Source organism: Halichoeres trimaculatus, unplaced genomic scaffold, assembly GCF_033239565.1.
Source record: "Halichoeres trimaculatus isolate MK-OKI-2021-1 unplaced genomic scaffold, fHalTri1.1 fHalTri1_scaffold_17, whole genome shotgun sequence".
Lineage (NCBI taxonomy): Eukaryota > Metazoa > Chordata > Actinopteri > Labriformes > Labridae > Halichoeres > Halichoeres trimaculatus.
The window spans coordinates 25508896-25580984 of record NW_027437195.1 but is presented as its reverse complement, the minus strand read 5'-3'; the positions used below and the strand labels follow the sequence as shown (position 1 = coordinate 25580984).

The 72089-nt window shown below is 39.6% G+C and overlaps 1 protein-coding gene across 1 annotated transcript; it reads right to left on the bottom strand.

The window, feature by feature from the left end:
- Positions 1 to 17102: 17102 nt before the first annotated feature.
- Positions 17103 to 65996, bottom strand: prkd1 (protein kinase D1). Its single transcript, XM_074692778.1, has 21 exons — positions 65389 to 65996; positions 46281 to 46419; positions 40071 to 40202; positions 39810 to 39979; positions 38504 to 38527; positions 37207 to 37417; positions 36979 to 37056; positions 36691 to 36892; positions 35254 to 35377; positions 34404 to 34481; positions 34127 to 34294; positions 33909 to 34020; positions 31237 to 31289; positions 28160 to 28232; positions 27757 to 27863; positions 25511 to 25672; positions 25258 to 25356; positions 21828 to 21988; positions 21613 to 21719; positions 18183 to 18268; positions 17103 to 17991 (listed from the first exon to the last, which is right to left on the bottom strand). Exons 1-21 carry the CDS (start codon positions 65626 to 65628, stop codon positions 17761 to 17763), a joined length of 2757 nt encoding a protein of 918 aa, XP_074548879.1. The 5' UTR covers positions 65629 to 65996; the 3' UTR covers positions 17103 to 17760.
- Between the last annotated feature and the right edge of the window lie 6093 nt (positions 65997 to 72089).

The following is a 72089-nucleotide window of genomic DNA, read 5'->3' as shown; positions in this document are numbered from 1 at the left end:
ATGAGGAGATGAAGATGAGGACATAATCTGAGAGGAGAGATGCAAACAGCAAGAGAGGAGAATTAACATCACTTTTGTGTTCTCAGATCAGACCTCAGCTCGATTTACTGCGCGCTGACATTTCACTGGATTCACATGTGTACATTTGATTGTTACATGGTGTGACAGCTCAGCTGTACAGGACACAACAGAATTCTGTTGCGGAGGTTGCATGATTATGGATCTGAATCTTCCTAGCCCCGCCTCTTTTTGGGGGTTGGACAAACCCAGATCTTGAAGCATTTCTTCTTGTTAACTCATTTTTTTACTGTATTGTGTCTTTTTCCTGTCAATTCGTCTGAAACTAAGCATTTTGGTCTTTCGAAAAACGGTTACTGTTTCCAATTCAGAAGTTACACATGGCCTAATTTTTGGACAAATTTCATAGATATAAGTGAAGTGGTGGGCTTTTAGCCTCTCTACCGACATTACCTGACTTGAATTCTAATTTAATGTTGTTTACCTTGTTTCCCTTCTTTCTGCAGACTGTAAAAACCTCTCTTAGAATTTGCTAATCCTCCACCCTGCTCCAGTTCATCCATCCTCCAGAGTTGGTTACTCCTAGCTCCAGAAAACCAACTTAGCATTCAACAAAGGCAGAAATTGAGGCCTCACATACGAATACGAGAACTTAGCCAAATTTTAAAAACTCTTCACGGAAAACCAGCTCCAGGGGGTTCACTGGAGAAACAAATGCCTTTTTATACAGACGGAAATCAGTGGGTGACAATAATAGTTAAATGCTACCCAGAGCAACATGCAGGTTTGTGCATTTATGCACTTTTTATAGTCATGAAACAGTATGAGATAAGTTATAGTATTTTATAGGCCACACATTAGGATTTCAACCTCCAGGAGACCTTTGTATAGTAGTGTAATTGAGCTTTAAAATGTAGATTTTAAAGCGTAACTGAATGTATGCCTAAAGGTGGAGTAGGTGGTATGCAGTCATGTTGAAAGGGAACAATACAGCTTGCATATGTTTTTTTTTTTTCCAATAATATATATATCTTGCACTTTGCAGTGGCACTGCCTCCCATTCAGAATGGATTGTTTTGCTGTTCTTTGAAGTCCAGGATCTAAATATGGATTTGGCTCAGGAGGTGATAACAAGCAGGTTCAAATGCAGGTATTTTAGATTCATCGCCAGGTAGATTTTTCCCAATAGGTCCACCCAGACCTCTACCTCAGTGATTCCCAACCAGGGGCACGTGTATCCCAAGGGGTAAGCAAACACATTGCAGGGGGTACTTGGAAACATTTGATAATCTCTTTCCATCTTGGAAGTACTGAGAATAGAATAGACCTTTATTTGCAACAAGTACAACGAAATAATCAGAACTTGATCAGCCCATCAATAAAATGGTACGTGTGTGCTACAACTAGTTTCGTCAGGTAAGCAATAATCAGTGGCACAGCTGTAATATGTTATCATGTTTTTATGTTTACTTTGGGTTAAAAAGAAGAAAATGCCAGAGAATTAAATTTTCAAATTAAGGGGATAAAATACAGTGATTTTCATTTAACAATTAGCTCCGTTCAGTTACTTTTGGAGAATCAAAAACAGGCATGAGTGAGGGGGTACTCATGGCATAACATAAAGGCTCAGGGGGTACAAGAGACACAAAAGGTTGGGAACCACTGCTTCACCTGACAGATACAGATACATCTGGTGTTTGTTTTAATAGCCTCAATCAATCAAACAGTCACCACTTCTCATTTGGTGCAGGTCAAGACCGGTATTCTAAAAAATATTGGGTGCTGTGTAAAATGTTGATAGAAATAGATACCAATGGTTTGCATAATCCTCCATTATATTTGCAAAAAACACAACATCAAATGTTGAAACAGGGGAATTTATTGTTTTACAAAGAAAAATAAATAAATAAAAAAAGAAATGCTCTTTCTAACTTTGATGCCAGCAACACGTTTCAAAACAGTTGGGACTTTGGGAACAAAACCAATAAGAAGCAGAAACCTCGAGCAGACACATTGGTAAACAGCCATCTACCACGACTGGCTGGGCCGAGGAATTGGAAAATAAAACCACTTCCTCGGGTTAATAAGACCCAGTGTGTTTTGGGGGGCTACCAGAAAAAAGGGTTGAATCTGCATTCAGTAATTTGCCGTTTATGTGCAGATGTGTAGCCCTTTCTGATGCCATCTGTTTTTTTATCACCCTGCCAGCTAACCATAGGGTAATTGACGGTTGGTATGGATGGTTTCACTGCCTTGGACCAGTTTGTCAAGACTTATGTTACTCCCTCTACTGGCCACTTGTTTTCTGACAGACAGTCTTCACGACCAAAGCGGCTTCCACAAGGTTTAATCACATTATATAAGAGTAGTTATGACCTAATGAAAGGATACGATTACAGTTGTGTTCTCACCAGACGCTAATAAAGTTATTTGTGTAAATCAAGTATCTAAAGACACTAATCTTGCAATCTTACGATGTTAGAAAAGGTTTCGTTTGGATTGAAAATGCTTTTAAAGGTTGTTTTAAAGTGGATGACCAAACTCTTTTCCGCTGTTTCTGTTTTAAATTCTATAACTGAAATGCTGAGGCTGTTGTTTTCGTGGTCTTGAATCATTGGCCGGTCATCAGCAGACGGGACAAATGCATGTAACTGAGACAGAAACTGAAACTACTTCTCCATTGTCATCCTTTCCCCCTCCTACCAACGTGCCTCATCTTGCCTTGTCTCCATTTATCATTTCGTCTGCTGTATTTTCGCTTCTGGTTATTGTCTTGGTCTCCCTGCTGCGATCAATAATGTTTCATCTCATCTCGATCAAACAACAAACATCTGAGAGGAGAAACAGCTGCTCGGAGAGGAGAAACGACTCGGCGGCAGGGTGATAATTGTGAGGCTCGATTCATTTGTTTTTACTCGTCTGTTGTCTTTTCTGCCGCTGTGTGTAATCAACATGTGAGCGAGCATGGCGGACAGACGGAAGGATGAGGAAACCAGGGATAGAGGGATGAAGGAGGGAAAAGAGGGAGGGGGTCTGATGTTGTCTAGCCTCGTTTTGTTTCCTAACAGACACAACTAAATCACTCCGACGTGGGAAAACTGTTGTGTTCGTGTGTCGTCATCAGGCGATGCTGCTGCTGGTGCTGCCAACAGAGAGAGGCTGAATGGAGGAGTTACTACGGCAACAAACCCATCATCCCTCTGTCTGCCAGAAGGGGGGAAAAGTGAAAGACAGAGAGAGGAGAAAGAGGAGGGAGAGAAGTTAAGAGGAAGACAAAGAGATGTTGGAGGAGAGGGACTGTGAGACAAGATATAAAGAATTGATTTTAAAGAAGCTTAAGACAGAGAAAAGAGACAGAGAGGGAACAAGCCTGTCACTTTAAATTTAAAAAAAGGAAGAAAAATATTGAACAGGGAAGAAAATATTTGAGTCACAAGAGAAAAAGCTTTAAAATCTTATCTATCAAGTACTTAAAACTGTCAACAAATTAAAAATCTTCAACTTGGTGCCTCCAAGTTTGATTATAATGAGTGTTTTGGTTACAGTTTGTTTGTAGTCAGAGTAAAATCAACCAATCAGGAGTCAGCAGGCTATATGGAGAGCAACAGTAGGCGTTCTGGAAATCTGAGACCAAAGCCAGAATTCTGTCGTTGATCTCAGAATCCAGAAAAAGCTGGAAAATCCTTTAAAAGGTCAGACCTAAATATTTATTTACATCAGTTTTTAGTTTTCTTGACCTTTGACCTTTTGACTTCTCTATTTCATGATGTTATTTCAGCAAATTGAAGAGTTGTTAGTAACAAGGAAATCAGTTTCTTTTCCAGCTTCAAACTGCTTAAAGGAGACAGAGTGAAGCATCTGTGTCAATTACTGTTTACAGTGAAACTGAGACTCACCAGAAACAGATGAACAGACGCTCCTCTGGGAAATATATTGAGCCAAAGAAGTAGTGGTGTATTTTTGAAAACATGGTCTTTGGAGAGTCTCATTGGACCTAAAATTGTGAAGCGCACAAAAAAAGAAAGTGTAGCGTACCTGTCTTGTCAGGTTTGAACATCAACAATTGTTTAAAGAGGCTGCTAATTTAGTTTAATTCATTTTTTTTTAGTATTAAAGGTATGAATGCTGCTATCAGACTTACTGTCAGTGTTCAGAATAACTGCATTAAAACTAACAATGATAATAACCCTGTTACTTTTTCCAGTAATGGGTAATCTAATTTATTACTGTTTTTTTTTAAATGAGGCACAAAACTATGAATTTGACCTGGCAGGCACGAGAGAGGAGTTGCAAATAAAATGTGAGGAAGAAGCGGCAGACACACAAGTAATAGTGAATATTATCATGTTGACACGTCTTTAACAAAGAGCTGATGCTAAAATAAACTTTTCAGCAACAAATATCACACAGCTACCTGTGAGTGTCTGTGTAACCTGCAGTCAGAGAGGATCTCATGCAGCGTCTTTGGATTAAACCAACTCCAGGGAGAGGGGTGGATACTTTTTGAGGTTCGAATGTACGGCACAAATAGCTGACTTATTTTAGCTTGAAAAAATATTAGAGATGTCAGGACCATTCTTAAAAATAAGAGGTTAATTGGGAGAAACTACTAGTCGGGAGTGGAGCTGGAGACAGGGTTAAAAAGTGGGAGAATCCATGTGGGCAGGTCTAGCAGAGCTGGCTCACACAAGAACATACATGTGAACATTATGTCTCAGATCAAAACCTGCTCAAACATGAACTACATTTGCAAAATGAAAGGTTTTTCCAAAATAAAAAGAATATGAATAACACAATAGTTACTTTCCCTGGTAACTAATTGTGAACTTCGATGAAAGAGTCATTCTGTTACTAATTCAATTACTTTTCTGGGAAAGAGTATTTATTACTAATTACTTTTTTTAAAAGTAATTTGCCCTAGACTCCTTACTATACACATTACTTTGGAAACCAAACAATGTTTTTTTTTTGTTTTTTTTTTGATTCAACGCAAAGCAGAAATTCAGTGATGCTAGCATTCAGTTAAGTTTCCTCTTGAGGGCAGGTGAGATCCCAAGTCTCACCAAGCTACCCGGTGGTTCCCATGAGGCTGTGCTGGGTGTTGAACTTGTTTCATTGAATAAACAGCAGATTGCTATTTTAATGCAGATGTTTCTCTGATCGTTCATTTTGTAACATTTTTCATCATTGCTGTCAGCAATTTGTTTAACCTCCAAAATAAACTTTTCAATGTTTTTAGCGGCATACCTTTTCCACCCCTTTGGTTATACCACCGCTCCTACTGTTGTCATGATGGAAAGTAACACCAGCGTGCTCTTGAGCAACACATTTCAACTTGAAAAATAAATAAATAGATAAAAAAGATAAAGGTTGAACTGACAAGTTTAAATTCATCTGCAATCTACCTTAAGTTTGAGCTGTGAGCCAAGCATGCAGGCGCAGGTGTGAGCATCACAAAAAGACTAAATATAAGGTGTGAACTACAGCAGTGCTAAATAAAAACTGGAACTCCTGAAAAGTGCAAATGCTGTCACATTAACAAGGAAGTGATAAATTCAGCAAGGTGGCAGCACCCAGTCCCTATAGTTCGTTGAATTTTCTGTTTTTGTTGTACAAGAGAATTTTTTAACACATCTGCCACGACCATACCTTAAAGCACTTGGTCACTTGTATCTTTAGTTTTTTTTATGTCGTTTTTTCCTGTGTGTAATTTTAGCTAAAAGCTAAATTATGATGACATACACTGACTGATGGTCATGCTAAATTTGTTGTATTTGGAAAGAACAACAAAAAAGGGATCCTCATTCTGAATTCTTACTGGAAGTTTGGTGAATTATCAAAATTATCCTGGTGCACCATTTTGACACTGGTTGGATATTTTGTACACACACTTGTGCATATGTCTTAATTATAATAATAATAATGTTTATTATTATTCTTATTATTCTTACTATTCTTATTATTATTCTACTTTTTATTATCATTATTATTTTGATAATAATGATAATAATACATTTAAATGTGTCTCTATTAAACTGAATAAACTCTCTGAAGCTGTTTCCTCCCACAGAGTCATGATTTCTGAACACACTGGTGTTGAAGAAAGGGATCTTTTTAAAATTTAAAAGTACATTCATTTGATTCTAAAATCAAGATATAGGTATTATTATTATTTTTTTTTAAATCTGGACTTAAACCTGTTTTACAGGACAGTTATTGATGTTTTATAAATAGAACAAATTGCAAATAACTTCTAAAATCCCTTAATTCATCATAGGTTTAAAATGTAGTCATGTGACAGCCCTACTATTTCTGAAAGCTGAAAAACACCCTCTGCCTGTGTGCTGCTTTGTTTACATTTTGTGTCATAAATGTATGAAAGAGGAGGCTCCATGTACTTTAAACCTGTACCTGTTAGTTGCTTGACAGCAAGGCGACGACGCATTAAACACTGCATCTGTACTGGGCATTCAAAGCTGGATTTTAAACAATAAGGGGCCCTTTTACAGGACCCTGAGGGGCCTCCTCAGGCTACGGGTCCACTGCTCGCTGATTAATTTTGATCATTCAATTAACTGCTTCATTTCTTTAGGAAAATTTGAAACAATTATTTCATCATGTCCTTACAGTTTCTTTTTCTGGTTTATTTTTGTTTTCTTTGTTTCAGTTGTTTCTCAGGGACTATTTTCAGTGGTGGATGAATCCCTGTTGGAGCTTTAGTGCTCTGTTTGATAAACAGGAAGCTGTGTGGAGGCTATCATGTTCTATGCAATAAATGAAGATAAAGATAAGATAAAATCTGAACACAAAGTACCGTAGAGAAAAACATTTAGTGTTTGAAATTGACACAAAGTTTACCGACAATTTATATATGATCTTTGTGTTCTGACAAAAGCATTTGAATTAAAGAAAAAAATGAGTGTGAAGAGAAAAAAGGATTTAATCATAGGAGAGGGTGAAATAAATCAATACAGTGAGGAAGAAGAAGAAACAGGAAGATAATGAAAAGAGGGAGGGAGTAATGAAGCGAGAAAATGGCAGAGAGCGAGAGACATATGGTGGCTGCTGGTTTGCAGACTTTTCTGCCTGGCGGCGTTGAGCTGACAGCTCGCCTCAGCGCTCTGAATAACACGAGCACACAACACGTAAAAATAGAAATAAAAGGTAGAGACAATAGAAAGAGGCAGGAGGGAGAAAAGGTAAGAGCAGCAGCAGGAAAACGTCAAATACAGACGGCGAGAGGGAGCATCAGTTCACAAACTCAATGCAGAAACAGGAAAAAATAATAAAAATAATAAATAAATTACATTAAAAATGAATTCAATAAAAAAAGAAGCAAAGGTTGATCAGAAATGAGAACAAAAACATTTACAGCCAAGCAGCAACAAAGAGAGACAGAGAGTGATTAATACCTCTGTTTATTTTTCTGCTAATTTGTAATCTTTAAATAAACCGCAGATTAAAACAGGATTAACACATTTTCACAGCAGGGATGAAATGGATTATTATTTTCTAAGGAAAACTATAAAAGAAAAATGATAAATGACACAATGGAAAAATCTGCAGCAAGAATTCACACAGGCTTCACAGCTTCATGAAACACACTTTTTAAAGGTTTTTAATTTTTCCAGCAGGAAAACATCAACATTTTGATGCTAAAAATAAACAAATTAAGCATCAAATAAACAGCAGATAATAATTTATTTGAAGGATACTACTCCTCGTCTTTAATCATAAACACTGAAAAAGAAGTAAAAGACACTGATTAACATCAAACATTCAGGAATGAATTTGAAAATGTAAGCTGATTAAATCAAAATAGAAAAGAAACATTTAATTCATACTTTAGTACATTAACATTTTTGTTTTATTCATACAAAAGCTTCATCCTATGAAAAACAGTTTTCTCTTCTTTTTTGTTTGTATCTTAAATGTCCTTAAGAATATAAATATCTAAAGACTACAAAAAATCAAATTGTGATTTCTCTATATACCGACGATGCTTCGTCTTATTTTCCTGCATTATTAAACATGCACATTATCTATACATGAACGTGTGTTTGTGTAAGCTGCAGGTTGTCGAGCGTGCAGCTTTAATTCCCCGCAGAGCTTCATTGTAAACGCTGTAGAAAAACTGAGGAGGTGTTATTCGAAGGTTTCTTTACGGTTCTGCAGCCTCAGCAGGCGGACCCTTAACGAGAAACTCCACACAAAGAATCTCTGTTTCTTTCTCTCTCCCTCTGTCTCTGGCTGAACAGGCTCAGGGGTTTTCTGCCTGCTGCAGAAACAAACCAAGGAACAAACAGCTCAACTGGACGACGGAGAATAGACAAAAAGAGGAGAGACACAGAAAAGGGGTGAAAAATTAAAGTTTTAAAATTTAAGTGGACTGAGCAGAATCAAAGATGTGTCCTCACTGTCAGTAAAATCAGAATAAAAGGAGGATTGAAAAAAAAAATACTTCTCAATTATTACACTTTCAACATTTAACAGTTTTTATTACACTTTTTCTTTTATTTAGATCCTTTACCTCATTAGATATTAACAACTGTAAATCTCATGTATTTACATTTGACTATTATTTAAGTTTTGAGTTCATATACACAAATTTAACACATGCAGTGTAAACAGTAAATTTAGGTTTAAGGCAACAAATATTTTCAGAGATGGGGTATTAAAGTAAATTAGGAAACACATTTTGAACATAGTAATAGTAATTAGCTTAATTTTGTTTTTACTGTCATAAGACATATATTTAAATAAAATTCTTTTTAAGATTGTCTGATTGACAGATTACACATAAACTCTTTCAATCCTCTGTTTTCATTTTTTCTGCTTTTTTATTTTTGAATAATGTTTGAGTGACTAAAGTCTCTATTGTTTAAGCAGAAGTTAGAAGTTCTTTAACATTTGAGTACATTACAATACCATAATTCAAACAAACAAACATACATACATACATACAAACCAACAACAACAAAAAATACAGTCTGCATATTTTTCCCATTTATATAAAAACACTTTTAAGGACAGCGACTTTTCTGAGCATCCACAAAATTTGTCTCAGAAGTAAAAATAAATTTTTATGCATGCAACTGATTTGAATAGTTGATTTTTGAAATTATATTTAGGGAGATAAAAAAAAAAATAATAAAAATGATCTTAAAATGAAAAAAAGAAGACAATGTTCATGCAAATGTATGAAAAATCTTTTGTTTTTTCTTTTTTCTTTTCCTTCTGGGTCTTTCTTTAAAAATAAAAATGTGCATCTTATATTTCATTGAATCCATAATACATTAAATCTGTGAAGTCATCATATATGTTTATACAATTTAACAAAAACTTTTTTTATGTATTTATTTATTTCTTTAACCTTTATTGAACCAGGTTGGTCCCACTGAGATTAAAAACCCATTTTTTTAAGAGAGACCTGGCCAAGACAGGCAGCTGCAAAAATACAATTTTACAGACAAGGAAACACAAAAAAAGGATAAAGCAGTCAACCAAACAAAAGATAAATGAATAAAAACACATTCTAGGAATGATTTGTTAAAAAAGAAACAAACAAAATAAATAAAAAACAAAATATTAATAATAAAAAAAACTAGCTAAAACACTGGCATATTATAGAACCTGCCTTTATTAATTATTTCATTATCATGCAAAAACTGAAAAGAACCATGCACAGAATGACTCATATTTTGAAAAATAAAATTAATAGAGCTATAATATGTCAAAATGTGCAATGAAAGAAATACACAAGCATGAAACTACCATCATGAGATTTAAATATGTAGAAATACAATAATGAGACTTGAAAATGTGAAAAAATATTTAGATTTAAATATGGAGTTAAACAATGGTAAGACAAACAAGCCAAAAATAACACTACTATGACTTACATGTGTAAAAGAAACTACAACATTACCACAACTGCACTGCAGCAATAATGGTAATGCAGTGGAGTTTTTTTTTTAATTTAAAGCTGATTCAGGATAACATGAATTGCTAAAAAAAAACACTGTACTACACTAAACATAGACAAAATGGAGTTTGTTTAGTATTCGTAATAAAACTGTTTTGAAAATTTGCAGTTCGTCTCATTTTATAAATAAACTGAAATAATCTAGTAAAAAAAAATCTTTACAGAACGACGACTCAGCTCAGCTTCCTGCAGCTGCTTAGATTCAACCACTCATCTACACACATATCACATGTGTGTGTGTGTGTGTGTGTGTGTGTGTGTGTGTGTGTGTGTGTGTGTGTGTGTGTGTGTGTGTGTGTGTGTGTGTGTGGTTGTCTCCCTGTGTGTGTGTGTGAAGCTCAGATATCCACGTGTGTTGCTGCAGACAAACAAACTACTTGTTTAAACACCTGAGCTCAGCTCCTCCATCCTGGTTCCATTCTTCTTCTGTGGTGTTTCTGTTTTTACGCTCTGGGGATAGATTCAGGAGGATTTTGTGGTCTGAGCTTCTTCTAATTGTGTTTTTACTTTAATGACTGGATGTGAGAGTCTAAAATAATTCAGTTTTTCATCTTAAACCCGCCTCTTTCCCTCTCTCCCTTCCTGTCTGTGTGTTTTTTAATTGGCATATAGGGAGGCTTGTTTGTTTTTGTTGTCTGCTGTTTCTTAAATGTGTGTGTTCGTGTTCATGTGGCCCCCGGTGTCCCAACAAGCACCGCGGTAGGTGTTGGGAGGCGCTTTCGGCGGCACACACAACGAAAACAACACACACACACACACACACACACACACACACACACACACACACACACACACACACACTGAAATACACAAGACAAAATAGATGACAAAGATGGAAACACACAAAGACTCAAACCATGGGAAATAACACACAGATACACACACTTAGACATACACAACTCAGAGACAAATACACACGCACACACATGCCTTATAAGTGAGACACACAAACACACACACACAGATGGATGCAGCCAGTAGCTTCTCATGGGGCGCCATCTAGTGGCCACATTAACCACCAAAGCTTGCTGAACGCATAAATTGGAATTCTTTCATAACTCACTTTACAGCTTTATTTCCTCATTACAACTTTGTTTAGCTTTTTTAAACAACATACACTTTAATTTTAATGCATGTATCATGTCTTATGAGATTTAAACTGTGACAGTTTAAATTTAAGGCATGAAACTTTGGATTTTATATGTTAAAAATGTGTAATGTTCACAGATTAAAGATAAAAAAAAAATGCTTTTCTGTTACTTTGTTATGGATATGTATTAAATCAATGAACAAATACTAGAATAAAATGTATAAAAAAGTCACATTTATTGCAAAATGTAAGCTGCAAAAGCCTTACAATAGGTGTTTTAGAGATTAAGTAGGTTTTAGCTATAGTTTCAATGGGGAAAGTATGTGGTACGATAATATAAGTGTTGGGCTGTGATATATATATATATATATATATATATATATATATATATATATATATATATATATATATATATATATATATATATAATTCTTTTTTTTCAGAAAAAAATGTCATATTGAAAGTTAATGAAAAATGTTTTTATTTGATTCTCTTTCTTTCTCTTCTCAAAACTTTTTTTTTTCTTTTCTGGTTTTCAAGGTAATTTAGGCACAAACACAGAGGAAAGTAAACAAACAAGAAACCAGCATACAAACAAACAAAAATAACCAATTACCTGTCCATAATTGAAATATTTTGAATCCTACAGTTAAACAATCTCCAAGGGACCCATGTGAAAACGCAGTGCTCATTTTTTTCTAAAAAGCAATTTACAACAAGTTGAGCCATGGTTGTTGCCCATTCTCCAAAAGGAGGTGGATATTTCCTTTTACAGTGTCCCAATAATAGATGTTTGGCTTTTCAATCCAGGATGATCCATCTTTACTCCAAGGGAGACAATCCCTGAGTTCATAAGTACAGCCTAATAATCAGTCTGCAGAGACATTAAATTTCTTTTTCACTGGGTAGGGTTTCCTATTTGAGTACTTTAATTACCAAAGGATAAACCTTCTGTTTACTTCCCAGAGATGATACTGTTAAGAAATAAATGAAACCCTTCAGATACTAGTCGAAAAATACAACCAACAAATTTAAAATAAGAAACAAACCCGAAAACATTTGACCGCCATAACATTTGGTTTTCACAATCTGTAAAGATTACGAAGATAGTTTTTACAGTGTAAAGTTTAAAGAATAGGTTTGTATAGTGTGTGTAATTATTAAAAACAGTTAGGTTTTTCAGGGGGGCACCAGTAAGGGTTAAGTCGTATGCCTCATGAGGTTAGCCCTCGAGTGGTTGCCCCAGGTTCAAACCCAGCCTCATGTCACTCCCTACCTTCACCCTGTTTCCAGCTCGATTTGCTGTCCTGTCTGAATAACGTCAGAACAAGCCAGAAAAATAACTTCTTAAAAATTAGAAAAGCTCTTTACAGTGTGAAAAGATTAAAAGGAAATCTCTGTAACCAGTGTGTTTGTTCAGTCACAGCCTTCTTCCTGTTTTCTGTAACCTGGAGGATTAATAAGCGTCTAACCCTGTCACTTAGCAATGCTGACCTCTTCACACTTGTCTCCCTAAGAGCTGCTTCCTCCTCATCCTCTTCCTCCAACCCCCCTCCACCCTCTGGCCTCGAGGACTTCTCTCCGTCACTGCCCATCACCGTCAAACCTGAACTCTGAGCGGAGAAGAAACCTCTCAATGAACGTTAAACACCTGCAGACAGAGCTGTTTTCCTGCAGGCTGCATCACTGAGTAAGAAGAACTCAGATATTTAAGTCTGACCAAAACAAATAAACAAATAAACAAACAAATAGATCAAAACAGTACACTGACTGATTTTGAAAGAAAAAGTGTTTTTGTAAAGGAATCAAGTTTACACTTTTCATAATTTCAATTACTAAAATGTGAACAATTTTTTTCAATAGTCATATCTTATGTTTATTTTCCTAATTCAATGAGAAATATATTTTGAAATATTTTGATAAGAAATTTGAGTACATTTCCATCAAAAAGGCAGTGTTTTGGAAATGAAGACAAATGTTTACTGTTTTCATCTACTTTCTACAATAAAGTAAAATTATGTATATAATTATAAGAAACTCATACATTTAACTGTATTTGCTGACCTAAAAATGGAAAATAAAATGCTGATCATAAAAGTATATGTGGACAAAGTATCTGTCATTTTTGTGAATGCAAACAAATCGAGTTAGATAGTAGCCATTTTTGTAAAACCTAACTGTGCTACTGTACAATTAGACTGTTTCCAGAAATAATCTTGCATAGGTTTTATAAATGGTGATCACCAACTTTAACCAAGCTGCAATAAAAGAAAAAAACTGAAAAAAACTGAAAAAAAAAAAAAAAAAAACTGAAAAATTGAAGGCCATGTGGCAGTGCTGGAAACTGCATTTCCACAAGTGTCCACTTGGGGCTGGCTGCAGAAACTCCATTTACAGCCTGGTTTAAAATAATGATTTGTTGATAAACTTTAGCTTTGTATCAAAAACAAAAATGATGACGTCTTGGAGATTATGTCCATTGATGAAACTGTAAGTTCACTCAGTTACTGAAAGACAGAAACCTTAAGATAACATAAATAAGTAAATAAATAAATAAATAAATAAATAAATTAACAAATAAATAAAAAATAAAAATAAAAAAACAACCCCACCCCCCAAAACAACAACAACAACAACAACAACAACAACAACAACAACAACAACCACGAAAATATATAAATAAATTAAAAAAAAGTAAAAAAAAACATGACGTTATAACGGTTTCATCTTTACATGGCTGAATACACATTTGAAAGTCATTCACAAAGGAAAGACACAGAACAAAATACCCATGTTGGTTTTAAAATGTCTTTATTTAAACATGATCCAGAAAAAAATACATCTTTAAAGATCCTGCAGATAGCAAACACTGTGTGAGCACTTCAGGCAGGTTGTTCAGAGCACAGAGGGGTTGAAGCCACACGAAAACAGTCAACCTTTCAGCACATGGACGCACACACAGCAACATCGCAAGCTAACAGCTCTTAGCCCAAAACCAATGCATTCAGAAGAAACTATCCATCTCGCTCCTTCTTTCCAGATTAATGAACTCAAATAACAAAAAAGAAAAAAAAACTGTTTGCACCTTTTCAGACTATGTTCTTGGCCAGGAGTGGTGACTTTGAAGAGTCTAGTTTCTATGCAACACGTCACATCAAGAGCTTTGATTTATTTCTTAATGGTGGCCCACAGTTTTTTTTATTTTTTTAAATGCAAAAAAATAAAAAAAATAAAAAACTTTTTTGCTTCATTTTTTTACAGGACAATCCTTTTTCACATAATCTCAAAACACAACCCCTAAATATTGAATAAGTATATCTTAAAACAATCCAACATTTGCAATGTTGTGTGTATTTGGTTTTGTAGGCTGTTTAAATACAGGTGACACAATCATTGCATTATTTGTTGGGAATGTTGAAAATAAAGGTTTGAAAATTCAATTACAGCAGTATTTAATTTAGCTTATGTCTAAAGACTAACCTGCTGGCAACAGATCTTATAATGCAGAACTCATGGAAATGAAAATTTCAGAATAAAGTGATTTGTCAATAATGAATGATTTCATAAATAATCATAGAATCTATCAAAGTTCTGTCATTACTAACTGAGAAAAAACACTTATGAATTCATTCTGGCAAGAGAATCTGTGAAGCACCATATTATATTTAAATCAAAATATCAATATTTTGTGCAAATGCTGCGATAACTTTATTGTCTGAGTCCCAATGACCATGGCACTTTGACAAATTTGTAGCTTCTGTTTCTCTTGCTTGATACTCCAGAATGTCCCTAAATTCATAACTTGTCTTTTTTAAGCATTTAATGTTTTTTAATGTTAGCTAACATCATTGTTAGCAGTCTATTGTTAATGTAAGCTAGGAACTGACTTAAGCTAATTTCTTTCACTGATGTCTTTTGTTAGTATTAGCTGGTAGTTTGTTTGTGCTAGTGTCAGTGTTAGCTGTCTAATGTTAATGTTATCTCATAGTTTAAGCTAATGTCATTTTTAGCTGCCTTATGCTAATGCTAACTAGGAAATGATTCACAACAGAAATTATTTATCTTCTTTTTTGTAATACACAACTTATTGTTTTTAGGTTGTTGTGTTTTTCCTCACTGGCTTAGTGGCACAACATTATAAAAGTATTTTAGTCTCCAGAACATTCTACACTTATAAATCTATAGAATTTTGATGAGAATATGAAAATACCATAACTTTACCTCTCTTACACACATCCTGTAGCTGTGGGAGTAAGAGGACTCAAAAGCTCTTAATTTTCCATTCATCATTTGTTACTTTGCAACACACACCATTCAAAAAAACACACAGTAACGAAACAAATATTTTTCTAAAATACTTGAAAACCTATTTTTTTATATCAAGAAACACAACAGGAGACATTTCCGCTCAAAATGAAGCATTAAAATTTGTTTTCAGAGAAGACAGAAGCATCGATCAGCACAGAGGCACAAAGAAGACAAGGCTGTGAAGGCTTCAGAGGGACAGCCCTTATTTTCAGATCTATGGCAGTGTCCTGAAACTTTAACCCTGACGTATGCTATTATGCAACATCCCTATGGGAGGGTTCAAAATATCTGCAATGTTTTTATGATAATTAAGCATCCTTTAGTACGAAGAGAAGCTTCCTCTGAACTGTTGTGTCCATCGGGCAGTTTAAAGGGTCTGTAAATGTTTATGGCGTCGCATCATTAAAGGGACTTTTGGTCTAAATGATTGGTTCATAACTAACCAATCTTGGTGCTGATAGTCTCATTTTAAATAGTAGATTTTGAACAGGAAAATATAAAAGTGGAACTAAATTAAGATCATTTATAAAGTCATCACAGTGGCTTTAATATGCTAGCCCTCTGATATGTACACTGTGCTTTACAGAAAAAGGCAAAATTTCTTAAAGTGAGACAAAACTGTAACTTGGCTTTGTAGTTAGATACCAAATGAAGCTAGAACAGCAGGTATTTGGGTTGCAGGTAAAGGAAATGTGCAGGCAAACGAACAACATTCATGATGCTAACAGACGCTACGCACCATTTAGGACGACCTCCTGACCAGAGAAAACAACCTCCACTTCATGCTGTTATTTTTAGAAACAGTTTCTTTGATTATTAGTATTAATGTTTTTAATAGTAAGCAAAAAAAATTCTAGTGTTTGTCTCTTAGACTTGAGTAACAGATGAATAAATATTTTAACTACAACTGACTATGCTGTTTGTGATATCAAAGATAAGAGAAAGCTTTTGTGTTGCAAAAATGACCTGTAAATAAATATAAAAAAACTCAACACTTTGATGCTCAATGGCCAAAAAACAGTGCTCAGGAATATAAAACACAAAAAAATAAATCTTAAACATGTCTGTCTTGTGTTTTTTTTTTTTCTGTGATGTTTTAAGCAGATGAGGATTTTCATTCCAAAATGCTACATATCCCTTTCAATACATTATCATCACCCATTATTTTTTTTTTATTTTTATTAACTTATTTATTTTTTCGAAGGTACAGCCAGTTCATCTTCTTGTGTCTTCTTTTAATTTTGGATACCTCCTTTTGGAATGAAACCCCTGAAAATTATCTCAACCCCTAAAATTTAATACATAATGAAGTAGATTTGTGAATATCTTTATACGCTGATGACATTTTCTTTTATATTAATGCTGCTTTTTTAGCTTTAACATACTAGTACTTTTACTAATTCAAAAAAAATTATATATATAATAGTTAAAGTTTCAAAATGTTCTATACAAAACCAAAAGAAAATAGTTTTGAATTAGCTTTAGCCTAGTTAGCTCAGCTGAACAAAACTCAACAAATTACTTGCAGGTATATGATTAAAACATTTGTTGTTTTTTAAATAATCTTATAATATAATTTATTCAGTTAAAAGCAATGGCTTCTTTCAATGACAGATCAGTAATTATCAGTGCAAAGTTGTTTATATATAGAAAAAGACGACCATGTGAGCAGCTTTAATATTTTTTTTTCTTTTCTTTTTTCTTTTCTTTTTTCTTTTTTTGTTTAATGTAAATGAAAGCTACGCTTTTGTAGCGTAGCTATGATTGTCAAATCAGATATATAACTTTGGGGGCTGGATCTATGGAAGTACATTGCACTTACCAAAAAACATAAATAAACAATGCAAGTTTAATTTCATTAGTAAGCCTCTACATTTTGTAACTTTGAAAAATGTGAAACTTGCAAGACTACCAGCTAGTTAAAGTTAGCAAATAGAGAAATAAATATTTAGCTGTTGATGAAAGCTACAGGTTTCAATAATCAAGAAATAGTCTAGGTTTGGGCAAAATAATTTTACAGTACAATGGTAGAAACATAACCAGCTTTGCAGTTCCTTTCTTGGGTGGTAATCCCACAGATTCGGATCTGCACTTTCAACATTTTCTAAGTTTCCTTTTGTCGTAAAATTACAAACACAGATGTAAACAATTTTGACCGCTTTGCCCACCTGCAACAGGGTTATTAATACTTTGTTTTTCTTTGGTGGATGCAATGTGCTTTCAAAGAAAAATAACAGGGTTTATGGAAAAACCCTGTACAGGATACTGTCAGTGATTTGTCAGAATCTTGTTCACTTTGTGCTTTCACTCATTGTGTTATGGGTCTTGGTTTTTTGTCTGTACACATCCTCCCAGTTCCTTAGAGTTCACTAACCCTCTCACTGAGGGTCTCAAGCTCCTCCTCCTGCTCCGAGTATCGCTCCCCTCCTTGTCCGTAGTCGACACGCGGACCATTGCCCACCTGGGCGGGGTATTCGAGGCCGCTGAGCTGGGCGTGGTGATGCCAGCGCAGGTCGTCGCTCTCATGGGTGATGTAGCGCTCATTCATTCGTGACTCCAAGTTCCTCAGGTCCAGCCACATCTGGTAGTCCTGGTGGGAAAACAGCTTCTGAATGCAAAAGTCTTGTTTGTCCAAGGATGCACGACTTCTTCTATCAAAAACAACCATCTTTACACTGACTTTAGACCAAAACAAAACTTCCCTTCTCAGACCGGGTAATCTCTCCGCTTACTGTAAGAAGAGTCAGAACTTCATATTTTATGATGTTTGAAATGTCTTACCTGTAACCAGGGGTGACTGAGTGTTTTGTCCACGCTGTATCTCTTCCTCATCTTCACCTGCAGCAGGTTGTTTATCAGGTCAATAGCTGCAGAGGAGAAAAAGAGGTGATGAGCATGGTTTGAGTCCAGCAAAGGGAAGGATGAAGACTAGGAGGAGGAGGTGGGTGTGTAGGGTCTATGCCCCCCCTGTGGCGAGGGGCCAGTTGAGGCTAATGAGCAAAGCTAACATGATGTTAACATTTCTTCAGGGGTCAGTGGTTTGAATGGCTCTGGGACCCCGAGGCCCCTCAGGTTTGCAGGGGCCTCCTTCGCTTGGTATTATGCACATGAATGGAGCAGCACATGAATACCCCCCGAAATCTGTCCGTCTAACTCTCCTTCCAAGAACGGCCCAGACCCGTCCTGCTTCTCAGGAGTCTCTCACATACTCCTCCCTCCTTCATTCCTCCTTCCCAGGGAGAGTCACATGACCTCCCTTTAATCTGAACTATTTTCAGCCGTGGGGCCAAAGGGGGGCGATGTCAGTCTTTAAAGCAACACCTCAGAGTTTGACAACTTTTCCTGATGGTAATTCCTTTCTGTCTGAAAATTCTTTAAATAAAACCCATGACCTGCTGGTTTCAGTTCGATTTGAATCAGTATTTCTATGCAGATAAAAACAAGCCTGATATTCTTGAGATCACTGAGGTGTCCCCCAAGGCTCTATTTTGGGACCCACTCTGTTCTTTACTTTTATAAATGACCTGGGCAAAGACATCTGAGTGGTTTTACAATTCTATGCTGATGATACTGTCTTCTACAGCCATGCTCCCTCTGTAACAAAAGCAGAGAAAGAGCTTCAGATTATTTCTCATCAAAGGGACTTTGAGTCAGGGATGGAGCCAAGATTTCAATTTTGGGTGGGCCAAACCAAATTTGTGTGGGTCTTAAATTACAAAAGTTAGTAAATAACTATTACTATATAGATATAGATACTGTTACTATGTTTATTTTAAAGCAGATTTGTTTTCTTTTTGATCCTTTGATTTCATTTATTCATTTCCCAAACCACTTATCCACTTTTCAGAGTCGTGGGTGGCTGGAGCCTATCCCAGCTGTTGTTGGGCAAGAGGCGGGGTACACCCTGGACTGGTCGCCAGTCAATCACAGGGCTGACACATAGACAGACGACCTTTCACACTCACACTCAGAGTGATCAATTAACCTGAGGAAACCGGAGGACCCAGAGAGAACATGCTCGGGGAGAGAGGCCCACAGCAATCCAACCAGTGACCTTCTTGCTGTGAGGCTGCAGCGCCAACTGTTGTGCCACCGTGCAGCCCCCGAGTGAGTATTGAACCTGTGTCCCTCAGGTCCCAAGCCAAGCCCTCAACCAATTGAGCTATTGTGGCTGCAGGTGGATCCTTTGTTATTTGATAAAATTCTACTGCATTGGACAAATGGCAATGGCTCTTTATGGTATTAGCCAACAAATAGTGCTCTAGTGCACCAATGGGCTGCACCGCCACAACTTTCCATGTATTATAGGCTGCCAAAACTTGGCTCATTTTGTAAGGACAGGGCATCTAACAATAGCAAAATGAGCATATCCCCCTTTAAAACAGATAAAATAAATAAATAAATAAATAGGGAAGGAGAAAAACATATTTTTTCAAAGAAAAGTTTGAGGTGGGCCTGCTCGAAAGTGGGTGGGCCTGGGACTCTTGGGCCCACCCACGACACCGCTCCTGCTTTGAGTCTACATAAATGGATTTGTTTTATCTTGGGTAAATCTGACTGGACCCTGGACACTGAGAAACAGTATTTAGAAATCCCCAATTTTCACGCTTGTATTACACTGGAAAAAAAATGAAATCTTATCAAGTGTTTTTGTCTTATTTTGAGTAGAAAATGTCTTTTTAGACTTAATATGAGCCACATTCACCTGACCAGTCCAGAAAAATATCTTATTTCAAGTCATTTAAAGACAAAAAAAAAAAAATCTACCAATGTAACAAGAGAAAAGTTTCTTACATGAAGACACTATTCTAGTTTTAAGCAAATTTTTCTTGTTCCATTGGCAGATTCTTTTTACTTGTTACAAGCAACTCAGACCTTATTTTTGTCTTTATATAACTTAAAATAAACATTATTCTGGACTGACCAGTTAAATGAGGCTTAAATCAAGTATTATAAGACAATTTTTACTCAAAATAAGACAAAAACACTTGATAAGATTTCAGTTTTTTGCAGTGTAGACTAATTCTCGACCACTGAAATAGTCAATTTGGCTCTTTATGTGAAGTTCTGTCAACGTGTTTCTTTTAACTTTATTGTGTTTTTTGAAGATGTCAAATATGAACGCTAAGCCACGTGAAAGACTGTGTAAGTTCCAAAACATGTATGATAAATTCCAAATAGCCTCACAGAGATGTAGGTATTTAACTGGTTACGTTTTGTAATTTGCAACCTCACCACGGGTTTTCATTTTTAGATCCTGCATTGCACATGTCTATGCAAAAAATAAGCAGTTTTGTTCCCCTGCAAAACAAAATGACAGCATAAAAGTACTCAGGAGAAGAACACTTTTGCTAAGTGTTGCCACGTTTACTCTCAAGAGGAGTTAATAAGAATTTTTAACAGGTTCAAACAATGTGTCATGCACAGCCATCGCCCCCCAAAAAGTCCTCCAACTTCCTCCCATTAAGACATTTGAATCGTGCAGCATGTGGGCAGTTTTCTTAGAGGAACCTTTTCAAAGTGACTACTTTTACAGTGATCTTTGGAAATGCAGATTTGTTGACGCACTAAGAGTTGATTCTGTGACATTTATTCCTCCTGTGGCTGACAGGACTTTTACAACACTTATCCTGGAGCGGCTGAAGTGTCTCCGACGGGATGAGGAGGTGGACGAGGGGTTAGGAGTGCATCGGGGATCCGGCCGAGGAGCGAGTGAGTCAGGCTGATTTGAATCTATCTCGTAGTCAACAGGGCAATTCCAGCCAACACACACTCGCACGGCAGACGCATTTAGAGACAATGACGACAACATGATGAGTCACGCAGAAGCAGAGAGCAACTCAGAGCGACTTCAAGGCCGTGTTGGAGCAATCTCACCGCTGCAGGAGGAAATAATAACCTGAGCTGATGTTAGAGGACAAAATAATAACCTCACACAGTCACACAGAGAGGTGAAACAAACTTTCATCTCCGATAATAGCCCGAGAAGGGACATTTGAACTATTTATATTTGTTGGTGCAGGAAGTCTGATGCATAGTGACATTACGCAACGCCTCCCTGCAGCAAATCCCAGACACAATACTGCAGCGAGTCTACCAGACATGAACACTGCTTTAGTATCGACCAGTCAGGTGTCAGAAAGAAAAACAGTCTGTATGGAGTCAAAAAGTTGGTCAGCGTTACTGGAGACATCTATGTTTTGTTAAATACCTTCAGATGAGACTTTCTTCCAGGGATGAGGGGGGTACATGAAAGCAGCGTTCTGGATCTGATCATTGATATCTTCATCTTCATTAAAGGGAAACGTCCCACTGAGACTGAAGAACAAGACCAGAAACAAACAGGAGCAAAATATAAAAAAAGTAACAAAGAACAACACACAAAAAGATATGGAAAAAATAAAAAATAAGATTCACATGTCTAACCTGACATAGATGATGACTCCAACAGACCACATGTCCAGAGAGCGGTTGTAGCCTTTGTTCCTCAGGACTTCTGGAGCAAGATACGCCGGCGTGCCTACCACCGAACGCCTGAAGGACTTCTCACCAATGATGCGAGCAAAACCAAAGTCACACAGCTTGACCTGAGAAAGATGACAGAGGTCATATCTCAGATTTATCGACATTTATAGTCTTTTACCATTCAACTCATTTTAGACATCTTTGGTCTTTGAAATGATGGAGGAGGAAGTGACTCTTTTTTTGATAAGGGATGATTAAAACATGTACAGTGATGGAACGAATTACCTAACTTTATACGATCTGCTGAATAACTTTTTGTCTAAATTCTTGCTTGTGTCTTATGTCGCTCTGGACAAAAGCATCTGATAAATGAAACAGTAGAACTGTAGATTTCCAAGTGGGAACGCCCAACTGGAACGCCCCCTGAGGTCCAAGTTCCCCTGAGGACATTCCAAGTTCAGGGGTGAACAGGAATTAAGCTCCTGTTAGATCCTTTATATTTTAGAATTTCTGACTAGTGTTTGTCACAATAAATCAGCCATGTACATAGCATTATTTGATGTTTATATACAGAAATACTGCTGTTATGGCAACATTTGGATGGCAAATGAAACTCTTCAACTCAGAGATGACATCATTCCCACTCCTGACTTCTCAGTGCCGAGTACAAATGGAACACAGCAAGAGCTACGCTCATGACAGGACTGACCAATCAGAGTGCAGGGGGTTTGTGGAGTGCCTTAAAGAGACAGTAGCTAAAACAAAGTGTTTTAGACACACACAGAAATAAAGGTTTTCAAAAACACCATCCATCCATTTTCTGATGCTTAATCTGTTCAGGGTCGCGGGTGGCTGGAGCCTATTCCAAGAGTTGGGGTTCACACTGGACTGGTCGCCAGTCAATCACAGAGCTGACACACAGAGACAGACAACCTTTAACATACCTATGGGTAGAATCACTAGTTAACCTGATGAGCATGAGCCCCTCTAAAACACCAGTGTGAGGAAAACAGAGATTTTTTTTGGCTGTATATCATGTAAAGCTACTACGGGGAACCAGAGGGCCAGTATAGGGCTGAAAATAAGCACAATTTGTAGGCCATGCAAAACCTCCCCCCATTGTAGACTTTGGCTCTTTGTGCTCCCGTAGTTTCCTCTCTACATGTGCAGAGAACTCAGAGTCATAATTTGCATTTCTTTCCAACTGAAGGGAAATTCTTAATTAATCTGAATCACAAATGTTGATTCCCTCATGGTGTTGGCTCTGCAGCAGCATCAGTCACTGTTTGGATGGAAACCCAGAGGGAGGATGAGTGAGATGGAGCTGCTGACAGTGAAGAGCTGCTATCTTTACAGGATGATTCACACACACACACACACACACACACACACACGCACGCACACACACACACGCTCAGGAGGAAGATGGAAGTGATCAGGGATAGGTTGGCACATCACAGCACTGTTGTGATGAATCAGTGCTGCTGCTAACATCTATTTCTGATTTTTGTGTTGTTATCCAGACCGACACTTCTCATCCAGGTGATGTTTAAATGTAGGTGGAGTGACCTTTCCTTTGAGTGTGGATGTTGGATAAACCTCCAGAGGGGCAGCATTGTTTTTGTTTTTCAGAGTCATTTCCATGATTGACACTTCCCGTCGACTGTACCTGGACATTCTCTGAGAACATATCTTCTTTTTGAGGATTGTCAATCACCACAAAGCTTCAACACTCTCTTGTTTTTTTGACAAATTTTGTGTCTACCTTTTTTCAAAAAGCAACTCAACAGATTTGGAGTTTCTTCTGAAAAACATTTTTTCCTGTACTGGATGCACATACGGCTAATATCTGCCGCGAGGAAAGACAGAAAACCACAAAGTTCCACCTTTATCCTTCAAATATATCCATTAGCTGCTGTTTCCAGCCTGAGATGAAAGCTGATGTTAATGCAGTGTTTTTAACTCCATCTTTCAGGCATTGAGGCACAACGTTTGTTTCCTGATATGAGTAGCAGGCTCTGCAGCTGATACACAGAAAGTAAAGTGTGTGAGGAACACTGAGCCCAACAGCCGGCCTGATGCATCATTAGCGCTAACAGTTTGTCTGTCTGACACAAACAGCTATTTCTGGAGAAGAGGCTGAAAACTGCAGAGAGCTGCTAATAGTTGCGCTGAAAGCTAATGGACCGTCTGTGTCTGCTTTTGTTTGTTTGCCTGGATCAGCCTTTTTTCACCTCTTATCTCTACATCTACCTGTTTTATAAGTAAGAGTGTTTGGTTTTTCTCTTACACCACAGACGCGTTCTTGTTCTTAAAGTAGTTTTTTAAATCTTCACGTCTGTCACAGAGAGAAGCGCTGTCTACCTGTCCACCACCTCATTTTGCAAAAGAATCGAAAGATTTGGTTTAAAGATGCTATGAGGAGGATCTGTTTTGACTGCGCTCTCTTGCCACCTTGGGGCCTGGAGTCCCCGCACACTGCCATAAATGACTTTTAGTGAGGCATGTGTTTGTTTTGTAATTAAATGTAGATCAGATCAAAACAAATTTTCCTTATTCGAGACAACTTTTTACTGGATACAATGCGCAGAGGTAAGGGACTTATCAGTACAGTTACACGACGCTATGGTTTGAAACGTAGCATCAAGCAAACGTTGTAGCAGCCATATGTTAGCAACATCAGACAATAAGTAAACACTGCCAGTTTGTAAGTAGTTTAGTAGCCGTCTATATTTAGGGCAGCTAGCAGCCCGGCGCTCTAAGACATGTCCATAACGTTAGTGAATCCTGGTTAGCTATGTCCTACCAGTCATCTACCAATCAGAGCTAACGTAACCTCACTCTTCATTTTATTGATAGACTCTCAAGTTTGAACAGACCACTGCAGAATAACTGCTGACTGTGGGTTGGAATGAACATTAGCACAAACAGTTTAGTCCCTGTGTTATAGAGTGAAACAGGCTGAGCTAAATGCTAATTAGCTTTTAGCTCGGGCTGTATCACTCTCCTGTTTATCTTTCTTCTGCTCTTCTGTCCTTTTTCTGTCTGAAGTTAGGCTCCTGTGTTCACCATCACTACAAAATTAGTCACAGAAATTGTTTTCAGCAGAGATAAAACACAGATCTCTATGTTTTATCTTTTCTCACTACTAAACTTCATCAGCGTGGCGTGGTGTTGTCATGGAGACCAAGACGTGCAGAAGATCAGCTAAGAAGTAGCATTTTGAAATAACCTGTAACCAGCAATATTGGTGCTGATAATCTCATTTTAAACTGTGGATTATGATCAGGCATATATCTGGAAAGGAGACTTATTCAAGATCCTTTTCAAACTCCTCACAGCCCCTTTAAGCCATCTGGATGATTATGATCTCACACACACTTGTACACACCTGTGGGAAAGAGTCTGCGGAAGCCAACAGGACGTTTTCAGGTTTCAGGTCACAGTGGACGATGTTCTTGAAGTGGAGGTGACGGAGAGCCACGAGAATCTGGCAGAGACACAAAGAATTCAAGTCATGTCCTGAAGAGGGCGCTAGAGGAAAATGTCATTTGTGTAGTTGGTTTAAAGTCAAAGGACTGTGTTTGCTTCTGGGCTGCTTTAAGCGAACAAACATGCTAACATCAGGCTATGGTTTGTGAGACCTGTGTGACCAGGAACTTGGTGATCCTCTCAGGAAGTCGTCCCCTCTCACTGGACAGGATCATCTCCAGCATGTCCCCGTGAAGTTTCTCCATGACCACGAACACTCGCTCTGGTGTCTCAAACATGCAGTCCAGGTTAACCACGCCCGGGTGGTGCAGACTCTGGAGGGCAGAAGAGAAATGTCCTTATACATTTAGAGTTTGTTGTTTGTTTTGTTAAAATTATTTTGTTTTGTTTTGTTGTTCTATGTTTTTTTTCTTTGTTTTATTCTTGTAAAACAGATAGAACATAAGGGTTAAGTTGCATTAGTGTATATTCAGGGGCCCAAAGAAGGAAAAGGTTTCAAAAGTTATTCTGTATAACACATGAGTCGTAGCGCAAGTTCAGTCAAGAAGACTTTCTGTGTGCTCACACTCTGTTTCCTTCACTCACTCTTTCCTGCCTCTCACCATCAGCTGACCAGGGGCACATCAGCTTTTCTCTCCATCCAATCGCATAACAGCTTCAATCATGAGCCACCCATCACATGTCAAAGTTTAAGTGCTGCCTCTTTTGTTTTTCAGCTCAGTTCTCTGCTCTTCAGTCCCGAAGTCCTCACTGAATAAAGATCCAGCCTCCCCAAGACTCTTACCACTGTTTAGACTTCATCGGGGGGATATTCTTAATTCATAACGTCATTGTACCTTCTACATTTATTATTCTAAAGGCTTGATGGGGTCTGACCGCCAAACTTTACTTTTGCATTTATTACAAAAAATGTGTTCATAACTCTTATTGGTGTTAAGTCTCTCCTAATTGAAATTCCCTTTCATTAAGCAATGTGGAGTTTTAATGCGTGTAGCTATTAGTGTTGTCAGGCGATTAAATTAATTAATCTCGCAAATTACAGGATATTTAATCAATCAATTAATCTAATTAATCAAATTTTAATCTCATATCTGCCTATGGTCCTTAAATAAAGAATCTGAATTGTAGGACATAAAACTCTAGTGCATGACTAATCAAATGAATACACAAAGAAGAGAAGCTTTGTAAATCATATTTTTTTTTCAATTCAGTTGCAACTGTTTACTGCATCTATAGACGTAAATTATGTTTTTCATCAGGGGGGTCAGGGTCTGAAGGAGCTTGTTAATCAAAATCATGCTCATAAACTACTGTGGGTAAGAGCAGTGTGCTTTTTGGACGAGAGCTCAGCATGGATATGAGGAGAAGATGTGAGATGACAGAGGCATAGCGAGACGCTGCAAGTCAGAAAAGTTCAGGCAGCTCATGCTACAACTGAGGATGTGTCACTGTCATTCAGGGAGAAAGAGCGGCGCCATCGTGAGAAAAGACGACGGAGATCATGGAGAGGATCAAAGCACAATTTGTCTTTTTTTTTGGATCAAAAACAGGAAGAGAGATATAAAAGAAGCAAGTCCACTCTTCTTAGGTAGTTTTGGTGTTAACATGGTCATGAAAAACAATATTTGGGTCTTGAAAGATTGTTCAAAATGCCCTGAAAATGACTTGCAGCAAATGAGTTAATCACGGTCATTTTTATAATGCGTTACTTTGTGAAAATGAAACTTCAGTATCACAAAGGTGATTATTTTGATCGTGTGCCATCCATTCACCCATGAATCCATTTTCTACCCTCCCATTCACTCTCACTGTCTCACCTCTGAGCTATTTATAGAGACCAATCAACTTGATGAGTCTGTTTTTGGACTGTGGGATGAGGCCAAAGAGGACCTTCGCTTAAACAGTGAGATGATGTTATAAATACAAAAATGACAACCTCCTGTCACCTCTGGGCCTCTGTAGATCTGTGTTTTTGTCACAGTTTTAGATATTTTTAAACTTTATAAGAAAAAAAAACAGCCTCAGAATTGTGACATTAGCCAAAAACATGGGTTTATTATAACAAAGAGAAAACAACGAGTTAACGAGGACGATTTTATTAAGGAGTGACATTCTTTTCACTTTTTCACCTGTTGAAGTGAAGTGAGCAGGTGTGTGTGTGTGTGTGTGTGTGTGTGTGTGTGTGTGTGTGTGTGTGTGTGTGTGTGTGTGTGTGTGTGTGTGTGTGTGTGTGTGTGCAGCAGCAGCAGCTCCTGCAGGTTGAGCAGCACTGAATTATTACAGGATGTCACACCCCCACAGTGTTGCCAGGGTAATGAAGTCGTTCACAACAGGAAGTCTCACTCACTGCTGACAGGAGTGTGTGTGTTTGTGTGTGTGTGTGTGTGTGTGTGTATACCTGCAGGATGGCCACCTCGTTACGCAGCTGACTCTCCTGTTTTGTCGGGAAGCGGAGTTTGTCAATGATCTTGATGGCAACGTCTCGGCCAGACTTCCTGTGTTTACCTGGGTGAAAGAAACACACAAACAACACACACTTGGAGCGCACACACACTCTCAGGTACCATCAATTCTTTGCAAACAAGTTATTTTACTGCAGTACTGTGCTCAAGTACAAATCCTACAGACTTTTGCTTCAGTATTTTTGTCTTTGCTACCTTTCCATTTTAGTTTGTCAGGATAAAAAGCAGTCAAGTTTTACTGAATTGAAGTTTGAATGATTAACGTCAAACTCTTCCAATTGGCTGCTGAATTTTGATAAGTGTTTTGAGATATCACCTCACTTTATTTTGAGTATTTACCTCCATAAACAATCCCAAACTGCCCCGAGCCAAGGACCTCATCTGGAAAGATCTGATACACCGAGTTGATGTCCTGAAAAAGAGGAGAGAACATCTCCGCATAAATCACTACCATATTTGGTTTTCTCTTCGGTGTTTCCATTATTATTTTGTGACATAAGTTTTTAAACATGAGTCTTGTGGACTCATCATAGCTGCAATGCTACCACTGTATAATCAAATGCGTCTACATCTAACTTAAAATTCTTGTTTTGTACCATGCAGATCCAGATTGTTGAGTGTCTGACAAGTTACAAAAGGATTCATTCAGTGGTTTTTAGTTAAAGGTCAGAGCCACCAGACTCCATTGACAAAAACAGTAATTTTACCTTAGAGAACACAGGAGTTGCTGGTCTACCACTGCCTGTGGTGGGCTTAGTCGAAAAAAACTGATACTCGTAGAGGTAGACCAGCAACTCCTCTGTTTCTGAGATAAAATGACTGATTTCTTTTATTGAGTCTGGTGCCCTTCAGGAAAGATCCAGACCTGCTTCTTGAAGCAAAGGTCTATCACTGTAAGGATCTTTCTGTGATGTCAGAGAGTTTGGATTGAAATCGGAAGCAGGATGTAACGTCACATTATGTAATAACACCCCAATATGTAATAATGTAATACATTTTCACTTCATTATGTAATGACGCATAATCTGCCGCAATTGTCATAAAATTCTTGAAGCCAATATGTAACAAACTTTGCCCCAGGAGGCATAGGAATTGCTGGTTTACCATCAGTTTGTGCATTTCTATACACAAGTTTCCTCCTTGCTGTTCTCTCCATGCACTCGTCAACAGAGACAAACCAAGTGGTCAAGGCAAGGGTAGACAAACAACTCCAGTGTTCTGCTAAACAAAAGTGCTACTGTGTCAACAAACTCTGGCGTATACCGCTATCTTTGTGCGGACCTATTGTGTTGTCAGACAGAATGTTCTAGAGGAGTTGCTGGTCTACCACATTGACTGTAGAATACATGGATGCAGTCTAGTGATGACACCTATTTGTTTCTAAAGCTGAGTTTTGTGGGTGTTTTGGTGGTGCTAAATTGGAAATGCTGACTCAACCTTTGGTCCAAAACACAGGAGTCAAAGAGGAGGAGGGCCTTCAGCCTCCTCCCTCCTTCAGTGAAACAACTTTATTTTTCAGTGTAGTCTGGTGGCTTCCAAAATATTTGTGTCAATATATATATATATTTTTTTGTTTGAAATAAATTATGGTCTTCTTTAACAATTAAAAAGTAAAGATAGTGGCTGAAACTTAATGTCACTGAGTCTTTATGTTACTCATTAAGACCCAGTTTATAGAAACTAAGGCACCAGGTTTAAAAACACTGGGTTTATGTTTTAAAAGTTCTGGTTCTGAAAGTGTCTCCCCTTTCCTCCGGTGTTGAAAAGAATGTGAGGCTGGTTGACTAAAAGAAGTAAATTGCACGGATTCATCGGCAGCTGAAGGAGTTTTCAGAAAAGGTTTTTGTACGCGGAGTGAAACTACACGGCGTCAGTGATCTGCCACAGCTTTGACACCAGAACTGCAAAATATTTTCTCCTTGTCTGCACTCACGTCTCCCTCTCTTCCCCTGTTAGCTGACAGCCTAATATCACACCTCGAGCAGAGAGGACAGAAATACAATATTATGAACCTCCTCCCCCTTCCCTGAGCTCGCTGCCTAATTACCATCCGTTACCATGGAAGCCGTTTGGCTGAGTGAGTAATCACAGTAATCTCCATCCGAGGTGCTCGAAGACGTGCTCACCTTGGAGACGGCGAGGTGAGCGTCTGCATCTCAAATGGGACTCAATGTTCTCCGCGCTCACATTTGCATGAATAGAGTTTGCAGACATTTGAGCTTTATGTGAATCTTTATGATGTAAATGTTCCAGTGAGTGTATGACACATTTACATTTTGGGCTCTCAGAAGCAAATGGATCAAAACGTGCAGGCAAAGGAGCAGTCAAAGGAAGAGAATCACAAATAGGAAGTGGTTCATGGTCAAAAGGGTATTAATCATCATCTCAAACTGCTGGGCCCTGTGGTTCAAAAGGTTTAAGTTGGAAAAAGATAAAAGGATTTATAAATTATTAAAGATAAGATCAAACTTTACTTACTTCAAATTTTGACCACAGGGGGCGCCAAAATCCACACATACAGAAAGATAGATTTTTAACTTCTTTGTTTTGTAAAAAAAAATTCATTATTTACGAGCAACTTGCTAAATTTGGCTGTATAGCTCTGTTCTGGGATGTCCTTGCCCTTACTTATGTGTTTGTGTAATGAAAGCCTGTGGAGGGTGAAGCACACTTCCCTCTCATTAATGTGCAAACATGAAAAGTGAAGGCAGGGACAGCAGCAGTAATGACCCCTCAGGGAACAGAACAGGGATAACATCAGCGACAACAGGTTCCAAAACCTGAGGCGGGTAGAGCACACCTCCCCTTTTTATTTATATGCATACTGTTAAGTCAAAGCAGGGTAAGCAGTAGCAAAGAGTCACAAAGAACAGAGCAGAGTGAGCATCATCAATAACAACACTCAAATGTTATTGAGTGCCCAAGCCTCAGACGGGTAGAGCACACCACTATATTTTTAGTTCATACTGTAAAGCTGAGGCAGGCAGAGCAGCAGCAAAAGTGGCACAAGGAACAAACAGAGGGAGCATTAGTGAGAACACATTGTTTTCTGGTGAGGCAGAAAGAGTTGGCAGGAATAGCTGTCAGATGTTGGGGGCTGGTGTTAAGAGCAGCTGATGTTCTGTAGGCCATACTTAACGTGAAGTCCTGCCTGATTTAACACCATGCTCAGATTTCATACAGTTATCTCCTGTAATCCATCCTGAATCAATCTCTCTGCTAACATCAGGTTGTTTCAGATTGTTTTGTACCAAAAATGTCCGAAACCTACTCCAAAGTTTAGCTAGAGTCAGCATTTCTAATATGGGGACTGTTTTTGTAAGTCTACAAAATGGCTCAGAAACCAGAGACTTACTGTGTCTTTACTTTTAAAGCTCAAATGTACCAAAATGTGTTTTTTATGTGTGTTTTCTCACCACATTTTCCTGGATCTGGCAGTTGGAGACAGAAATACTGATGGAAATTTCTTCTGTTGAGGAGACACAGACATGATCAGAGTTAAAACAACAGAAAACAGTCGGGATTAAACATCTTTAAAGAAACCCTGATGACACAGAACAAGTGGAAAGTGGAGAGCCACTGGTAAAACTTCACCTCTATGAAAAGTTTAAGGTGACAGTTCTGATGCCTGTAGCATGTATTGAATAATCTACGTTTTGATAGAAACATTATCAATCTGAAGCCTCTAGCCTGCTGAGACGCTAGGTTATTTAAGTACATTTCTGCACAGGTGAAGCCACAAAGATTCAGAGAAGCAGAGAGACCACAGTGAAGTGTTAGTCATGATCAGTTTGACGTCAGTAAAGGTCTGAAATATCTCTGATGGGCTTTGTGTGGGCGTTGACGGCCCTGATGGGATCTGAGAGTCTGCGGGAGAATTCAGCAGCAACGTGAGCGTTTCTACCTGAAGCTGGAGTCATTTTACAGGTGGGATTGTGATAAAATGACATTTACATTTGTCTAGTTTCTCTTTTAATGGATTCTCTGCTGCACTGAAGCACATCCTTACTTCAAATAGTCTCCAGTATTTTTCCCTTGAGCGGCCAAAATACTAAAAACTGTGATTCAACAGAGTGTGATGGGACCAAATATTGATACATTTCCCCCCTTGGAGGTTTATTTTCCTGGATCATGTACAGCAAGGATTGCATTTTTGTCTTTTTGTTATAGCAAATCCTTGTTGTCTACATCTGGGTTCTCTATTACTATCTAAATTTTCTCAGTTGTATTAGGACATTGTTCCTGATGAAATATCTCACATAGGTTGCCTGTAATACAACTTGTTATGATACATTCATGCTATCACCCAGGTGGTGACCTCTGGTGGCAATCGCAGCAGGTGCAGGGGAAGAGGTGGGAACTGGTTGGGGCACTTCAGGATCTGAAATCTGTGTGGACATGATTAACCTCCCAACTTGTAAGGTCAGAAACATCATCAGGTGCAGTATTTAAGAAAACACATCTACTATTTTGATCTGGCTCTTGAGCTAGGTGTAGACCTTTGACTGTATATAGAGTGGACAGCAGTTTTGAAGCCAAAATAATCCTGTCAGGTGCTGCCATTATCAGCCAAAGTCTACGCAGTAGAGGCTATGAACGACCCTGAGAAAACTAAATGGAGCCAGGTGACAAAAATAATAATTATCTTTTCTGTCAAGAGTCTATCCCTCCCTACATACTTTACAATCCCCATAAAAGTATACAAGAACGGCACCTGTCAATCATTGTAAGACGCTGTAACATAAAGCCTATCATCAATAACTAATGAAGATAAAACTTTTCAGAAAAAAGAGAACTTGAATATAAGACAGCCAAATTATATCTTCAAACCACCACAACAATCGAACATGAAAAACATTTCTACAAGGTGTATTAATTTTTTAAAGTTTGACCACAGCCCATCTGGAATGACTGGGGAGCTGGATTTTTTGACCTATACTGCAGCCAGCCACTAGGGGGAGCAGTTTTTGTTGCAACCGCACTTTAAGTCGAGCAAGATGACAACCATTTTTTTACAGTCTATGGTGTAGACCCCCTTCACTTTGGTTGTTTTCATAATAAGGTTTGAAACGGCTGATATCATACATATCCTATATTAAAACAGCTATAATGTAAACAGATGAAGCCACATAAATGTTTCAGAATTCAATTTTAGTTTAAAGACTGTAATTGGTCCCTGGTTTGAAATTTCAATTTGTGGTTTGTTGGTTAAAACCCCAACAAAGCATAAAATGTTATGGCAGCAGACCCCACCAATACTGGCGCTAACGGCAAGATTGCTACACCTGTTGGGCTGTTTGAATGATGGCGGATTTTGTGCCCATGCGTTACATTTAAAGATGAAATATGCGAAAAGAACAGAATTAGGGGCTTTTGTATTGCTGTTTATGCAAAGTATGCACATGCAATTTAAATTTGTTGGAAAGGAATTCTCAAAAAAAAGTTCAAAGACATATGACCTTCTGCACCTGCCTCAGTTTCATGGGGCAATTAAGTAACCAGTCATTTTTTGGCAGTTGTTCATGAGGCTAACGCAAAAATGGGCCAAATGGGTTGTTTCATAACACACTGCAAAAATGGAAATCTTATCAAGTATTTTTGTCTTATTTTCTGTAGAAAATGTCTTTTTAGACTTAAAACAAGCCAAATTCACCTGACTAGTTCAAAAAAATGTCTTGTTTCAAGTTGTTCTAAGACTAAAATGAGGTCTGAATTGCTCGAAACAAGTATAAAAAATCTGCCAATGGAAAAGGAAAAATTACTATAAATTTTGCTTGAAACCAGAGTAATGTCTTAATACAACTAACTTTACTCCTGTTTGTGTAATAACTGGACATACATATGGGACCAGGTCAACAAAATCAACGAACCTATAGAGCAGAACATCATCTGCATATCAAATGATAACCCCTCATTCTATTATACAAAGACTAAAAAGTAGGGGGATCCAGAATTATGCCCTGTGGCACTCCATATGAGTTTTTAGCCCCATGCATGTCCCACTCTATTTGGGACATGCAGAAGACAATACCTTAAGAAAAGTCTAAATATGATCTTAACTCCACTCAGGCATGTGTTTGTGTCTTACTGTGTCCTCCCCGGTGAGCATTGTGGGATATCCCCGTAGAGACGGCTGGCATCAGAGCGTGCTGGATGGCCATCTCCCACATCTGAGCCACATCCTGCCCCACCCCGCTCACCTGAAACCAGATGGTACAACAAGCTTTAAGTGAAGCAGTATGACTGGAAAAAGTAGGGATGGACTCCATGGAGGTCTAAGAATGAATAAATAAAACTATTATTCACCAGAATGCTGCTGCTGCTCACGGAGGAGTCGGCCCTCTGCAGATTCTCTCCGACGTAGTAAACCAGTGACGCTGTGGCGATCTCAAAGCAGTGAGGATTGGCTCCATCGGGGAGCAGGGAGAGGGTCTGAGCTGGTTCTAGAGATAAAATCTCAGACAGAGGGATCTCCTGCAGAGACACCAAAGATGGAAAACAATCTGTTATTGCAATTCAAGAAGGGAAAATCTTTTCTTTGGAACTTGATACACTGATGTAGGAAGATTGATGATGGTCTTACCTTATAGTATTTACTCCCTGTGTCATTCTGAAACAGTGTGATGCATTTACTGTCCAGCCTCCAGTAATGTCTTTTCCTCTGAAACACCGAGAAGAAGAGGAGGGAAAAGAAATCAGTCGTTGGATGTGACAGTGGAAAAAAAAACAAAGCAAAACAAAACAAAAAAACAGATTCAAAAGAGTTTGGACTGAGAGGAAGAGAAGAGACACTCAACAAAACAACACTCAACAACAAGAGCCTTATCAAACTCGTGAAAATACAGATTCACCTTGACAAACTGACTATTATATTTATCACTTTTGTTTAAAGAATCATGGAAAGTTGGCCTCGTCTTTAAGAAATCTGCCAAAATATTTGTACAGACGTGAAAACAAAAGTCAAAATAACGTCTTTTCTATCCACATTTTCTCATTATCTGTTTTTGTCTCTCAATGTTACAAATTTAATCATCCTGCTAATAAAATCAGCCTAATTTCCATATCACATCTGGTGATTGGCATTTTTTTTATTTTATTCATGACAAAAGATCTTGCAAAAGAAGGGCTGGTCGACATCCAAACAAAGGGAGAAATCAGGAGAAATAAATATATAAGTAATCACATCTGACAAAGACCTGAACACGGCTTATTCATTCTTCGTTATCCAAAATGTTTGAAGAGTAAACAAGTCTAAGAATAATCTAAAAATGTCTTTGTGGTTGAACAAAGTCCTTTCAGAGAAAATCTGTCTGTATTATTTTTGTTTTATTTTGTTTGACCTAAATATGTTGTTAAAAAAAAGTCTTAGAGGTGAAACAGCCTCTGGTCTCCTGCACTTTGAGCTCACACACAGATTACACACAGTGGCATACCAGAGTGTCTTTGCTGGTGTAGTGAACCATCCAGCCCTCCTTCATCACGTTGCTGCTCTTCCTCTTGGTGTGTTTCACAGACTGAACCACTCGCATCAGGGGGATGTTGTTACTGGTGGACGGGCTGCAGCAAGAAGGACAAAAGTCAACTTTTCATCTCAGTATGTGTGTACATCTTGTAACGTAGTCTCTGAACATACACTCACTGTCCACTATATTAGGCACGCCTTTCCAACTGCTCTTCAACGCTAATTTCTAATCAGCCAATCACATGGCAGCAACTCAATGCATTTAGGCATGTAGACATGGTCAAGACGATCTGCTGCAGTTCAAACCGAGCATCAGAATGGGGGAGAAAGGTGATTTAAGAGACTTTGAACGTGGCATGGTTGTTGGTCTGAGTATTTCAGAAACTGTTGATCTACTGGGATTTTAACCCACAACCATCTCTAGGGTTTACAGAGAATGGTCCCAAAAAGAGAAAATATCCAGTGAGCAGCAGTTCTGTGGACCAAAATGCCTGGTTGATGCCAGAGGTCAGAGGAGAATGGACAGACTGGTTGGAGCTGATAGAAAGGCGACAATAACTCAAATAACCACTGGTTACAACCGAGGTCTGCAGAAGAGCATCTCTGAACGCACAACACGTCCAACCAGATGGGCTACAGCAGCTGAAGACCACACCGGGTGACCCTCCTGTCAGCTAAGAACAGGAAACTGAGGCTACAATTCACACAGCAACACCAAAACTGGACAATAGAAGATTGGAAAAACGTTGCCTGGTCTGATGAGTCTGGATTTCTGCTCCACATTCAGATGGTAGGGTCAGAATTTGGCATCAACAACATGAAAGCATGGATCCATCCTGCCTTGTATCAACGGTTCAGGCTGCTGCTGGTGGTGTAATGGTGTGGGGGATATTTTCTTGGCTCACTTTGGGCCCCTTAGTACCAACTGAGCATGGTTTAAAGTCCACAGCCTACCTGAGTATTGTTGCTGACCATATCCATCCCTTTATGAGCACAGTGTACCCATCTTCTGATGGCTACTTCCAGCAGGATAACGCTCCATGTCATAAAGCTGGAATCATCTCAGACTGGTTTCTTCAACATGACAATGAGTTCCCTGTACTCAAATGGCCTCCACAGTCCCCAGATCTCAATCCAATAGAGCACCTTTGGGATGTGGTGGAACGGGAGATTCTCATCATGGATGTTCAGCCGACAAATCTGCAGCAACTGTGTGATGCTATCATGTCAATATGGAGCAAACTCTCTGAGGAATGTTTCCAGGACCGTGTTGAATCTATGCCACCAAGGATTGAGGCAGCTCTGAGGGCAAAAGGGGGTCCAACCCGGTACTAGCAAGGCGTACCTAATAGAGTGGCTGTACAATAGGACTGTTACAATCTGCTAAAGTACATGTGTATGTGTGTACCTGATGGCGCGGTTCGATTCGTCCAGGTCAGGGTCGTGCATGTCACAGAGGTCACTGGGCCCTGCCTCCAGAAAAAGACCCCCCTCTGATGTCAATGCTTCGTCCATGTCGTCCAGCAGGCTGCCTCTTCTGTCCATGTCATGGTCATCAAGGCAACCCTCCACCATGACCATGTCTGACTCCGCCCCTGGGCTCAGGAGCTCTACAGGACAGCAACACAGTCATTGAGAGGACATTCAGCAGAGTTGGATTGGAATGAGTTTACAGTTAGAGAGCGGTGAAACTTGCCTCCATTTTTGGAAACCTCTCCCAGGCAGTTGTTCGGCACTTTGGGAGCACATCGTTTGTGACAGTTGAACCTACAATCTGGAGAAGACACAAGAATAGAGACATAAACAGGTAAGCTATATAATTCTCTCTGGTTGGACCAATGGAAAACAATAAATGTCACATGAATGCAGTCTTCACTTTGTCACCTGTTATCAAAGTGTTTCAGCAGGTTAAAGAGGAACTGACCTTTGCACTGCAGGCCCTGTCTGAAGAGACCTTTCAGCAGCTTCTTGCAGTGCTGGCAGACGGTGGGTCGGGTGTACGAGTGGATCAGGAACGTGTGCGGGACTTTGACTTTCGACAGTAGGATCTTGTCTAATTCGATGGGACGACCAACGTACGACTGAGAGCTGGAGCGGCGCTCTCTACCAGGGAAGTACTCCACTTGGTTCTTCTGCTGCCAGAGAACAGAGAAGATGAAGATTAGCTTTATGGTTAGAAATAACAACTATTACAGCTGTTACAAATTCTGAGAGCATTTCCCTGATGAAAGCTGATTAGTTAGAAAATGACAGCAAAGCAGTAAGAACCAATTATTTGTATTTTTTTTTTTTTGACAAATGTGGGGGTGAAACCTCTAAGTTTTGATAAGTTCTGAACCTGGACCCCATCTCTCCAAGTAATAACCATGCACTCCAAGAGGATAAATTTGAGTGAATTATGTTTTTTCCTTTTAACTGACTGTGCTTATAGAGGGCTGCCATCTTTGTTTTTCATTGCACAGTTTTGAAGCCAAAATACCCCGTCACAGGCACCGCTATAGGGACCAAATGTGCTGCCAGAGTCTGCACAGTAAAGATTGTGAGGGACTCTGGGAGAATTTCTTTTCTTTCAGGGGTCTAACCTCTGCTTGGCTCTCCAGCTGAACATATTTTACTATCCCAGAAAAAAATACACAGAGTACGTCAGCTGTCAGTCAAAGTTAAACGTAACATAGAACTGAATTTTTAACCTCTTATAACTTATGAAAATCAAACTTTTCAGATAAAAGAGGACCAGAATACAAAACAGCCAAATGATATCTTCAAATCACGTATGAGAAAAATTTCTATGAGGTGTATTCATTTTTTAAAGTTTGACCACAGCCCATCTGGAATGACTGGGAAGATGGACTTTTTGACCTATACTGGAGCCAGCCACCAGGGGGAGCAGTTTTTGTGGTGACCTAATTTTAAACTGAGCAAGATGACAACAATTTTTTTTTTACGTCAATAATTTGGACCAAATTATACTTGAAGACTTTTGGGGAATGAATACCCCTTTCCTTTGAACAGAATTAACTAGTCAGCTGTTTGCAAAGGTAGCACCTTTATCCAGGATTTGACAGTTAATGAAGTTAAGTTTTAGACTTAACTTCGCTAAACTATCACATGATCATTTAAGTCACATCTTCACAACAATAACTGTCAGAGAGATTTATTTAAGGGTGGTAGATTTAAGATCCAAAAAGAGTCATTTCATGGATTAAACCATTGGGACTTACCTCCATACTTGGACTGACTGGAGACTGAAAAACAAAACAGAAAATTAGGCTGAAATTTTCTTCAAAAGACAGAACTGTCCTAGATTAATATCTGGGGTACTTTCATTTGAGAAAAAAAATCAACAAGCTAAGTCTGAAAGTTGAAATCTGAAACAAACAAGTAATACAATCAACAGTTATGGAGAAAGAAATCAGGTATCGCTTTATATTAACTACACACTTTTTAGCATTAGTTAATAATAAGTCAATACCTAACTTATCATTCGCAAAGCATTGTTCATACATTAATACTCATTTATATATCATGTACAAAGACAGCTATGAATGTTTTGTTACTGATTGATATGACCCTCTACAATCAGTGAACTCTTTGTTTAAACTTTATTAATGATGGATTCACCAATTACACATGAGCTTTCATGGTCATTATAAACCGGTTATGAACCATTTTAGACAAAATGTTAATTTGTCTTTTATTTAATTTGATTTTTTATTTATTGATTTTTTTTTATTCTGTTAAATTGAAATCTGTGACTTCTATATTTTAAGATCCTGCTGGTCTAAGACCTTATAAATAAATGCTTATATAGTAATAATGCTTAAATAGTCTTTACTTTAGCCCAGCTCATAAAGACTGAAAAAGAGTCCTTGTGACTACCTTAATTAATCATGATTCACTCTGTAATTAGTTGTTCACTAACTCTTACTGCATGTAAGAATTATGTAAATGATTAATAACTGGCCCATAATGTTGTTTATAAAGTATGAACACAGAGTTAGCCAACACACGATAGAAGAGGATTTTGTTCAGTGAGAAAACATCCATAAATGTGTTTGTACAAGATAAAAAAAGTAGGATTACTGTAAGAACAATGCTTTACAGATGATGAGTTAAGTATTAAGTAATGTAACCAGAAATCATACTACATTTTTTAAAAAGCAGAAATTTTTCTTTTTGGCGGTCTGAGGTCTTACAAACACATGATTCAGCCTTCAGATTTTTTTGGTGGAACTCAGAAGTCTGTAACTTTTTCACAATACTTTTCAAAGGTTTAACAGGAAAACAGTGAGTGATGCTTCAGGACACTTTTGCAGATGATGTGGTTCTCTATCCTTCATAAAGTTCCATCTTCTTGCAGGGATGGTAGAAGATTTTAGACAAGTGCAAAGTGGTTGGGATAAGAAACAGCACTGTCTTATATGTTACGTACTTGTGCCTTGAAGTATCCATCGTTCTGCAAAACTACGCCGACATGCTAGTTAGTGGTATGATTTCAACGCTATCATCTGTTCTGGATATACTGACCAGTAAAGCATCGTCAGTGTAGTGAGGCGGTGAAGGCTCAGCAGAGAGGGGGCGACAGATGTTAACCAGCCCCCCTGTCAGGGACACGTTGGAGGAGCGGCGCCTCCTCACACCACTGCAGTTATTTGGGATCTTAAAGGCACAGCGCTTGTGGTAGTTCAGACCGCAGCCTGGACAAAGACACAACGAGACAAGAGCAGGTTTGTAGGACAGAGTCTGCCACATGGAGAAGTTGATGATGACTAGAAATTTGTTTTGTACCTTCACATTTGAGTCCCTGTCGCACGAGTCCCCACAGCATCTCCCCACAGTGGTCGCAGAAGGCTGGAGCTCGGTATGAGTGGACGAACAGACAGTGTGGACGGATCTGAAAGTCTTCCACTGTGGCTGAGGCTGTAAAAAACATTACATTAAAGTCAACCTTAAATATCTGCGACTGTGTCATCGTGATTTATCCTCTGGGAGCTTTAACAGAAAACTTTCAAACTTTTGCACCACAGAAACCAAACTCATCAGTTATGGACGCATTGTTTTATTCTGAACGATTTTTTCTCCTTTTTACAAATGTTTTCAAAATGCCTCCGAGACAAGCAGCTGCTGATCGAGAGTTAACTGGGATACCAGCCATGATCACCATCTGAGCCCAAATATCCTCCAGCTGTTTGCACAAAAACCCAGTTGGACATTCTGGCAGCGACAAGTCTCCCACTGATGAACTGACAACAATGAAACGAGAATCAACCGCCTTCATTTAGCAGCTTGAAAAGCGGCGAATACGACTTTGGGAACCAACACGAAAAGTTTGAGACACATTTAAACCTCACCATACTTCTTTAATCAAGTCTACTTTGGGCTTTGAACTCTAACTACTTAGGTTAACCCTTCCCTGATTTGTGTGCATCTGTTTTTTTTCTGTTCTGCTTGAGTTTGCAGTTAAGCGACAGAAGTTTGCAAAGTGGCAGAATGTTGAAATATGCGTTAACGATGTCCAAATTTTTGGATGAATCTGCCAAATTAAACAAAAGAAATTTTTTCCAAATGCTTTTGTTCCAGGGCTCTTTGGGACCATGGGGGACCTGCACAGGTGTTTCCACTCCAGGTGCCTGATTAGACCTCTGCTGAGAGCTGAGGAGACTGAGCTTCATTAACATTTACCCTCACATGCTGTTAGTGTTGTTGCACCTGCTTCGATTAAAAACAAAATCTTTTTCTCTTTTTGTCTAAAGCAAACTGAAGTCTTCTCTGGAATGGCGTGCACAGGTTGTGAGAAGTCTGGTTTTTAGAGTAGTCTATGAAAAATGGGTCTATGAATGCGCCACCTACTGTTAAATTTCAGAAACTGTTTTTCAGAAGGCTGAAAAAATATGACACAGAAACGCAGCTTTTTCTAGAAGAAAAAGAGAGACGATGGAACTATTTTCAGAGGCGGATGAATCCAAAAGAAGAGCTCATTGATTTGTTTCTGATCTTTTTTGGATCACGGTGGAGCTCCAAAAGAAGGATGACACAAAGAAGAGAAATATAACATTTCTTCTCACTTCTTCTGGTGTTTCAGGAGCCAGAGCTGGACAGAGTAAGAGGAGGGAGGCAGATAAACAGAAACACAGACAAAGAGTAATGAATGGGTTGTTAGCGGGTATTTTGTAAATGTTTTGGAGCTCTGAGAGGCTCTTAGCGGGCGCAGATGGACTGCGTGTTTGTTCGTTTGGCCAGCAGGCTTGGCAAAGCATGATGGGTAGTTTTGTCATATCATTCTTTGCAGCTTTTTTACTCTCTCTGCATGTTTTTCAAACTCCCTCCCGCCTTTTGGTTTTCTTGCTGTGGTCCTCCAGTAGAATACGTCTCTGATTAGACATTCTGCTGCAGGAAATTACCTCCATTTATTCAAATTATTGTTTATGCCTTTTGTTAGGAGGGCCGGCGTACGTTTGGAAGTGTGAACAAGCTCCCAAACTGTTATTATATGCTTCAGAAAATGACTCGTGTGCTGGTGTGTGTGTGTGTGAGGGTTTCCTAGGTAGTCCTTGTCTGAATTTAAATGCCTGTTTATGTGGTGGAATTAGGAGTGTTAAGGAGCGCTCACTGCAGGCTTGTTAGCACACAGCCAGAAAACAAACAGTGCGGCTGGAGGAACTGTAAACCAACAGCATGTGGTGCACCAACAATTAATGCTAAGCTGTTTGTAACCGCACTTCAGCGTTCAACTTTGAATAACTGAGAGATTCAAGCATGCAGCTTTTATAAATGTCTGTCAACACACCAGGACGCAAAGTGGACCTCTTCCAGAAAAGTGTTCTTGTGATACAAATGTTTTCAAAGGGGGACAAGTCAAGACTGAGGGCAGGCTAGTTTAGCACCTGGACTCTTCTTCTCCAGAGCCATGCTTTTTAAGTTTAAATTTATTTATTTAAAATAGGGACAATACATATTCATGAACATTATTTTACATGTAAATATGCAAGATTAAAGCCAACGGCTAATTTCCATCTTTAGTTTCTTAGGCAAGTTGATGCCAACAACATAAAATAATCAAATTAATAAAAAAAACAAGAGCAGGAAGACTTCATGGCCAGTAGGCAGGAGGAACAATTACAAAGAGAGAAAATTTGCCCTTAAAATCGTAATAATAAAACAGAGAATGTAAAGAAAAGCAAGAGCATGAAAAGAATAGTTGATCGAGAAACATAAGCTGCATTTCCACGGATGCTGAAAGCCGCAGCTGTTAAATAATAGCATGACGCCGTAGCAGCGCGACACTGTGTATCCAGCTAATAAATCCAACGAAGAAGAAAAACGCAACACAGTAAACAGTGTTGTAGCTCCACTTCCAAGAGCAGATCGGTTCAGTTTGGCACCCATGCGAACGGGGCCCAAAAAGTGGGACGGCTCGTCTCGTTACTTGGGGATCTGTCCCAGGATAAGTCAGTGGAAACACCACAAAATGCGCGCCATACCGAGACAAACCGAACTGGTCTGCTTGGTGGAAACGGCGTTATACAGGCCAAGGGTCAGGGGAGCATACATATTTCACTGGTGTTGAACGCTAAGATTATTCTTGTAATGTAGGGGGTGCTTTGCAATGGAAGATTTTGTAAATCAAAATAGCGTCGGTGTAATTAACAGTGTTGTCTCAGCTTAAGCTCATGGTTTTTAACATCTGACAGTGATGGACTATTTTCATCAGTGTAAGTGTCGTCCTACAGGCAGATGCCCAACTTGTTACATAATAGGACATGTGACTTAATCATAGTATCAAAATACAATTTTGTTGATTCAAGAGTTAGACTATTTCTAATAAATCTAAAGTTGGACAAGTTAAATTTAATTCTATTCACAGTGTTTTTAATCTGTTATTTGAAATAACGTTGTGCATCAAGAGTGATTCCAAGGTATTTAAACTCCTGTACCACCTCAATTGTTTTGCCTTGCACAGTAACGTCGGGATCACTGTCAGTATCTGCTCTTTTTGAGAAGTACAAACACACAGTCTTGGCTATGTTTAAATATAGTTGGGATTTCTCAAGCCAGTTGTACACATTTGCCATAGCATCTGTCAGTTCTTGCCCAGTGTGTTTTTTATCCTTTGCATGGACATACAGAACAGTATCGTCGGCATACATTTGAAGAAAAACAACTTGGCAGATCATTCATAATCAAACTGAAAAGCAGTGGACCTAACACTGAACCCTGCGGTACCCCAAAATTGTTGTTATGTGATGATTTCATTTTCTGTATCCTAACACACTGTGGTCTTGCAGATATGTATGATTCAATCCAGTTTAGAGCACTTTTTGTAGTACAAGCAGAATGTGAGCCCAAAAATATACCCATAATGCAGCACAACTTATCATGTTTTGATTTTTCTGATGTCCTTAGGTTGCAAAGAAAGTTCAACCAATCTCAGAAAACAAAGAATTTCTTCCAAAGCTGCATCATATGATCCATTCTCCATGTTTTATAAATAATTTTCTCTAGATTTGATTTTATTTACCTTGAATTAAAACAGTACATGGCAAACAGCGAAGCTGAAAAATAAACCCCCATAATAACCAGGTTAATTTTGGATCATTAACACTTGAGCCCAGCATGTGAGCTGATTAAAAACAGCAGGTTTGTTAACTAGCTCTCTGGTTCAACTCACAGCCAATAAAACCTGTCTGCTCCAGAGTTTCAGGATTTCTGGGGATGTTTGTTTACAGGTCGTCTGGGACCAATCGGATCGCTTGGCTGGAGCTGCCTGTTACAGCACACAAAGTCTATTTCCTGGTTGTTTCCTCCACACTTGGAGCTGTCGCAGAGGCTGACAGGGAGCTGTTAACTAAAGTGTTTGAACTGAGTGTCAGCATCCTGGGACAGGAGGGGGAGGAAGAGGAGGAGGATGCACTTGATGCACTTATACATTTCAGTCTATTTAATTTCCTCTTATATATAACCAGAGCGTTAAGTTATGGTTTTGCTGACACTTTTTTTTCCAATCACACTTTGAAATAATGTCTTTATACCTTCATAATTTTCACTTTAAAGCAGGGGTCTTCAAACTTTTCAGCCTGTGACCCCTAAAGCAGTGGTGGTAGAGACCAGTGACCACTAGGAATGCACCAATAGGCCTATCCAAATACAAATGATAAAAAGAATAAAGGCTGCCTGTAGGAAATAAGACTACCTATTGCATGACTTTTATATCTATATAAGTCTAAGCTGCAGTTGCAGAGAAATTCACAAATCATTGATGTTAACAGACAAAGACAGTCGTGCATTAAGCAAACAGGAAATATACACAGGCACATATTGCAAGTGGTGGCACAGGTAGGGAACTGGGGCTCAGCTGTGGACCTGTTAGCATTAGCGTAGCCTGAACACCTGATTCCAGAGCTGGACAGCAGCCAGAGACACGAGCCTGACACTAAACTGAGACAAACATCTTAATCAGACACTTCTGGATTCTGTCAGGTGTTTACGAGGCTGCTGAAACTGTTTCAAACACCTGTGTGCCAATTAACCAGCCAGTCGATACCTGCGAGGGCTTTCCTTTGCTTCCCAGAATCCTGTTTTCATGGCTGACAGATTGTTGGTTTTGGTCCTGTGATGCCCTCTAAATTTAGGCTTGGGATATGAAGCTTTGAAGAGGAATCATCCAGGAAGTGAGAGCAGTGCTAAGGCTCACACACAAGTTTGACTTTATCTGAATCACTTTATTTATAGGCATTTCACAGAGTTGTTACATGTCTCAGTTGGGGGTGTCAGAGTTTGTTTCCTGCCTCCTGAGGAATTGGTGACACCTTGTAAATCACTTCTTTTCTATGAATCTTTTCAAATCCCTTATTTCCTTCACTTCTTTAGGTTTACATCCACAGCACGGTGTAACTGTGTTTCTAAGAAGTGGGATGGTTTATGTTGCTTCTCTGTGTGATGTCCTATATTGTACTCAGGAGGCATTTGGACAAATGTTTTCTGTTTGTAGTCTGAGAAGTATCAACTAATCAGGTGTTAGCAGGAAAAACAGTCTACATGGAGAGCAAAAGCAAGCTCTGAAGAATTTTGAGAAAAACTCTGAGATCAAAGCCAGAACTCTGACTTTCATCGCATTTTTCTTCTCCTCTTGAAGACAGACCTGACAAGGCCTGACCTATGACTAATCTGCTTCATTATGTTGTTTCAACTGAATTGGCGATGCAATTCACAATGAAACTGAGATTCCTCGCAACAAGATCTTTAGGCTCTGTGAAAGCCTGGTTATTTTTAAGTAAATCGTGAAATCACAAGTTTCTGTTTGAGCTTCAAACAGCTGGAGAAAGCCAGAATAAAGCCTCTTTGGAACTTACTATTTACAGTGAAACTGAGACTCACCACAAACAGATGGATGGGGGCTTCTCAAGACCTGTTATTTTCAAGTTAATTACATGAAAATTGTGTCTTTCTGGGGGTTTGCACTGTCAATGTAAGACAAAAAGAAGCCTCTTTGGAACTTACAATTCACAGTGAAACTGAGACTCAGCACAAACAAACAAAGAAGATTTGTCCTTTGTGAGTATGTCACGGGAAAATCAGTTTCTTAACCAGTTCATACTGAAAATGTAGGCCATAGAGAAGCCCATGTTAATCCTACTGTTTACAGTGAAACTGAGACTCACTACAAACAGAAGACTGAGCCTGGTTGAAGACTTAATATTTGGGCTTTGATCTCAACAAAATCTGTCCATTTTATTATCATGTTTAAGGATGCAAGAGGGAAGCCTCTGTGGAACGCGTTATTAACAATGAAACTGAGACTCACCAGAAGGAAATGAATTCAAGTTTCCTTAACTGTACTTTGAACAACGCAGCTCTCAAAACAGACATATGGGCTGAAACTTTTTGTCTCCTGGGTAAAATTTAGTTGCTAGTTGTCTCCAGAGGCTTGTGTTACCGCTGTGTGATCCCCTTACACCATGGCCCCCTTCACCTGTGATACCACCCTTCGACCCACCTCACCTGACAGCACGGCCTCCACCAGGTCTCCCTCCTGGATCTGAGAGGCCGAGCGGAGCAGCTGCAGCACGTTTTCGGACGTCTGATCATGTCGAAACAGAAGGATCTTCTCATACATCCCGTAGAAAACACACTCTGGGATCTGGAGAAGACACAGAAAAGAATCAGAATAACAAAACAGTCAGTGGTATTAGTTTGGAACCACTTTAAAAAAAAATCACAGGAGATGAAAACAAAGCAGGATATTTTTGGATTCTGTCCCTCGTCACTTATTTTGGCGTTGCTGGAAGAGTTTTTTTTCTGCCAGTAAAATCAGGAGGGAACAAGAAACAGCTCCAGTAACACTTTAAATGTACATATGTGCATGTGAGGGAGTATTGTGTTTGTATCAACTTAAAACATGTAAACATACCCTTTATTTTTGCTGTGCCAAAAACACGTTTAAATAAAAATAAGTGTAACATTAAAAAAAAGAAACAAAGTCCTTACATAATGTAGATATAAACTACAATAAGGACAGTAATAGGGTTAAATAACTTATGATAACTATCCCTGTGTAATCAGAAATTTTAGATATGATGAGTGATACATTTAACGGGTATTAACAGCAGTCTTGGAGCTAATGAATTTCATTCACAGGGTTCATGTGGGACATTTTGTATAGTCATTATTAGTCATCATCTCACATATTTAAGAAAAGAAATGTCACTTTTGCAGCAGCGGAGGAGGGATTCATATGCATTCATCCTGACAAAGGAAGCAGTAAAGAGAGCTGAAGCATTGTTCGATTGGTTTTATTTTAAATAATGGATTATGAACAGGCAAATACATAAACATGAGACTGTGTCAAGATGACTTCCAAATTCCCTGCAGTGCCTTTAAACTGAGCAGCAGATCCCTTTGTGAAACACATCTGGGTCATTACCTAAGCTTTAATCTCTGATGGATCCTCAGAAGGACGGAGAGCTGCACACACAGTGGAGTGAAACCACAGGGAGGTTAGGGTGCACTTCACTGTTAGGTTGGGGATCAATGAAGAAACGCTGAAATGAGCAACACAACGAGCAACTGCAGAGTTACTGCTGAGCCTGCTATCGATTACACCGACACCTACACACACTTAAACTCACACAGAGAATCACGGACACACCAGTGAGATGTACACACTGCGAAGTAGAGCACATACAAGAATATCCCTGAAAACACTGATTTGGTCTTGAAATGGATTTCTCCAAAAAGGAATCTAAAATTAGGGATCAGAAGTTATGCATCATTCTGAATCACTCAGAATGAGGTTGTCTGTTTTATTCTCCCTCTGCCTGTTGACTCTGTGGTAAAAAGGTTAGTTTCTGCCTTAGGTTGGTCTCAGAGTGTGTAAATGATGACACTTAGCGGGAAAAGATGTCAAAGCAGCCCGAGAAAATGAGAGAAAAGTGGAGAAACATCCTGTCCTGCAATCCAGACAACACCAGCAAAACAATAAGTGGCAGATCTAAGCAAAATCACTTAAGCCAAAAGAACTAGGAACAATGTTTTAATGCTAAGGCATTTGACTCATTCATGTTTAAAGAGGGGGTATTGAGCTCATTTTGTAGACTATATGTAGTTAATAGTTTTACATGATGTATAGCTCAATAAACGCTTGGGCTCTCTAATGCTGGTGTCTTTTAAACCCTATTCTCAGCCTTTGACTGAAACTCTGAATTTAAGCTACTGTCTCTTTAAGAAACATCTAAACCCTACGGAACTCAACATTCCAGAATGCTCCTTAAGTGTTTCCATGCAACATAACCTGGATTGTCTATTCAAATGAGAAATTTGCCCTTTCAAGTTTTTTTTTCACCAATTTGTGACATCACAGTTTAATCCAATGTAAGCCTTTGTCTGAAACTCATAATTTCAGCGACTGTCTCTTTAAGAAACAACTAAGCCCTTTGGAACTCAACATTCCGGAATGCTCCTTAAGTGTTTCCACGCAACAAAATCAGGATTATCTTTTTAAATGAGAAATCTGAAGTTTTTTTATTTATTTATTTATTTTTTTCACCAACTTGTGATGTCACAGTTAAATCAAATCTCAGCCTTTGTCTGAAACTCTTAATTTCAGCTACTGTCTCTTTAAGAAACATCTAAACCCTACTAAGGTCAACATTCCGGAATGCTCCTAAAGTGTTTTTTATGCAACAAAACCTGGATTGTCTTTATAAATGGGAAATTTGCCCTTTCAAGTTTTTTCTTCACCAACTTGTGATGTCACAGTTTGATCAAATCTCAGCCTTGTCAGAAACTCTTAATTGCAGCTACTGTGTCTTTAAGAAACATCTAAACCCTACTGAACTCAACATTCCTGAATGCTCCTTAAGTGTTTCCATGCAACAAAATCTGGATTGTCTTTTTAAATGAGAAATTTGCCTTTTTATTTTTTTTTCACCAACTTGTGATGTCACAGTTTGATCAATTCTTGTGTTTATCTCCTTGAAATCTTGTGTGACCTTAAAAGCAACCTAAAGTCTTACCCTGAAATTGCTGTAACTCTCATTTATTTCAGAGTTAGAAACTCTCCACATGTTCAGTATTGAAATCCAACATTAAAGCTAAATATTTGTTGTTAAGCTTAAAAATGACAATAACCCCTTTTGAAAGGCGTCACCTGCAGGCTTTGTTTAAAATCACCTTCATTTCGAATGTTTACTTTAACGTGAATTAGAACAAATCTCACAAGAAGGCTGACGAGAATCTGTTGACAAAGATGTGATATTTCTTTTTTTAGCTGTATATCTGTCAGCTTGTTGGTACATTTATTTGATAGTCAGGTGATGAACGAGCTGGCAAATGGTGAGCAGGTGGTTATGCAAATTAGAATCTTGCAAGGGTGAGCGGGAGTCGCCTAATATTGATTTAAAACAACATGAGTATTGTATACCATAAAAACGACGCACATGCTGAATTTGGAAGAAAGAGGAGACGGAGGAAAGGGATCAGCCTTGAGTTTCTGCTGCCATGACAACAAGACCAGCACTGCTGCTATGGTGACACACACGCACAGACACACACATACATAAAGATGTATCTATGAAGTGTGCTGTAGAGGATATTATTGAAAGGCAGAGACAGAGAAAGGGGCACTTGAGGGGAAGAGGGGCAGGAGACGACAACGGACAGATGGAGAGCTAGAGAGGGGTGAACCTAATGAGTGTGAATATGTTAAACAGTGACCCCTCCTCTAACTCCATCGTGTTCAACAGCCTTCTTTCCCCTCTCCTTCTCTTTATTCACACTATTGTTAACCTGGTTTGTCCTTCATTTCTTTTACTTGTGTAACAAAAAATGTGCTAAGACACCATTCAATACGTCGACCGTGAGGACTTTGTTTCTGAATCTCACTCCACTACACCTGAAGTTCCAGTGGCTATTGTGAATATTTTCTTCTTCTTTTTGCTATTTGATGCAGCCACTGTTCTTCTTCTCCTGTTCTTTTATGAGCTTAGCAAAAACCTTCTGGACACGCTATAGCCACCTTCTGGTAGGGAACATATTACAGCCAGGTGCTGTTAAAAATGAGGAAACTATGAAATTGTTTTACGAGATAATATTCAAAATTCTTCTTTTGATTTTTAATATAGTACTGAAGATTTGTGCTCTTGAAAAAATCCTTCCAGGGAACTTCTTTCACTGAAAACTTTTATCCACAGAAAACTCACTTTTTTCCTGTTAACAAGATAATCTGGCCAATTTTGAACTGACGTCAAGAAGATGCAAAAAGAGGAACCCCCTTCACAAAGGGACAGAAAGGAAACAGAACATTACAGCAAAGAGTGACAGGGCCCACAGCTTGTGGATGTTGCGCTGAGTCCTCTCTTAGAACACCTAATAAGGATGAGAGACAGCTGTTACCATAACTACAGAGCACACTGCACGATGCCATTTAAAAAGGTGTGTGCGATTATTGCTATTAGTGACATCAGCAGTGACAGCAGCAGGTACACTTATAACTGTGTGTCTCTAAAAGTACTGCAGCTGTGTGTCGTGCCTGTCTGTCTGCAACGCTGTGGCATAACAAAAGCAACAGTGAGCCTTGTGTTTTCTTGGATTGTGACAACAAAATTTTCTTTGTTTTAAACTCAACTTTAATGTTGTGACCAAACTGACACTTGATTTTCTTTTTGGCTGTTCTCCACAGCAAGAAATAAAACACACACTTAAGTTTCAGTTTCTCTTCTCTCTGTGCACTCCTCGCGCATTTGAGTCTTGCTGTTCAGTCACAGCACTAAGGTTACTAATCAGCTCTAAAACGTCAGTATCCCTCCACTGACTGACTCTATCAATGCTCTCTTCCATGTTTGTGATTACTGAGTGAGACTCTTGCCTCCATGTTTTTTTCTGTAGCACAGAACTGTGTTGTGTTTTGCTCCAGAATGACATCAAAGCCACATTAAATGAGACCAGGCTGTTCAGACTGCGGCCACCTTTGAAAACAGCCAAAGCCTCATTTCCACCAAGTTTCAAGTGACTTATGCTGGGACAGATCTCCAAATAATCAAGACATGCTGTCCCACTTTTTGGGACCCTTCTGTAGGGTGCCAGATTAAACCAATTTGATCCTGGAAGGTGGAGCTACAACACTGCCGGCCATTTATTGGTTGAAAAAATCATCACTTAACGTGCAACAGCGGCTATATTTCTCCTGGTGGCACAGTCTTCTCTAAAACAAAGCTTGATTGTGCTTTGTATCAAAGATCCACATGCTAATCACAAAGAAGGCCAATTGCTGGATGTTCCCCATACTTCGTTGGATTTATTACTGGGGTACTCTGTGCTGCGCTGTGATGGCGTAACTGGTGCAGCTGTTGGCATCCAGCTTACACACTGCTTGCCACAAGGGGATATGGCTGGCTTACATTTAAACTGTCAGAAACAAAGACGATATGGGTCACAGCTTAATGAAATACACACTGTAAAATGTGATTTTGCATATTTGATATTCCAGCACATTGTTCTATGTCAATATGGCAAAAGATAACTGAAACTGCTGTGATAACTCTTAAATAATAAGTTACATTTAACAGTGTAACCGATTCAGGTCACTTTTGACTGCAATGTGAACAAACCCTTTGTGAAGTCATGAAGCGCATATATTAAGGAGTAAAACTAACAGCACAGACAGTGAACAAATTGACGTCATGATTGATTAGCTCTAGGGATGGGTACCGAATTAGGTACTTTTATAGGTACCGACTGAATTCTGTCATAAGTACCTGGTACCGATTCATGGAATATCAATAGGTACCATGTTTAGGTACCTAAATGCATCCTTGTGACTTTGAGGGACTGGAAGAGTAGGTAATATTCCATGCTGGGCATGAACACAGCATTGCAAGGTTATATATTGAAGAATATATATGTGAAGTTAAAGAAATTTGAGATTTTATTGCTACTAACTTTTATTAAATTGACATTTTTTACCACATTAACACAAAAAAGTACCGGAAATTAGTACCGTTGAGCACCGGTACCGATTGCCAGGTACCAGGCATCGGTACCGTATAGGTTCAATTGAGAAAGGTACCCATCCCTAATTAGCTCTTATAAAAACATTGCATCGATACACATTTCTATCTAAAAAAAGTCTCTCTGTAGCTTTCAGAACAAAAGGAAATGTTGCATTTCTTGGGCACTACTTTCAGCAGTGGATGAATCCACACATGATGCTCAGGTATAAACACATACAATACATTAGAGGAGATAAACCGTCTGTAGGTTTGAGTTTTACGCACTAGTGACAGAGTTTAAGGCAGAAAGAAGGAAGAAGAGAAATCATGAAAGAAGGATGGACGGAGAGGAAAAAAAACGACTAGAAAGATGAATAAAGAGACATGAAGGGATGGATAAAAGGAGATGAAAGAGACAGAACAATGATGGAAACACACACACACACACACACACACACACACACACACACACACACACACACACACACACACACACACACACACGTCTGTCCTCTTTGCTTTCATTCAGTGTGTGTATGTGTGTGAGAGAGAGAAAGTGTGTGTGTGCGTGTGTCATAATGGCCCTTAGAAGGACACTTCACAGCCGCAATCATCATCAGTTGCCAGGCAACACGGAGGAACAGCTACCGACAGAAACACAGCGTACACACACAGCTTTATTATTACCGTCACAGAGAAGCAGAGGTGTGTGTGTGTGAGTGTGTGTGTGTGTGTGAAGAAACAGGGATGTTCAGAGACACTCAGTGTGTGGGACAGTGTTTCCTGTCATTACTGCAGCCTTTCCTCCAGAGAGCTGAAATCGTCACTGTCGTCAGGAACAACTAAACATGTTTCTGTTTCATAAACGCTCTTTTAGTCCTGTTCATACGTTTCAATCCAACCTTTTTTTGAAGTAAACTTTAAATCAGATCACTCTTATATATGTCTGTGAATTTAATATCATGATCTGTGGTAAGTCTCAGCTTCACTGTTAACAGGCTTCACTCTGGCATCCTTTAGCAGTATGGGGCTGAAACAGAAACTAATTTTCTTACTTTTCTTTTCTGCTGACACCTGATTGGTCGATACTTTCCGGACAACAAGCTGAAACCAGAATTCTTCTCAAATTTAGACTCTCAAATATAGATCATATGGTTTTGTCTAGAGTCTGTGAAAAAAAATTAAGAGCCAAAGATGAGTTAAAACCTGGATACGACTCGCTCTGTGTGGTTTCGGAAATTTCTAACCTTTAAAGTTTCCACTGATGTGATTAGATGACACTGTGTCTGCTTTCTGTCTGTGTCGTAGATGTAGCCTTGAGCAGAGAGCTGCCGATCTGTGTGTGTGTGTGTTTGACTGAGGGGAGAACCAGGCTGCACACACACACACACACACACACACACACACACACACACACACACACACACACACACACACACACACACACACACACACACACACACACACACACACACACACACACACAGGGCCCAGAGGCAGGAAGAGGTGTGTGCTTCTCATGAATTCAAACATTTGTCACCTTCCTGCAGGGTAACTCTGAAGACACCGGCTCTCTGTCCTCTCTGCAAGGACAAGCCAACAACAACAATCTCAGTTCCCGTAGACCACGAGGGAAAAACTGTGTCAACCTTCTCTGACGGTCCAAAGTCTGATTAAGGACACAAACAGACGAGTTATTGTCTGGTATTCCCATAAACAAGGCAACACCACGAGCCAGTCTAGAAGTTAAGTTCAGACACCTGGCACAGCGCTAGCAGAGAGCTAAAAAGCTTTCACTTGTCTGTCAAATGGGCCACGCCCCTAACTCTCCCCCTTTTAATCCCTGATCTTCTATAAACAAGTGAGCTGTCAATAAATTTGGCTGTAGCAGGTTGTTAATGTGTTTTATGTCCCACTCCAGTTGGATTGAGTGGCAAAACAAACCTCACTTAGCATTGCGAAGAGAGGCAGTTAACATGGTTAGACCGGGAAAAATGTGGAATATGACATGAAATTAAGGGAGGTTGGACTCAATATTGATTTGGTAAAGCTACCAAAGAACCAGGGGTCCACAAACACCAACATGTGACCAGGAATCATATCCTGACATTAATTTGTATCTGATTTCAGCACCAGGAAAAAACACAATGCAAAGCCTGGAAGCTACAAAAGCTTCTACATGATTAAATTTACAGTTTACAGTGTACTGACCCAAGTGAATACATGTATTATCAATCTGTACTTTTGGTATTGACTGTATTATCAACAGACGTATAGTCTTCCCTACGGTAATATCAAATACTTTATAGTGCAGCTGCTTGTGCTGGAGTCCGCCCTTACTTGGAAAAACTGAGTTAGCCGCAGTTTAAGCTAGTTGAATCATGTCAAGCACAATGTTCATAATCACACAAAGACAAAAATGCTTCAGTTGTGAAAATCTAGCTGAGTGAAAATGCTAACGTTAAGTGATTTCGCAATTTAAGGAATGGTTAAATTAAACGTTTAACTGAAACAAAAAGAGAACCCCAAATCCAGCTTTCGTTGCCTGGATTGTTTCTGAAAATTGCAGCGATCCATCAGTTTCTCTTTGTCTCCTAACAGCCTGTCAAAGTAAAGCTCTGACTGCTTTTCAAACATGTTCGTCCGATCAATCGCCCATCAGCTTTTCCCCATTTTTTTATTTTGATCTGGAGTTTAGACGGAAAAAAGAAAAAAAGAGAGAAAAAAGAGAAAAAAAAGAAAAGAAAAAAAAAGTTTAGACGGTATTTAAGCCAATGTTGCTACTCATCTCTCTCAACAGCAACTCCCGCTTGCTGTGACATCATGTGCATACCCTCTGTTGGGGCTGATTAACTGCTAGAGACAGACTCTTGAGGACACTCAGGGAACTGCAGAGTTGGGAAAAACAAAAACACATGCTCTTTACCAAACACTGATAAAATGATTAAAAAAGCCCAAAGTGGCAGCCGAAGCAACAAAAACATGTTTTGACCTTTGACCTTTGACTTGCTCTGGAGCTGAATCAAAGAGCGCTGTAGCTCCAGCTCTGATTGGTCGGTTCAACAGTTACAGAAAGTTTTGCAGCTTGTTGAAAGTAATCCAGAAGCTTTCAACATATTTATTAAAAGACTCCTTCACACACACTTCTCCTCTCACACACACACACACACACCTTCTTCTGCTAATCAGTTCATTTGGTGCTATTTGAGGTGTTAAGTGTCCCATGTTGCGAGTAATGTCACACGGGTTTGGTGTGTGAACAGGTGTGGCGATGACCTGCCGCACTTAAGATTCCTCCAAAGAGTACAACACATCAACTTTGCTGATAAACACTTTCATCAGCAAATGTGTGTGTGGTGTGTATGCAGTTTGTCACACAGTGTCAACCTGTTAGCATCCTGGGTCTCAGGTTTCAGGTGTGTGTGCTGCATTCAGGTGTAAAAGTCTCGCACTTGGAAAATGAGGTGATTTTCACCTGGAATGAGACGATTAGTGGATGTGAACAGATAATGGACACATCTTAGCATGAATATTTCAGTGTGTATGTGTGTGTGTGTGAGAAGGAGAAAGTGTGTGACTACAGAAAACGTCCACACTGGTAGAGTGTCTCCTATCCGATCTTTATTTTGGGCTTGTTTTCACACCAAACAGATGTTTTCTTCTAGCTCACAGTTCGTCCTCCAGAGTGAACTAACCTGAAAGTGTCAGTTTGATGTCAGAGCTGAGAAACAGACCAAGAGAGGCTAGGCTGTAGTCAAGTCACCTGACCTTTAGTTCCCCGCGTTAAATTCAGAGTCACCAAAGAAGAAACACAAGTGTTACCCTGGGAATTAAGCGCCTTTTTACCTGGGGCTTTATCAACACGACGGCTAGTGGACTTAACCTAATGTGTGAACTGGGAGGAAGGCTCATCAATTATCAACACATCTTAAGGCTGAGCTAAACTAATGTACAGGTAGATGGCAGGGTGGTGAAAACAGATAGTGCTACACATCTTCATAAAAGCTGCACATTTCTGAACATGTAAAAATTCTTTAAGCAGGGGCACACTTTCAACTTCACAAAAATGGCCTGCTTCCTTCCTTTACTCCTTCTTCTATCTGGGGTCTCAAACTCACAAAAACTTAAAATACACATTTGCACAATTGTACTTCTCAACATGAATTCTGTTGCAGTCGTATTTGGCTTTTTCAGACACCTGAGAGCGCTTCGTCTCACACAGTTTGAGCTACATTTGCTCTGAAGGAAGTAGCAGGTGAAAACTTAACTATGGCTTGAAGATAGAGTCTCACTAAGTCCAAACTTTTTGTGGATTTGCCTCCTTTCTTGCTCCCTGGAATAAATTTGCACCAAGCACCCACAGGTGCCTATCATGCCAACGCAGCTGTCACAAATTTTCTAGTGTGTCGCTGTAAACTTTGTTTTGTAATCATATCTGTCTCTCCAAAACTCCTCAGTGAGCAGTAAAAAAGGTGGACTGGTATGCCTTGATTTACAGCAGGGGTGGCCAACCAGTCAGAGATAAAAAGCCACAAAAATGGCCGTGGTACCACAGAGAGACACCTCACATACGTGGTCTTACCAAAACACTTCCTCTCACACATAAACGAAATGACATAACATGAAAATCTATCATATCCAATTTTCAAAGCTAGATTTACTGTGTTTGTGTGTTTAAATTCGCACTAGAGAAGAGAAACTGAAACTTAAGCATCAATCCCAACTGATCCCAACGTTGGCATCCATATATATAGTTTAGATTGATTGGCACACCACTACTCATAACTATGTATATATTTTTATGAATGGATTGAAGAGCCACAAACCAAAAGGCAGAGAGCCACATGTGGCTCACAAGCCACAGGTTGGGCACTGCTGATTTACAGCATTAACTTTCAGGACCACAGACAGCTCAATTCTTGGTGGCCTATAGTTCAGTGCATTGTTCAATGATGTAGTTTCTTGAGCAGGGATCTCCAACTCCTACCCTGGAGGGCCGAGAAGCTGCAGGTTTTCTTTCCAACCAAAAACTCCACCAGGTGATTTCACTGATTAGTCCCTGCTCTCTGATTGAAGGTGAGGTAATCAGTGAAATCAGCTGGTTGAGTTTTTGGTTGGAAAGAAAACCAGCAGCCTCTTGGCCCTTTAGGGTAGGAGCTGGAGATCCCTGTTCTAGAGAGTCAGATTTTAGATTTGTTATAGCCTATACTGTGTTCTTTCTGCACACTAGAGCCTGTTGCATTAATTGCATTGATAAAATCAAACAAAAAATTGTTGGTGTCGTGTGTAAAATGTGGGATTTCATGTTGCTGTGTGCATTTATGCTGGTTGCCGCTGTGGTGTATGCTTGCATGTGTGTGCTTGCAATGCTGTTGAATAGCATAATGTGCTTACACAGCCATTTTTTGCTAGTTTTGAGCACCAACAACCACAAACATTAACTGTCACCAATGTCTCCGCAAGAGGTTAAATTCCTTGAATGGCATATGAGACAGGTGTGATTCCGCTCAAAAGCCACTTCCCCTGAAACACTCTGTGCCTGATGTCAACCTGTCTTCTAGTCTTTGAAAGAGACGTCTCGACTAAACATAGTTTCGAGGATGTCAGCAGGGTGACTGGTTTCCACTTGGTGCACTGTGCCCCCGCTGCAGAGTACAGCCAACAATCACACTACTCCTATATGAACCAGACTTAAGCAGGTATCACACACACTCAAGGCCCACCTATGTCACAGTGAAGCGTCAGTTTTCACAAAGTGTGATCTCATCAGAGTCATCATAGTAAAATGCAGAGACTGCAACGACTTAAGGGACTTTTTGTCTTAGGTTAAGTCCTTTCGGTCCGACACAACCCCTCTAATACCCCAGCTATTATTTAAAATGATTGTTGAAAGGAGTGGTCGCGGCAATCATATGTCATGGATCATACGTCATGGATCATACACGCTGTCTGGCACGCTTGAAATCACACTGGCCAAAGGATCTGGACTTTAGGGTTGAAGATTGCTTAAGCATGTTTTGCCAGTGTGACCAGGTCTTTGGTTTCAGGTGCTGGTTATGCTTTAGAGTCAGTTAAAGAGCCAGTTATTTTTTAACTGGTCCAGACACTAAACTGGCAGGCCAGATTTCACTATGAGTTTACATCAAGTTGTAAGTTAGATAAAATAGTTCCCCCATGGATTTAAACCTCTGTTTGATATGGATTTATTCTGGATTACAGTGTTAAGGGGTTAAATCAGTCTGCAGCTGTCCTGGTCTAAACTTTTACATGTACACTTACACTCCTCTACATGCATAAATACAGTCTGGGCTGTTATGCTTAACAGAAAAGTAGAATGTTTGCGTATGCATTTATTTATTTATGTATTTTTCCAGATGCCGATGGCCACTCTGTTAGAGCTCCAGCGGTTCTATGTGGAGAGAGGAAAACCGGCACATGGCAACCCACCTGGAGTTTGTCAAAAGCAGGGATCTCAAACTCATGCCATGGAGGGCCAAGAGGCTGCAGGTTTTCTTTCCAACCAAAAACTCCACATGCTGATTTCACTAATTAGTCCCTGCTCTCTGCTTGAGGTGAGGTAATCAGTGAAATCAGCTGGTAGAGTTTCTGGTTGGAAAGAAAACCTGCAGCCTCTTGGCCCTCCATGGCACGAGTTTGACATCTCTGGTCAAAAGGCACCTGAAGGACTCTAAAGCTGCGTTTCCACCAAGCAGTACGGGTCGGTTCAGTACGGTTTGGGACGGTTTGGGACAGTTAAGTCTCATCCCGTTTGCGTTTCCACAGCAAACTGTGCCCTCTCGTGGTGGGCGGCGTGTAAGCCGCATGCCGGAAGCCACAGCTGGTAAACAATAGCGCGACGCCGTAGCAGCTTACCCCGCGATTAAATCCAACAAAGAAGAAAACGCGACACAGTAAACAAAGAGCACGGATGGAAGACATGCAGCATTTCGTCCTCTCTGTGATTTTCATGTAACTCTCTGTTACAAAGTGCAATCAAGCTTCGTTTCAGAGAAGTCTGTGAGCCGCCTGGAGAAATGCAGCCGCTGCAAAAAGTGGGACGGCTCGTCTCGGTATTTAGGGATCCGTCCCGGGATGAGTCCGTGGAAACGCCGCTTAAAGCGCACCGTACCGAGACGAACCGACCCGGACTGCTTGGTGGAAACGCGGCTTAAGACACCAGGCTACACTCATCACCTGGAGCAACACCATCCTTACAGTGAAGCATGGTGGTGGCAGCATCATACTGTGGGGATGTTTTTCAGCAGCAAGAACTGAGAGACTAGCCAGGATCAATGGAAAGATGAATGCAGCAATGTACAGAGACATCCTGGATGAAAACCCTCTCCAGCGTGCCTTTGACCTCAGACTGGGGCAACGATTCATCTTTGGGCAGGACACATATTTCAAAAATTACTTTGTCATTATAGGGTCTTCTGTGTTGAATCTTGAAGAAAAAAAAGAATTATTCCATTTACAAATGAGGCTGTAACATGACTTAAAGTGGAGGAAGTAAATACTTCCTGAGTGCACTGTATGTGGACCGGTCTGGGGTCTGTCAGAAGGAGCGTTCACAGGGCAGCTCTACGCAGCATAGAGTGAAGATGCTAACAGCTTGTCTTCACCAGTTGCAAAACAAGAGCAAACTGCATGGAGCTGCAGTATGATCAGGGTTTATTTGCATCTGAACATCTTTTGCCAAAAATGCTTTAGGAATTTAGACAAACAGAGAGCCACTGTGTAAAATCTTTGTGCCTACTGCTTAATCTGTTTTCCCAGTCAGAACCTTATAATGACTTTTGTGTCTTAACTTCTGAAGTAAAGAAGTAAGGTGCCACTTAAGGCTTCAAACAGCCAAAAAGCATTGATGAAAGAAAGTGACTCAAAAGATTAAAAATAATACTTGCATCGATACTGACATTAAGGTGTTTAATGAGTCACAGGCAGGAAAACGGTGGTTAGTTTTCGCTGGTTTTGTTCAGATTTGGTGTCTCTAAAGAGAGAAATCACAGCCATAACAACGTAATAGTTATTTGTGTAAAAGAGAGGAAAATAGGCTCACATTCACAAACTCATGAGTTGTCAAAGTGAGAAAGAGGACATCTATCACATTCATAAGGACGCTGACACTGTGCATGTGTGTGTCTGTGTGGTTTAATTGCGAGCGCTTGGCAACAGCTTCAGTTCATAAAGCAAAAGCCAGAAAAACAGAGAAACCCCTGCAGAGCGAGCAAACAAAGGAAAGAATTCATCTTGTTTCCAGCGAGAATTGACTGAGCTTCGGAGTGAGTCACCACACTGACTAACACTAGAGCAGATTTGCTGCTTTCCAAGCTCGCATACTGTACATACTACACAAGGAGGGAAATACCAATAAACACACGGGACGCCATCAGGGGAATGCTGTGTGTTAATATGGTCATCTGCGGTAGAGACGGTTTTAGAGGCTTTGAGACACATCTCCTTCCAAAACGCCAACATGGAGGAACGAGCAAGAAATAAATACAAAGACGGACGTAGGATTTTATGTTTGGCCTATTCATTTATTTGTATCGCCAAAACGAGGCCTCAAATCCTAATCAGGCGTTTTATGGGGAGCTATCTGAGCTTTTACCACAGAAACAAGGGTCTATATAAAGTTCCTGGGTTTGCTGAAAAGTTCCTGCTACTTTCTCAAGTGCAACATTTGGGGGCGAGGTCTGCAATGTCGAGCACTCAGAGTGTTTTTATTTCACCCTCCATCCACAAATACACTACACAGAAAACCTTACCAATGGTATTATTTGAGCCTGATAGTGTGAATGTGTCCCTGTCAGCTCCCGGTGTTACAGTTTAAATGGTGACCCTGCAAACTGGAGACCTTCAGCTGATGAGTCAGTGGAAATCCAGTTTGCAAAAGCTGTTAAAACGCAGTCCTTTGGAATGTATCCAAGTTTAGCTTTTGATTTAAATGTCCAAATCTCCTCATCATAAGAGTATTTCATGATGATCTATTTGTCTGAAAGTCTCCAGTTAACAGGGTTGCTCTTTAATTTGACACACCGTTCAGTATCTGGAAAGGTTTTTAAAATATATGGTTTCAGTCAAGCATTTTAGGTGTTAAAACCATTTAAGTGGTTTTCACCTGTAGGAACCAGGGTCTAGATTTAGTTCCTGTGTTGTCAATCTCCCCTATGAAAGGTTTCTTCATTTTTTTTATCCTTTTCAATCTCTAACAGTTGTTGCATTTTTTATACAAAGCACTTTTCTAGACACTAATAGGCTAACTGCAGAATCAAACATGACAATAGCCGCATTTCCACCAAGCAGTCCGGTTCGGTTCAGTACAGTTTGGCACAGTTTGGTACAGTTAAGCCTGTTCCAGTTTGTGTTTCCACAGCAAAACTGTGCCGTCTTGTGGTAGGCGCCGTGTTAGCCGGATGCCGAAAGCTGCAGCTGTTAAACAATAGCCTGACGCTGTAGCAGCGCATCACAGTTTACCTCGCTAATAAATTCAATGAAGAAGAAAAACATGACACAGTAAACAAAGAGCATAGATGGAAGACATGCAGCATTTCCTCCTCTCTGTGATTGGCATGTAGCTCTTTGATACAAAGTGCAATCAAGTTTTGTTTCAGAGAAGTGTGTGTGCCGCCAGGAGAAATGAAGCTGCTGTCGTAGGGTAAGTGATGATTCTTTTGACCAATCAGCGGTCTGCAGTGTTGTAGCTCCACCTCCTCAGAGCTGGTTGGTTCAGTCTGGCACCCATACAAAAGGGTCCCAAAAAGTGGGACGGCTCGTCTCGGTCAACTGGGGATCTGTCCTGGGATAAGTCGGTGGAAACGCCACAAAATGTGGGCCGTACCGAGACGAACCAAAGCAGTCTGCTTGGTGGAATCATGGCTACAGACAGCCTGTCTGTTGTCTGTCTGTCTGTAGTGTCACTTTAGTTCAGTGTTTCTCAATTCCGGTCCTGGGGCCCCCCTGCCCTGCATGTTTTAGATGTTACCCTACTCCAGCACACCTGATTCAAATGAATGGCTCGTGATCAGGCTCGAGTAGAGCTTGATGACGAGCGGATCATTTGAATCAGGTGTGTTGGATTCGGGTAACATCTAAAACATGCAGGGCAGGGGGGGCCCAGGACCGGAATTGAGAAACACTGCTTTAGTTTAATGAATTTTGTCACTTTCGTACCGCCTTCTACTGGTCTGAAAGTATTGTTACATTTAATTCTTTGTCACTGGACTGAATTGCATTATCTTTATGGGACTTTGAGACTCAGTGAAAATCATTTAGTTCCTTGAAGAAAAGTTCCTGGTATCTCATGTGTTTTCTATTTCATTCCTTAACAGTTGGTCATATCTTTCTATATGTATATGTTAAGTAGGGGTCGGACAAAACTTGATGTATTGTAGTATCAGGATTTTCTTTGTTTAACTGTTTAAAATTGTGATTTTTGTTCAAAAGTCTTATTTTTTTTTTTTTTTCCAAATCTTAACCCTTCATTCTAGTCTTTGTTTATAACCTGGGTAAGAAAAAAGTTGGAATGTAAGATCCCCTAAAGAAATCCTAAAAAATGACTCACATGTGATGTGCATTTTTTGGGAAATATGATATATTCTGTAGACATCATCATCATCATCATCATCATCATCATCATCATCATCATTTAACTTTTTCACATGGTCGTGTGGAAAAAAGACAACTTAGAATCACAATTTAAATCAAATTAGTACCCCAAAAATCATGAAACAATTGTGCCAAGTGACTTTTTCTGCACCCACACCTTCTAAAAATGAAAAATTAAGTCTTTAGGATGCCCTGGAGTTCCCCTTTTGTCGCTGTGGCATTAAAACAGAGATGGTTTGATTTTTGCTTATATCAACATTCAAAACTGTGGTAGAGACAACTCAACTCCTGATGCTAGTTTTGAGCAGAAAACCATTTGAACTGTAGAACAATGAGAGGTTAATAGTAAGGGATGTTTGTTTAGCTGCACATGAAGAGAATCCATCAGGTCAGAGAAGTTCAATCTGCATCATTGACTGGTAACGATCACTGCTATGGAGCGTATCGCCTTTGGCCCTGCAGACTCTCCATACATTATTGAACATCCACCCCTCACATACAAGCCCTCCTACATGTCTGTGGAAAAACTGTGAAAGAGCCCACAGAGCAACAAACACTGAGAGGTTCATTCACCAACAACCAGAGGCAACACTCTTTGAACTGGAAATGCAACGTGTCCCATAGCCAAACATTGCTAGCTACTTAACAAACCGCTACATCATTGTTTGTTTACCACCGTTCTTAAACAGAAAATATAGAGTGTTAGCAGCATGCATTGTGGGAAACAGTATATACTACATTTTGGGCAAATCAGTAAGTAGGTATCAGTACTTAACGGTACCAATTTGTGGTACTTTTTGTGGTTTTATGTGTAATATATGTTGAATGATAAAATCTCAAAATTTTTCAATATAACATAGTATTTTCAGTGTATAAACTTGCATTTCTGTGTTCATGTCCAGCATAGAAAAATTGCCTAGTCTCCCAATTTCTTACAGTCACAGGGGTGCATTTAGGTACCTAAACATGGTACCATTTGATTTTACATGAAACAGTATGTGGTACTACAGCAAAATATGGTCAGTACTCATAAAGGTACCTTATTCAGTACCCATCCCTAGTTATGATCACCATTTAAACTTAGTATCCAGCTTTTTAAGTGATTGCCTGGCTGTGTAAGATGCTTAATTCTGATTGGTCAAAACCCATTGATGACTGTTATGAACTTTCCTTAACATTAACAAAAGTAAACTGGATGCACGTCAAGTCAAATCAAACCACTGACATGAGTTCCAGTTCATTAAGCCTCTGTTTACTGGCAACATTGACCATAAGTGAAGTAAACCAATTGTTTCCATAATGATGCCAAGCAACATGATTGGGCCTTCTTCCGGAGGCATGCATAGACTTTGTGTCTCAAGAGGGCAGTCTTTCATATTATAACCAGCCAAGAGGGCAGTTTAATGTGTTTTGCCAACCAGGAGGGCACTTCAGTGCAAGTTTAGGCTCCCAAGCGGGCACTTTAGCACGTGCTTTTTAAGAGTTGCACACCACTACCTCATCCAAAACCCAATCCACAGAATGCTGTGTAGTTTTCTCTTGTTTACAACTGTTTGGATGGGTTAGGTGTTACCATGTCCAATTTCTGCTGCATGGGGCTGTGTGTGAGCTACAGTCAGCCCCAGACTGATGCAATCCGACTCTACGCACAGTTATGTAAGTTAGCAGTTACCACTCACTCTTGGAAAACAGTATACATTATATTATAGCTGTGCAGGATTGTTGGCATCACTGTTAGAGGACTTTATCTGCATTGACTGGGGCCTAGTTTGACTTAAATTGATATATAGTGGCTCATACAGATGCATCAAGGGCGCTGTCAAACTGGTCTTCCATATCGTGCCGTACCCAAACATGATTGGCCACCTGCACCACACTACTCCAACATGAACCAGACTGAAGGCAGACACATGGCCCACCTAGGTCATTGTGAAGTTTCAAGAAGCTGGATCTCAGCAGAGTCAGCACAACTACGAACGCAGAGAACACTGCGGTGACTTTAGAGACTCTTTGGTTTATGTCAAGATGTTTTGGTCCAACACAGCCCTCCAACACCACTGTTACTGTTTGAAATGGTTGTTGAGACGAGCAGTCATAGCGATTATTTGCAATGTCCATATGCCAAAGTACGGTACACTTGTGGTCATACTGGCCAAACAAACTGGACTTTAGGGGTTGAAGCGTACTTAGGCAAGGTACAGATGGCCAGTGTGACTGTATCCTAGAACCCAGTCAAAAAAGAAGCTTTTCACTCTTTAGTGCAGTTGGTGGAGCATTCAACCCTTTGTGCATGCTTTATGAATTCAACAATATCTTTTGGCCATTATAGACTGTCTCATTGTCTTTATTTGACACTTTATGGCAAATTGGGCCTTGTTGGAAAAAGTCTTGCCCCTTCACACAGATCATGTGGCCTCTTAAATACACAACTTTTATCAAATGAAGTCTCATTTAACCTTCAGTCTTGAACTCTTACATGCTAAATAACTTGTAGTGGCCCAGTAGTTCTTCTCAGAGTGTTGTGCTGAATTTGGCCCAGTGTGCATCCATTTTTGGGCCACTTTCTGCACTGACAGCTGTTAATTCTTGTTTCCCACACACACCCACAGACATACAGTGGGGCCCTGTACACCTACTCCCAGCCTTGATTGGAGGCTGCTGTCATGAAAGTTTCTTGATTAGTCAGACAGTTTTCTTTGTTTTAGTCTTTCTGACAGTACTGATTCTGGATTTTTTAAGGTTTGTATGCATAATTACTCAATTTGCATGAATGTATGTTTTCCTTTGTGAATTAAAACAAAAACAAACATCAGCTGTTGATTTTTAGGGACAAATTCTGAAATTTTAGCCCTGATTCTACAGTTGCCGAGCCTATCCTGCCCTCCATGCATCCCAAGCATGCACTTAACACCATGCAGGAACTTTAGCCTTTCATGCTGTAACTTTTTGCACATTGATAAAACTTTTGCAGAAGTTAGAGAGTCTGCTGAGGACGTGTCTGCTGTCATGGTTACCTTCTGGTCCACGATGGAGCACGCCACCTCCCGGACCTGGCTCAAGCTGAGCTCTGCAGCGTCCAGTAGCACCGGCTCCCGGCTCAGACCGATCTGGATGTGAAAGGAGATCACATCACCGCCACCTCCACCTCCTCCCCCTCCCCCTCCTCTTTCTCCCCCAGTGCCGGTGCTGGTGCTGTTTGTACCCCCTGAGAACGGGAGCGGGCTGGGCGCACGGATCAGCGGAGGCGCACTCATATGAACCGTTTCCCCGGAGCTTTCAGATCAGCCAGGAAATAACCAGGAATAACGACGATGATGAGAGCCGCAGGGGGACTTAACGTGGAGATTAGAGGTCCAGGTGGAGCAGTCAGAGGAGGGATTTTAAACCGTGGAGAGGTGCAGGATGCTCGGACGCACGAAACTCCTTTAATGCGTCAGAAAAGCGCAAAAAGAAGAGTTTCCGAGTGAGACGACGGCTGAGAAACTACGAGACAACTAAGAGGAAAGAGCTGCGAGGACACAAACAGAGACAGGATGTGGGATTAAAGCAGCCATAGTGACTACATGACTGGACCGGAGAGCAGCGTGGAAACCGGTGATGCGGGTGACAGAGCCGCGGACGTCAACAGTGGCTGGAGAGGAAGAGGAGGAGGAGGAAGAGGAGGAGGGAGGAGAGAGGGGAACCTCCTGGACTGCTGATGATGAAGGGATGATTGATGACATCTTCAGTGACGTGTTTAATGCTAATGTGCGTTTTTTTTCTCTAGTATGAGTCAAAGTTTTCACCTTTGTTTTCACAGCTCCACCGCTTGAATTCATTTGTTAAATCCTGACCATGTTTCCTTTTACTGCTTGAGTCATTTTTGCTGCATGGTTTTATTTAAGGGACAAAAACTGAATGTTGGTTAAATTACCTAAAAATTATACTTAATTTTAAAGGAAACAAAAGTGTATTGATTTGGGTCAAGTTCTTCATGACTTTAAGGTCAAATCAAAGTTTGAAAAGTTACATCCTGGAAGTCATCTCTTCTTTCATGCCACTGAACTCCAATACCAGGAGGTTTTAGTCATGTGTCCTTGGTTCTGACTGGTCCCACTTTTCAGAGATCAACAGCCAGCGATGTGAAAAACAGGCAAATACTGAGATCCAGATGCTGCCAGAGGCAAGGAATTTAGCTAATGTGGATGTGAAGTGCAGTTCCACAAGTGTCCACTTGAGGCTGGGTCTGGAAGTACAAGACAAAGTATTCACATCTATTCAAAAAAGCACATCTCTTTTAATTGACTTCTTTAGTTATATATTATTATTATGTATTATTATGTATTATTATGTATTATTATTATTATTATTATTATCAATTTATTTATGTATTTATATATTTATTCATTCATTTATTCATTCATTTAATAATTTATTTTAATTATTATTTTTCTTATTTAGGCCATCATTGAGTTGAACCCCAAAACTGTCCATGCGGGGCTTCAAGTCTTAAAAGAAATGAACGAAATTTGGTGCCTCCTCGCCATCACCTCCTTTTTTTTGAGTCAGGTTGATATTGAGCAGGTGAAACTAACCAAGGAGGAACACATTTTGACAAGATAAGAAGTTTCAGAAATAAAGAAGGGATAAACAGAAGAAAAAACCTGCAAAAAAAAAAAAAAAATTAAGAAAAAACAAAAACAAAAAAAGCACCGCAGTTATACCCTTTATTTGTCTTCACAATGAAGCAAAAAGTCACTCTGAATGGACCTCTCATAACTTCCTTTCCCTCTGTAGCAGCTATGATGAATGGATGGATGGATTGATGGATGGATTAAAAGAGGAGAAGGTGTAAAAAAAAAAAAGAAACAAAAAAAACACAATGGTGAAATAAAATATTCAAAGCGCAGCTGGAGGAAAAACGTGGAAGGACAGAGGAACAAGTGAGACTGCACACCTGTTGGATGTGAACACTGCTGCTGCTGCTGCTGCTGTCGCCTCAGCACAGACTCTGAGTGAAGTGTGCTAGTTGCTAAGATACACACACACAAGCACACACACACACACACTTAGATATATCCACAAAGAAACACTCCTGCCAGCCCTCCTACGCTTCAACCTTGCCTTTTTTTACTTCCATTTATTACCAAGGATGATGCCAGAAACGTGGCATGAGTGTGTGTGTGCTCATGTGTGTGTGAGAGGTTAGTGTTTGAACGATGACAGTCACACAAAAATCACAACAAACATCTCATTAAGCTATAACACTGTGGGTTAATTTCATCATTCAGATGGTTTGTTTGTTGTTTACTCACAGAGTCGTGTAGCTTTTCGGCTGAAGGTCAAAGGTCGTTGCATGTAATAGAAACCATGTTTTTTATCATGTTTGATGCCATTTTTGGGCTTTTTCTTGATTTAATCTCCTGCTTTTTTAGAGCATGAGTGTTTGTAGTTTGAAGAAAGTCCTAAAAACTGCAGTTCCTCCAATGTCCACTAGAGGCTGCGTCCCAAAGGGGGTCAGCTCCCATTGAGCCCTATGCTAAAATATCCCATTTTACAGCAGAAAAAAATAAAAAATTTACAGCACAAAAATTTCTTTTTTAAATTTCTCTTTCATGTCTGGGGTTTGTTTTAACTGCAGCTGGTGTTTTGTAACCTCAATAATATTTTACCATAATATCTGCAGTAACTTACCAGGAAATGTCTTTTTGGTGTATTTCCGTAAAGGTTTGTAGGGAAAGAAACACAGTAAGGATAATGTAAATGAAGATACAGTAATGGCGCTGTCAATACTTTTACAAAAGTTTGAAGTGATATAGTTTAATGATTCATAATTTGTGTTTCACAACCCGGCCTCTATGAGATCCCTCAGAGTGAACCCGCATCCAGGTCAGGATTAATCCAGGTGCTGTCTGTGCTGTGAGACAGATTAAACAGAAGCAGTGATTTGCTGAAGTGCGAGGGAGTCAGATTAAATTTTCCTGACACGCAGCCTTAATCCCATCACAGGAAGAACAGAGTGTGTGAGAGGCGTAATAACCGCCCTGTGTTTTCCGTATTTTGTACATATATTACATAAAAATCTGTAAAACCTTCCTCCAGCAGACACATCTTCCTCAGAGCGCAGTGACTCACTCCGCCAGAGCTCGGCTTTCTGAAGATCCTCTCCGGCTGAAAGTGTGCGGCGTAGTAATGGTCCTTATTTATAGATGGGTGAAATGGCGGTGAGTCAGAGCAGAGGATGCTCCTGTACCAACTTTATGACGGTGGAAATCTATGAGGCAGGGAGGAAAGACAGCGGTGATGTCTGTAGTTTGACTGATGATCTGCCTCTTATGATGACGCCTGAAGAGGATGCACTTATGATGATGCACATGAGGTGTTTTAAAGTCAGTTAAGGTGATTTTCAACAGCAAGAACAAGGATCCAAATATAGTTCCTGGGTGGTTAACTTCCCTGCTCCCCTGAAAGTTTTCAGCCTCTTGAATCTTGTTCAGTCTCCAGAGATCATCTCTTTCCAAGTGTTGATTCAATTTAGAGGTCCCATATTCTGCTCCTTTTCTGCAGTTTAATATGGATCATTAATGTCTTCATGAAATGGTAGTAACATGTTTTGGTCTAAAAGCCAATAAATCAAGCACAGCAGCATTGTTTCCAGGCTCTCATAGCCCCTCTGTTCAGAACGCTCTGATTTAGTGGGCGTGGCCTTCATATGTAAATGAGCCACCGCTGATACTGCCCCGCTCTTCTGTGTCACTGAGAACGGCGCCATATCACCATGACTACCGAGCTCCGAGTGCACAATTTTTAGAAAACAGTGAAGCTCGTTCAACATTACAGGCCAAAACAACAGGCTAACCGCAGCTAAAGTTAGCATCCTGAAGCTAACAGAGAGACAGGGGGGACACTGAGGAAAAGCTCTTCCATCTGCTCCACAGCACACATCATTTAAAATACTCACATTTCCAGGGTCCCAGGTTTGTTGTTGGATGGTTGGTAATGTGCCTGGATTCAGGACCAGTCTATTTGCTAGCCCTCTGTTGTACTGTCCAAAGTTGGAAAAGCAGTCGGCCGTGAAGTGACTAGCACACACATGCACAGTTTTACTGAGTGTAGCTGGCACATTTCCTTGATTAATGAACTCTAGCCACTTAGTCTTGTCTTCTCTCGAGATGGGAAGCTTGGGCATGGAACTGTGTGACTGTTTACAGCCAAAAACAGAGCAGTGATGGCTCTTCAACTTTGGCATTCTCCTCCCCGCTTCTGGAGAGATTTCTTAATTTAATTTAATGTCTTAATGCAAGCACATTTCTCTTACTCCACTGGCAGATTTGTTTACTTCTCACAGGCAGTTTAGTTTGTTTTTTTTCTCTTTAAATAACTTAAAATACAACATTTTTTGGACTAGTCAGGCGAATTAAGCTCATTTCAGGTCTAAAAAGACATTTTTACTGAAAATAAGACAAAAACACTTGATAAGATTTCAGTTTTTTGCAGTGTGGAAAGAACTCTATTCGATTTCAAGGGGTAGATCACTTACCCAAGAACTAAATTTACACTCTAGTTCCTGCAGTTGAAAACCACCATATGGCTTTATCTTTGTTGTATGGCCTTTATTGCCCTGTGTAGGTCTGGTGGTGTGTTACAATTACTTTTTTCTCCCCTCAATCTTCTCGTAACTTGAAACACAAACAACAATGGGCCACAGGAACCATTTAGTTCCTGGGACTACAGGTTCTTGTTTGCTTCAGGGACTCAAGTGTTTCATGGTTGGTCTGTGTTATAAATTTCCTATGCTCTTCATTATTGTGTTTGTAAGCACTTAGTATATAATATTATTCAGGCACCTTAGTGGGCAAACCGGGGTCCTTAGGATTTTGTGTATCTTCGATCAGGCACTTGTGTGGGCAGCTTGGGGTCCTATGAGTTGTATAGCATGAACAGAGATTTCTGCGATTGTTAAAAATATCTTAAAAGCAGTGTATGTGGCAAGAAACTGTATATTTTCCTTGCATTGCTAATGCTAAACAGCTAGTGAGAGCCTCATTTCATGTGTGGTAGACACAGTTTCTGATTTTGCCTTCTGTTATTATTGTTTCAAATACCATTCACTTAAGATAAACTACTCATTAGTAGCTGCTGATGTTAATGACAGTCATCATTCATGTTACTCATTCTTGTAATCTCCATGCATCCTGCTGTGTGTCTGCGTTTGCTCTCTAACCGGAGTATCTGTGTGGATAAAGTATCCCAGCATCACTCATCATACAAACACAGAAGTCAGTAGCTTCAATAGTCTGAGTCTGTCTTTTATGTCTCTTTGCTATCATGTAAGTTTCTTTAGAGCAGGTGGTATTTGTTTGTTGTTTTCTTATTTTTTAAAGAGGTGTAGAGGTGACTCTTGGGTGTCTCTGTATGGCTGTCTGAATTCTCTTACTTTGTAAAATTCAAGTTATTTGACTGTTTTTGTGGTGGTTTACAGATTCTCTCTTTTTAACATTTTGCCCTGTATTTAATGTTTGAACTGCACCAGTTGGCAGTTAAAGCTTTATTGATCAGTGCATGTGTTATCGGTCATCTCTCGGTCACAGAATTACAGTGGAGTCAGCAGTTCAGCAGTCGGCTTCTCTGAAATCCAGACTTTCACTCCTACAGTCCGGCCTCCACTGACCTGCACGCTTTCTACAACACAAAAATATCTTTGCACTCCTACAGGCACAATAAGAGTTGTATCAGATCAGTCTGCATGTTACAGGGATTCAGCTTTACCAACAGTACGTTCATAAACTGATCTATTTAACACAGCATTTAATGATGAAGCTCCTCATCTCCAAACACTCATCCACCTTCACCTTTCTGTCACTTTGTCTGAGTTTCCTCCAACTTCTCCAGCAGTTTCTGTCACATCTCCTGTAACCCAGCTGCTGTACAAACACTAACACAACCACAACCAGAGAAGAATGAATGTCCAGAGATTAAAATGCCGTGTTTTCCTTTGCAAAGCTGGTTTTATCTTCTCAATAAAAGGAATTTCTGGCCTTCTCCTGAGCTGGCTGATTAGTTGGAATATTTGGGATTTTCACCTGACGTAAATGTGTCTTCAGGCTTTCATGAGAATGATTCACCTTCATCAAAACTTCTTTTCCCCCTCTGCTGGATTCCCTCAACACCTGCCCCCTAGAAAAGAAGGTGTATAGACATGTAGTGCGATATGCAGCTAAAACAATGACTTTAATTGAAAAATTGGCATTGCAAACACCCTTGAGCCGAAAACAAAATAATGATTTTGAAAAATGTGTATTATAAAAAAAGTTGTAACAGCATCCAAAGGGTGATGGCATCGATAACATTTTGCTGAAGTTAAAACACCAACCACACCACATTTTTGCATTCTGATGTGTTTTGAATGAAAATCACAGTGAACTTTTTCTGCGTGGAGAGGAAGGTTAAAGGGTAAGGGCTAGGAGGGCATGGTTTGCATACTTTCTGCAAATAAAGCAGTTGAATGGATTAAAGTTGGTGTCAAAATGATGTATTAACAGATTTGCAGAAGTCCGCTGAAACAAGCTGGCTGGTATTAGCTCATAGGTGGTAGCTAGCTAACCAGACGCTAAAAACTAACGTTGATCAAAAGTAACTTTAATCCATCAAATTTATTGATAAACAACAGTAGAGAGAAACAGATTTAAGGTCTCTGCACAGTGAGTCCGTATTTTTTCTTTTTTTGGATGTGGTT

Bases quoted from the DNA above. Each gene is read 5' to 3' on its own strand.
- prkd1 (XM_074692778.1), bottom strand. From the start codon at position 65,628: ATGAGTGCGCCTCCGCTGATCCGTGCGCCCAGCCCGCTCCCGTTCTCA. The intron at 39,980-40,070 runs GTACAAAACAAA...GTCTTTGTCCAG, and splicing joins ACAGGGACTCAAATGTGAAG to GCTGCGGTCTGAACTACCAC. The intron at 28,233-31,236 runs GTGAGAAAACAC...CCTCTTTTTCAG, and splicing joins GCCAGATCCAGGAAAATGTG to GACATCAACTCGGTGTATCA.